Raw genomic sequence first — 72089 nt, 5'->3', positions numbered from 1 at the left:
AATACTTTAACCTCAATTATAATATGTTTTGACGATTTTAAACATGATTGCAATGTTTTAAATTTTTCACACAACCAAAAACGTTGTTACTGTGACAAATTGTTTAACTTTTTGTCGTATTGTTGTTTCAAGCACATAGTAACATAAGCGTTTTGTTGCTTTTAACTTCTTCCAGACGTCTGTTGTGTTGGCATGTATTGTTTTAGCTGGAACGGTCAGAAATAAAAACAACTGAACAGTATGTTATGATGCAGTTTATGGGATGAAACCTCTGCGATACAACCACACTATTTTACTAAAGAATGGCGCATGCTAGAGTTAGAAATATTGTTTGATTGGCCACAAATCAAACTGTATTTTTTCATCCAGAACATGCAACGGTTTTGCACAAGAACCTACTCTCTGTATTTTTTTTAAAATAAAAATTGTGAATCTTATTGTACATTCGCACAGATAATGGTTGAAGAAACAAAATGCGAGTATTGGGACCATGATAGTCAAGTACGATCGGGGTCACAGTGTTGCCTCGGCAAAACCAACGAAAACCAACCAATCTGTGAATGCCACAAGCTTGCTACAATTGGTCTAATTGTGGTAAGTTAGTTCGACTTAAAATCATGAATAATAATTATCCATAGTCAGAAAAGTCGTAAAAAATACTATCATCATAATAAATCCACTTTTAACGTAGCCTACGTCTTTTGCATAGACTCTTCAAAACTACTGTAAATATGCAACTAAATAAATTCGATCAAAGCCATTGTTTAATCTTCACTGTCAGCTTTTGTCATAAAATTTGCTTGTTATGGGTTTAAATAGCTCATACAAAACCAACACATATTATAGTTGGTAATAAAACCGATATGTTCATTTGCAGAAAAGATACAATGTCTCTTTTGGCTCTACCTTCGAAGAGAACGCATGTGTTTCGCTTAAGAAATTCTATCCTGGTGAGAGTTTACTTCACGATATTGAACAAAAAATCAAATTAAGCCAAAATTTAACTGTATTTCAAAATATATTGATGTAAAAAAAAAGTTGTCAAATAGCACATAAAAGTGTTAAAAACTAAAGTAAGTCGCAAAACCTTTTTCTTTACATTTTTCAAAATTTGATTTTAAAGATCTGTTTTATATATTCTTTATTACTTCCAGTTGATATCTTACTTAAAATAGATTTTATATAAATTTGATTAAAGCGACCTGTTTTAATTTTAGACATAAACGAATGCCAATCAAATCCCTGTTCCTCAATTCAGAGATGTTTCGATACGATCACGAATTACACATGCCTTGAAAGTAAGAGTTATTTTAATAACATTTTAGGCTTTAGATATTTTAGCTACAGTAAGTTAGCGAATTAGCGGTTTCCATTTTGTGTTTTTGTACTGATCGACTTGATCTGGCTTGATGGTTAAATGTTGATGTCCTATTGCAAGGGTTCTCAACCTTTTTGTCTTTTTTTGAGCTATATGTCGGCACACAGGATCAAAAAAATCAGTAATCTATATGCTGATTTAATGTTTTTCTATAAATTTTATCAAAAAATTAATAGAATTTTTGCCATCTTTACAAACTTGCATTTCAAAGTTAAGCATTCAAGAACAATCTGTTGTCTCAAAAGATGTAAGTTAAACATACATTAAATACCTTACGAGAATATTAAACTCTTTTACAGTATTATGATTTACTTTAGTTAGAAAATCATTAAAAAATTTGACATTTTAATATTGAGAACACTTGAGAACCCGGTTGAGAACCATAACGATTGAATGATTTAAGTTTTTATGGAAGGTGAACCGCATTTTCGATGCTACTTATGTCAGGTTCTGGCATGAACATGGTTTGGACTTAAATAAAAATAAGAACCAGATGCAGCAGGCTCGACATTATATTCTTTTTTTTTTTTGTATTAATATTCAGTGTTGCACATGTTAGGTGAAACAATTTGTAAAGGCTTCAGATAGTAAGAACTATATTTGATCTAAATATACTATGTATTTTATCTGAGAGGCCCTAATCTATTTCCACATTCCACACATCAATATTTTTACATTTATTGTTTATCGCAAGTAGAAACTGCATTTACTACATCTATTTCCATCAGGAACCTGTGGAGTTACAACGCACAAGGGTGCTACTTTTCCGGCTACGCTTGCTTACACTATTGGTCTATCAACCGAGAAATGTGGTGAAGGTATGAAAATAAATATCAAGCAACCGTTAATAGCAGACTTGTAACTTTTCCTATGCCTATCATACAACTAAGTAATCAGTCTCAAGTCAAAAACTTGTACCAAGCACTATTGCGGAGCTCAAAGAGTAATTTTAAACAATTTGTTTTCCCCAAATCTGCAAAGTCCATTACTTTTTATCTGCACAAGTTTAAGAGTCATCTAAAAGTCTTTCTTTAAGTTTGGGATTTCATTTTTATATAAGCTAATTATATTTTCTCTATCATAAAGCAGAACGTAGAACGTAGCAGTTTGATTTTAGTTCTCCCAAAATTACTTGATGTTGTTTGGTGACCAAGTAGTTAGCTTATTTAAGTTGTAAAAGTTTAGACTTTAGTGTATTGTGTGGTATGGAAACGAGGTGCAACTAGGGCAGTACGCGAGACTTTGTAAAAGGGGTAGGAGCATTCAATTCAGTTATAAATTTATTGACAAAAAAGGAGCACTTTAATATCTTCAAGTTTTACTTAATTACCTTAAGTTAAGTAGCCTACTAAAATTCGTTTAAATTATTTTTAAAGAGGATAGCCTAATGCCCTTCCCCTACGTTTGCCATTGGGTGTAACATTTCCAAGAACAGTTGATGTCGATTTTATCCTATACAGAAATTATTCTTTTGTCCTCAAACAAAACTCAGCTTTCTGTGTAGGATAAAATCGACATCAACTGTTCTTGGAAATGTTACACCTAATGGCAAACGTAGGGGGAGGGGCATTAGGCTATCCTATTCAAAAATAATTTAAACATTTTTTTTACTTTAAATCTGAGTTTTGTGTGAGGACAAAAGAATATAGGCTATAACTGTATTTTTTTTTCTAGATAATGTAAAGAAAACAGCTTCAATGCGGTGTGTGTACGTTCGCCCAACAATCGAAGAAGAACCAACGGCAGACAACTACCGGTTTGATTTGAGCACCTACATTGACGTCTCTTGCGATGCTTCTTTTAACACTATTTCTGTAAGCAAAAATAACACCAAAAAAACGTAAAAAGTACAATACTGAATATTTGACGTAAAAAATGATAACTTTGCTTTAAGTTTTTGTTAAAGTAGCACGAGTTTGTGATATGCGCTACTTATCCAAAACAAGTAAAATCAAACAGTTGTAACGCACATAATTTGATATACATCTCACAATAAAATGGTGTCATATATTTTCAGACTGTGCTTCAGTCTGACCCAGACAACATCACCGTGGTAGAGGTAGCTTCTCGAACACTGCAAGTTGTTGTTGCTCGAGATGGATTGACCAACGGAACCATTTCAGAAGCTTTTAAAGTTCTTGAAGATATCGTAAAGACGGCCACAGCATCTGACCATATGGTAAAGTTACACATTTATCAAAGCAGGCTACTGCCAAGAAGTTTACTTTTTAAAGTTTTACTTAACGTTTTAACTTTCTTATTAGTTTTAAAATTGGATTTCTTTTTACTTTGAGCATTTGTTTCTCACGACTTATCAATGACTCTGGGAAGCGTATTTAGGCTATAATTTGTAGGTCGCTGCAGCAGATGAAGTTTATCAACCAATCAGAAGGCACGATTTAAATCAGCTGATTACAGTCATTCAATAAATTCAGTGAACGTTTCCCCATCGGCAGCGTGGATTAGCGATTTGAGAGTTAGGGCTAGGAAAGTGGTCAATTCGATGACGTGAGTTCGATCCCCACCTCTATCATTGCTCTTTTTTTTCTGCAGTTACCAAACAAAGTTCAAAGCAAGAGGCAATTCTTTAGCTGAGTGCTAGAAGAGTCATAATGACTGCAGTCAGCTGGTTTATAGGGGAGAATGTCCTTTGTTAAAGTTTCTACAGGTCAAAACACTCCATCTGCTGCAGCTACCTACAGATTACAGATACGCCTCCGGGAATGATACACCACGTTCTTTCCTGACACGGAATTTGTATTTTAATATACAATATAATATATCATAAATATAATACATTTAAAATACACAAACTATCCAGTATGATCGGGCAATTTCTAATTTCGAAACAAAATATCACTCTCAGAAACATGCATAAAAATAAAAGCAGTAGTTCATTGTAATGTTAATTTGTCATTCGTTCTAACGACAACAACCTTCTTATCTTTAGATTACAGAAAGCATTCTGGGAAGTATCGTTGATATTGCATCACGCCTCACGAATGCTATTGCCGATCAGGAGAGCTCAACTATATCTTCCAATGAGATCACAGAGATTGTTGAAAGACTATTGAAGGACATTGAATTTGAAGAAGGAAGTGAAGAATTTTCTTCGGAGAATATATTTCTACAAGTAATTTTTTTTAAACATTTGTTTTAACTGTGTAGAGACGTTTTTAATCACGTGATCACAATAATAATCATCATCACATTTTCCCTATCCCGTTTAGCATCCAGACAACACTTTATTACATGTTATTTGTCCTAAAGTTTTCTTTTATGTACATACTGTACATGAAGTTTCAATGTGTGCTATTTTGTTATTTGAAAAAGTAGTTAAACTTTGGAAAACTGAACACGATCTCAATGGCATCCAACGTCGATTCGTGAGACTTGGCAAATAATTTCTTTACAACGTATTGCAGGCAACGACGATACAGTCTGGATCTTCATTTACTCATAATGGACTAACTCTTTCTCCATCTATTCATGGAGAGAACGACGTAGTAACACAACCAATTGATGTCACTTTTCCATCCAATGTTATTCAAAGAGCTTTAGCAATGGCTCAGGACACGAATAACTTTACAACTTCTTTGTTGGTATACAAGAATGATGATATTTTGAACACAGGCACAGAAGTTCTTCAGGTAAGGATAACAAGACAATTTAATGGAACAGTTTGAGAAACCGGTTTTTGAATTCGTTTTAATTGTTTTTAGGCTTTGTCTATAAGATTTGGGAATATCGATCCTGGCAAATTGAATTCTCCTTTTGAAATCACCTTCAATGAAGAAACATCAACATCTGGTATAGCTCTTGCCAATGCGTCGACATTGTCCATGGTAATTGTTTAATATTATTATTTCAGTTTATTTCAATGATACTGCAAACTGATTATACCTAACATGAAAAAATTAAACTTGAAAATAAGAACGTACAATTATCCACCATCATATTCCCCACAACAAAAGATGTTGTTGTTTAGGAAGCAAATGAAGAGAAAATATAATCACTGACTCTAGACATCACAGCAGTTTATGAGTTCTATTATAGGCTAATTTAAACCTACTGTATATCCTAAATATAAGTCTAATAACACATACCCATGACATACAGTAATATTAATTAAAAGAAGTGGTTGTTTTGTGTTAGGTGGACACCACGTACAATAGAATATCAAGGACTACACAAATTTGATTACTGGTATATGGGCTACTTGTATATCTAAAGTCTTTCATCTCTAACACACGACAATTCTACACTGTGTAAGTCCTTAGTTAAATGCTGTTATTTTTATCATAGGTCGAAGTAAAAGAAACAAAATGTGTTCGCAAAGATTTTGATACCGGAAATTGGACCAATGATGGCTGTTGCATGAGTAGAACTGATGATGGAAAACTCAAATGCACTTGTGACGAAATGGGAACTATTGCATTAGTTGTGGTATGTCGTTTATCATGTGGTATAAGTTTACATTTGTATGTTACTTCTTCAAACTCATTCAGTATGTGCAAAAATACAAAAATTTTATTTTTTTTTATTGCATTTATGTCATGTACACTTAATCAAGTTAATTTATTGGTTGATGCTAAAGCAAATATGTCGTACAGGATGAATACAAGATTCCATTGTATACTGCGCATGACAATAGAAGCTGTTCCTCGTATCACACAACTTATCCTGGTAAGACGTCGCACTTTCTAATTGAGACTTGATTGGCTGCAAACAACACACCTACTGTATAAGTGTACCAACTGCTTCATAAGTTTCAGATGCTGTATGTTCTTGTAAAGTGGTATTTTAGACCTTGAGTTCTGTATTTTGTTGATCAAACGCTTTTGTTTCTTCATTTTTGTGTTAAATTTATATAGATAGAGATGTTGAGTGGTAAAAAAATTTTAGTACGTGGTACAACAAAAGTTTATTCTGTGATAAGCATACTCGCTTTGTTTAAGAGGTGACATTCCTGCGTGCAGTGTATTGTATATTTCAAATCCCTGCTCATGTCATGAACACAACTGACCGCTTTTTTACTTAACTTCGTCATATAGAGTTCCCAAATACTGTATATGTATACAAATACTCCCTATTTAATTAAAAGTGCTGTGTTGTTGATGTTGGAGAAGGTTACCGCGTGTTCCTAGGACAGCCAAAGTAACAAATGAAAAAATTCTGGAACAAATTAAACCGGACATATCCCTAGAAGCTAGAATCGTCAGGCAGAAACTTTCATATTTTGGCCACATAATGAGAAGCAAATCAATGGAAAAAGACAACATGCTTGGTTTGGTCAGCGGAGGAAGAGGAAGGGGGCGCCCAAAAACAAGATGGCTTGACACAATCGTACATGCCAGTGGTATGGGAGTGCATGAATTGAAGGAGGCTGCGTGGGATCGAGAGATGTGGAGAAAGATGACATATAGAGCGACCGAGAGTCGTAAACGACTGAACGGATGAAGAGAGCTTTGTTGTTAACTATTTCTTTTTCATTCCAACAGATTTGTAAACACAATGTCAAAAGCAATGCAGTTAATAAGCGCTCAAATTAAAAAAATAATCCGACAGGATATAAAATTGGTTGAATAATTTTGCCGCAGGGTAATTATCATGTTTTCTTTTTTATGATTTCATATCTATTAATCATAATCACTATTATCATCATTGCTATCAATCGGTTATGCCAATACAAGAAAACTATATGCATATGTTTACGTGCATATATGATATGTATGTACAATTGTACATATGATATGCCTAGTTGTATTACATTATATTAAAATATTAAATATTACAGTTGTAATATTTAATATCTTTTCAGAATTATCGATTCTTTACTGTTTACATGTTTTTACAGACCTTCTGATGATCCGTTAGGTGAAACAATTTGTAAAGGCTTCAGATAGTAATAACTGCATTTGATTTAATTCGCTCTGCTTTGCCTTTTTGCTTGGCATTGAGCACTTTTTGTAGTATTAATAGTTTTCATTGTTTTATGATATGCCTATATATGCATAATACATACTGTGTATACATACAGAACTGAAATGCAATCATGTATTGCTAGTGTAAGCATTGCATAAATTTTTGTTGTGATTACTCTCGGAAAGTGCTCATATTTTGATTTATATTAACAGACATAGATGAATGTAAAGATGCCGGCCGATGTTCTCCTAGCACTAAATGCTACGATTCAGCTCCTGGATATTCGTGTGTTGAAGGTGAGGATATTTAATACAACAAAGACAAATTGTTTACTAAATTGTTTAACAAATTGTTTACTAAATAAAATGTTGGTAAGAAACATATAAAACACTTCACAAGACAAGAATTTATAGTAATAAACTGAGATAATAGCCACTGCCTTGCGGACATCCCCTTAAAAAGCTGCCATCTAACAAAAAAAAAAAAACAGATCACAAAACGTCATTGGTTATTGTAAATAACCATTATACACAAGAAAGGTTCAGTAGAATAACGAAACGAAATATAGAAAATCAAATGCTAAGCAGTCCATAAGGTATTTTTACCTGACTTTCTACTTGATTATCGCCATATGTTTCATTTAATTTTGTTACTTTTATATACAAGCATAACATTTTGAATCAAGCATGTAGGCTTCAAAATAATCATGGATGAAAAATAATCACCAGAATAATACCTTGGCCATGCATTTGACAGTCTACTAAGTCGAAAAAACATTACTTGCTTTTGAATATTTTAATTTTAATAGAGACTATATGCACTGCAGTAGGCCTATGTCATTAATATCTGAAATAGTGTATTAAGTTTTCTTTGTCAGTTGGTAATAGAACTTGAATTTGCATAACCTGCGTCATATCCTATAAACACGAAGTGTACGGTACAGGCATAATATTCACTAATGCAACTTATTCTTTAAATAAACTACTTATTTGTTAGCAAAATGCAAAGGCACCACTCAAGAATATTGGACTTTTGAGGACACATACGTCGATCGAGTTGTTCTCTCTAAAGAAAAATGTGGTGACAGTAAGTATATGTACACTAATATCATTACGTACTAAAATATTCCATGTTGTATTATTCTTTATTTGGAAAATTATTTCATATTTGAAATAAATCCGTAATCCATGTTTCATTTTTGTTAAAAGTACAAATAATCTTATTGGAGATAATCAATCCAGTATTTCACTATCTAAAGTGGCCTATCACAATACTGCATTCCAATGAAGTTAAAAGTTGTTTGTTTACAGTATGTTGTTGTTTATGAAGTTAAAAGTAAAGTTTATGCATGAGATGACGTTCTAGCAATGGTCACATTAATAGCCTATATTCTCGATTTCTCGATTACAATTCTTGTGTTGTGGACAAACACCCTTACCACAATCATCGCATTGTGACCTTGCTTGTTTTCATACGTACTCTACAGCTAGTTTATCGTCTGGGCGTAACACGGGATGGAGTATTGTGAAGGCCAATTTAATTTGTGGCTCAGAAAATCCAAAGTGGCCGCCGCATTTCTAATATTGTGTTCCTGATTAGTGCATTTTGCACGTGCAAATACTTTGCCAACAAAATGTTGAGAGAAATGATACAACACATGTTTTTGAAATACAAGATAAACTAAAACCTAAACTGAAAATCCTTCCACATTAGCACAACATCTTTACAACTTTCCATTATGTTGGAGGACAGCCCTACCCAGACAGCATAATCCTCATTTTTTATATTGATTCGACGTTAGCAGACGTAAAAATGGCGGATTTTTCTATGTGACTAAAGATAAATCGTGCAAAGTGTAGTCTACTAATTGGTTTGGTAGGCTATGCCGACTGCCGACAAAATGTCGACAGAAACAAGGAAAAATTTGTACTGTATACATTCCAGGTGATTTAGTTGGAGATTCAACGGCTTCCATTAAATGTGTGTTGATCCCTCCTGTCATTGGAAAGGAAGTTACAACAAATGATTTCAAATTCCAACACCTTGTTCCTGTTAGCTGTGACCTTTCTATTGACGACATCTTGGTAAATGAAAACTTTTCAAGTTGGTTATATGATCACAATTCTGTTATCTCCGATAACTCTGTTGGTTAACTCTAAAGTTTATGAACGACAAAACTACAAAATCAAGCGGTAGGCTACTGATGAGACTCTGTTTGTGCGATTAAGCAACGTCTTTCAATGAAAGTTCTCCATTCAACAACACCTGATAAATGGAGTAATTTACAGCCAACAACACTTTAAAAAAAAAAATCTGTTTAAAAACTAACCTACTGTTCCTTTGCATGAACTTTTTAGTAGCTATATGGACACTATTTTTCATCGGTTCGTTTACTGTAAATGGTTTGGTAGCCTACTGTGTCACTCTTATCTTTAATAGACAGAACAGCTTTAATATCAGTTATAAATTTTTGATTTTTAAAAGTTTGCAATGGGGTTTGCCAGCAATGCGACTTTCGGCAAATGTTTCGTCCATTTTTGAATTGTTATTAAATTTTTGACCACATTGAACTCATTTCTATTTCTTTTCAACTAGACCAATAGAAAACTAACATAATTTGATTTCAGACTAAACTACAAATGGATACTAGCAATGCCACATTGATTGGCCAAGCTGCCAATACATTGCAAGTTGTGATCAATAGGCAACCTTCTCCTACCATAACTCAAATTTTCCAAGTTTTTTCAACAATAGCGAATGCCACTGCAACCGTTGATGATCAGGTACAATAGAAAAGTTCAAATTGCTTTTCTGGACTAATCACAAGATGTACAATCACTCAAAAACAAGCCATTGCAGCCCAGAGTTGGATCGATTTATAGTTTTCAGTTCAATTACATTATAATAATATTACTCAGTTTTGTCTTACAATTAATACAATTACAAGGCTACTTTACAATTACAAATGAATGTTCTGAAGTTTTGAATATAATTATAATTACAATTACTTCCAATTGTAATTAATTACACGTTTCAATTACAAAAATTAAATGTGTATGTTCATCGATGATTTTTGAGAGTTTGAATTTTTAAAAGACCCGTGGAATTGCATTTGATGAGGGTAAAGTTGCAATATAAACGTTACCCTTGTACCTCAACTAGCGGCTCAACAAAAGTACCGCTATCACGAGTGCAACTTACCAAATGTAATTGTAATTTGTACCAATTGTATTTTTACAATCACGCAATAACAAAAAGTCTCAATTACTATCGTAATTTTCATTACATGAAAACGTATAATTAATTTTTTTTTTACTGTGATGGTCAGAAATAAAACAACCGAACTGTATTGACATTAACTGAACTGAAAATAACTTAAATTTAACTGAACTGAAATTACATTCAATTACAATTGTAATTGATTCAACTTTGTTGCAGTCTACAGCTACACTATCCTGCAGCCAGAGGCCTAGTGGACGGCATGCAATTTAAAAAGCAGAAAATTGTCTCAATTCGCAAATATTAATTTTAAATTTATATTTCAGATCACTGCCCTTGCCTTTAGTAGCATGGTTAACGTCGCTTCTCATTTGATTGACTCCATAACAAATCAAGAGAACTCTGAAGTCTCGGTTGAAAATGTCATAACAGCATTCAAAAAAGTGTCCAATAACGTAGTAATTGAGAAGGATGAAAAAATGGAATTCAACTCTGATCATGTATTTGTGCAAGTAAGAAGAAATGCAGGCTCTTCAAGTCTTCAACAAAAGATAACGTTTTAGGCTATCTTCTACTTTTTGTAATAAAATCAAGAACCACTATAGAGTTTAATACTAAATTGGCTAAACGATATAATAAAGTATCATAATTTAATGGAACAATATAGTGGCCTGAGATCTGTACCAAACTTTGTACAACATAAAGATAACATAATAACTTTTCCAGGCTGCAGGAATATCTTCTGACTCCTCATCGACTGCCAACGGCCTTATTCTTTCCCCGTCCATTGTTGGAAATACTGGACATACATCACGACCTGTTGATGTGGAATTACCATCCGATGTTGTAACTAAAGCACAGCAAATGTTACAAGGTTCATCCAATGAGGAATGGGCCGCCTCTCTAGTGGTATACAAAGACTCAAACATATTTTCAACAAGCTTTACAGTACACCAGGTTAGTTAACATTGCCTTTCAAATCTCGTATCATATATCAGTTGTGAAATGTACCCCGTTAAGGCTTAATGGGTTAAGCTGTTTCTGCTTGATAAATGTGATCAACTATAAATGGCAAATCGTAAACGTTTCAAAAATTACAGTTACTTGACGTTTGTGATGTGCAGGCGATATCAATAAATTTGGGAAGCGCAGATCTGGGAAAGCTGGATTCTCCTATTGAAATTCTTTTCAATGACGCTCATGCATCTACTGGAGAAGAAGCAAGAAAAGATTCTACTGAACCCGTGGTATCGATGTTAAATGCAATCTCACAACCATTCAATTATTTTTTATTATGCTATTTACAGGGTGACCCAAAAAGATGCGTACCCATGAAAATTTCAATTGTGACTTTGATTGAAAAGCTATTTATTTCAAATTACAACCACACGTTATTCAGTTTATGGAAGACCATTGACCAGAGTTTCAGCTTTTTCTGTCAATTTTTAGTCAATTTATGGCTTTTCCAAGATGTGTTCCAAATGTGAAAAAATCGAATAAAACATGGGTACGCATCTTTTTGGTTCACCCTGTACTTAGGCCAGCCATGCGTTTTCCTGCATACAAAACTAGTATCGGTTACAAAGAATTTTTCATTGGCAGTTGATTTTGTGCTGCGATCGTCATAAATATATCTCCTTGATTTAGTTATTATTCCAAGTGAAGTCATATTTTGCCGTTAGTCAGCGAGCATTTCAGAGTTAGTTGTGTTTTATTGCTGGCGTTGACCAGCTCTTACATGTGCAATTATTCAAACACACATTTACAAGCAGTGCAACTGCTTGTGTACAAGAGATACGTAATTCGATTTATTCAGTTTTAATAAGAAAAAATTGATTTGCATTATAGTAGGCAGAAGCTAGATCTAAATAGTAGCATTGGTAAATACTACCAATCTCCACTTTATTTTGTCATTGACACATTATGCAATGTTTAAACTATAGGTACAACCACTCAAACAGCAGCCTACAAACTTTTATATACTTTTTGTATATTTGCTATACTTTCTTTACAGATATACGTAAACGAGACAAAATGCATGTACCAAAATGCCACCAATGGAAAATGGTTTGGAGATGGATGTTGTTTGAGCCTAAATGATGATGGAAGAGCTACTTGCTCATGTGATCAATTGTCCACAATTGCCTTAGTGGAGGTACGTTTTCAAAACAGTAATCATATGTTTTGTCTTCTACTCATACCAACGCAAACATATTTTTACTTATGTTAGTGCAACTTTAAATTTATTTACATGGAATTCTCTATTGGAATTGCTGCTACCCAAACTCACGCAATTTTTCTGTTACAGGCCAGTTACACGATTGCATGGGGCGTTGACCACTCTGAAAACGAATGCTCTGTGTACCACAAGTCATATCCAGGTTAGTAGTAGCCTATGCATAAAAATTGAAAACGAAAAACATATGACTTTATTGCAAATTCTTGCAATTACTAGGCTTCTCTTATAAATGGAAAAATTTAATACAAGGTAATTTAAACTTTCAGAAATTTTGCTAAGTTGTTTGCTTTTCTAAAGCTGTACACACTCGATCAAAGTATTTTACTCCAAAAACAAGTAAGTTTTGATGTTGTAAAGTTTCATCTCTGGTTGCTATTGCAGTGTTTTTCAGATATTTAGGAAAAAGTAGGAGTTTAGGCAATACTGAAAGACCAGCTGTCAAGTCGATATGTTAAACACAGTATTGTTAGCAGAGTATAGAACGTAAATGGTAAAGGTGGTCCCATACTTGATTCAAGTGTTGGGTATGTGAAGATAACGCTCTAATTGTACTAAGCCATCGGCACTAAAGAGAGTAGAGTGGTCAGTTTCTTTCTCTCGGCCGCCTTTCCCGCAGCAATTATGGCCACCCAATTTATTACACCCTAGGTGGAGGTGACTGGTGTTTTTAACATCCAGCTGAAGCCGGAAGTCGCACCAGGATTGCATAATTGGAAAGCCAACGCCTTATCTGTTGCGTCATCTCACCGCCATAGAACGTACTGACTTTAATTTTACTCACTTCAAATTGCCAAATCAACCCATTATACAGCATACATACAATACATGTAAAGCAGCACAGAGTGTAAATGAAGAAGGTGGTAGGCTACAGAACGTTGGGTGATTGTAACTCTCAATTACGAATGCAATCAATTCCAACGTCTTTACCAGAGGCGAACAAAGCACTGACGCTGGCCATATATTACATAAAATTAATGTACAGTAATGTATTGTCAACTACAACAAGTATAATGTATATTTTTTCTGTGCAGATATAAATGAGTGCTTGTCCGATCCTTGCCAATCCACGAAAAAGTGTTTCAACTCAATATCGAACTATACTTGTCTTGAAGGTAAAAACTACTTAAACAAATAAGTAAATAAAAAATACTTAAATACTTAAATAAATAAGTAAAATACGAACTAAGCTCATAAAACTACTTTACCACAAGATATCAAAGTCTATCTTGTGAAGGTTGTAATGTTTTAAAAATATTAAAAACAAGCTAAATTTTGTCCGAAAACCTTAAATGAAGGTCAACAAAATTCTGATTAGCCAATTTTTTTCAATGAAATATTCCAAGGTGTGGACTGTAGAACAGGAGGAAAAAATGCCGTTCTGTGACAGAAATGGTTAATAAAAAAAAGAAATGTTTCTGCCCACTTACGCAAGATAAGACCTTTTGACCCTACAAATTGTTGAAATACGAGTTGCACATTTTCCATTGTAGCTACTACAGTTCTACATTGTACATATAGACAAGAAAAACTTTAATCAAATCTTTGTTCATATCCAATACAATACAGTAGCACCCTTTCTTCCATAACATGTTAACGAAAAAAATACGAAATGTTTATGATAATTCTAGATGTACAGTAAAATGAAAAATAATAAACTAAAAACTTGCATGGGTAGAAATACATTTTATTATAAAGAACAGCAAACGGCGTATTTATTAGAAGATTTGATTTCAGAAAAATGCCAAGCTACTACATATGAGGAAAATACATTTGATACCACCTACGTTCACACAACTGCTCTTTCTGAGGGGAAATGTGGTGAAGGTTAGAAATTATTATGGAGAGGCTACTAAGCTATTTATGTTTATGTGTTTTTGTTGCTGTGATGAGTAGCTAGAAATATCAAACATTGAAGCTTTCATCGTGCAGAAAAATTACTGCTGCAAAATAAATTAGCAGCTACAACTAAAATTCCTTCTCATTTCAACTAAAATCTATGCAACAAAGCATTAAATTTCTTTTCAGGTAATGTGGTTGCTACTGCTTCAATGAGATGTATCTTTGTATCTATTGAAAATGAGAAAGAAGAAGTCAGTGCTGACAATTATCAGTTTGATAATGACAGCTATGTCAGTGTTGCATGCGACAAATCGGCCAGTGATATTCTAGTAAGTTTTTTTTCATGCTATTTTATAATTTTAATGTTTAATTTGTTTTGAAAGTTAATGTTATTGTCAGCATGTCAGGCCAGATGTTTTATGATTTTTTTAGTTAATAAGCATCTATTAAGCAATTTTGATAGACAATACGGTATGACTACTTTGCAAAAATGTAAAATGCACATCTTTAGTGTACAAGTATATTAACTTATAAACTACTATCAGTTATTCACAATTTATATTTGAGATAAACATAAGAGTTAAATTCATTTTAAACGTTTTATTTCCCTTTCTATAGACTGAATTGCAAAATAATGAAATGAATAGTTCTCAACTGGAAGAAGCAGTAATGAAATTACAAGTAGTGACGGCAAGAGGCAATGACCTCACAGACCAAGAGATCAGTGACACGTTCTCCGTCTTGAATAAAGTTGCCGAGACTCTCACGAGGAATGGTGATCAGGTAGTGAAATATAAATCAAAATGTTTTCTGTGTGTATGTGTTAAAATTAGTTGTTTTGGAAATGAATTTTTAAAAAAAACTAAAAAAAAATTGTTAGTTTAGTATGTCTCAAAAGAGTGATTCACTGATGCTACTAGTTTTTAAGGAAGCCAGTGAATGCACTCACCGAGTGCATGGAGTGTACTACATTTTCAAACTGTGTTATGGATTAGTCATAAGTCTTTGTAGCCACTAAACACGAAAAATTGTTGAAAGGGCTCTGTAACTTTAATACAGTTAAAAACTATTATATACTTATTATATATTGCATAACTAACTTGATTGATATTTTTTTCAAAGATCTCTGAAGTTGCGTTTGGAAGTGTGGTCGACATCGTATCGAGATTAACCGAAGCCATTGCAAGACTAGACACCTCTACTACGTCACTGGATGAAGTAATTCAAGCTTTGGAATCATTGTCAAACAGCTTGCAGCCCAAGCAACAGAACGTAGAATTCAGCTCGAAAAACGTTTACGTGGAGGTAAGACCGTACCATTTATTTATTTTCAGGTTCTTGGTAAGTGCTTTTTTTCTGCTGAAGCAGTTATTCATCTACTAAGATGTAAAACTGAATCATTTTCCATAACTTGTGTTTATTTTCTACCTAGAAATGTAATTCAGAAGCAAAGCTTTCGACATCGTTAGTGATTGCATTATTGCTTAAAACCTATTTTTTCATTTTGACATCATGTTAAACCAATGTATTTTTTAGGCAACATCCTTAGCTTCTGATCATTCGCCTGGCACAGAATTTACGATTTCTCCATCTTTACTCGACGACAATGGCGTCTCTTCACAACCTACCGAGGTGGAGTTGTCTGCAAATGTTGTGCAACAAGCAATGCAACATCTTCAAGACAATGGCGTAACTGATGCATTGACTATATCATTGGCTGTGTACAAGGAAGATGATCTCTTCAAATCCGACCTTTCTGTACTTCAAGTAATGAGCTTTTAAGTTTAAAACAATTTTGTTATCACTTGTTAAACGACAACGTTGCAGCAACGGCAAATGGTCATATCACTCGTAGCAAATAACCTTCAAAATTTTCTACTGGTTCAATAAAGCGGCCTGTCAGAATAGTTCTTTAATTTTCGATGGGCATAACTGCTTATATGGCAATCATTTTCAAAATTTTACGTTGTTCGATCTTCCACTCTTCTTATGCAAATGTTACCACAGTCTTCCTTCTCAATTCTCATCGTCTCTCGACCTTCCTTCCTTCACCCTATTATCGCTTCGGATTTTTTTTCTTGGTCTTTTTGTTACTTGTGATACAGGCTGACCAGTTTTCACTTTAGATCTTTTTATTATTTCAATTAGATGTTTAACCCTGTTGCTCTGATGATGTGTTTCTGACTTTGTCTTTTCTGTTAACAGGAGCTGATTTTGTTATGTTTTGTTTGTTACAACTGCACTCAATTTTCTGGTTAGTTTGTTACAGCATATAACTTAACTAATTTTGTGGTAATCATGGTCCTTAGCAGGGGTGCATTCCTAAAATTTTTTTTGGGGGGGCTCTAACACTGAGCTGTGTTGTTATAGACAAAGTATATATAAGTAATCGGTGTAGGTTAGCCAACAATGTTTAACTTTTTTAAAAGGAAACAGTGTTCAGTATGTTTTTACTTCTGAACATCATGTCGAAAAACAACCCATGCTAAAACATAGCTTGAAGTACAGAAAAAGGTAAAAGCAACAAAACGTGAAAACATGGTTGAATCCGATATAAAATTATAAGTTTGAAATTTGGCTTGGTTGCTACACTGCAATCTCCTTTGCTTTTTTTTACTGCGTAGGCCTACACTTGAAACTCGATTTGCATGAGCTAATTCCAATCTCTTAACTCAATTGTAAACTTATTTGTATGAGCCAATCCTACGCACACTTGCAAAAACATTGACTGCAATAGGAAAGTAAGGAAATGCAATTTTTGAAATGAGCGCTTGTGGTTGCAGATTTGCTATATAAGAACCAATAAGCTGCCAATGTGACAGTTAGGCCTACACTAAAATCTCATTTAGTTATTAACGAACAGTTTAAAAAACTCCAATTAGGCTACAGCAAAAGCATATTCCAAGTTGGTGCAAACGAGATTACACAAAACAAATAGCCTGTCTGCCTGGTCTTTGGTTTTATGGGCTAAGTTATAAGCACCACGTACGACAGTCCTTGATTTAGCCAGCAAACAGTTTTTGCAGAGATCTGAGTTCATTCAATGTGGGCAGCTTAGAATGCTTAACTTGAATATCCACAGCCGACCGATGAGTCTGCAACCACTTCTTGAGTTGCCGCAGTGCCATTCCATAAATGAGGAGGTGGTCCGTTATTGCTGATGAACAACAATGCTGAAACAAGTGATATGGTCAGCCGTGATCGTAGCGATGACCAAGTTCATTTGTGAAAATCCACGTTCGGCTTCAGCAGAACTTATAGCGATCATATTTAGTAGGCTACTACGTTCTCGAGCAATTTTATCGTATCTGGTATATGACAAGGATTGTCAACATACAATCGGAAATAGGAGTGATGACACGAAATCTCTCCTCTATTTTTCGTAATCTGTGCTCCCCTTCTTGCCATGGAACTTCGACTGCAGCAGGCCATAACTCTGGTACAGTAATTTCCAAGCTCTTCACAGAATTTTCATTGTTGGTGTTCACCATCCTGCTTCCAATGTTGTCAACCAAAGCTTGAATAAACCGATTACGATCAAAAGATGGGTAGTCTCTACGTCGAGCTTTGAACTGGTCCAATGTTGTGCCTTTAAAAGAGTAGTTTTTTGTACTTCCGGGACTCAAGTTAACAACTTCATCAAACGAATACTTTTCTTCTGGAATAGATTTTTTTATTTGAAGTAGAGAATTAACAGTCTATTTGACATGACGATTAGCTACTACGAAGTTGATATTCCCAGTCTGGAGAGTTTCTGACAAACGTGATAATTGGCGATTGCTATCAACTTATGTTCGTGTTTTTTTGCTGTTCTGTGTGAAAAAGCTGTTAAAGTTTTACTTGTTCAGTCGAGAAGTTGTTGTTCAGCCAGAAAAGCTGAAAAATGGAAGCTTGAACGAGCCCCCCCTGAGCCCCCCCTACATCAAGCCTTTTCGTATTTCGGGGGGCTGAGCCCCCCCCCGAGCCCCCCCAGGAATGCAACCCTGGTCCTTAGAGGTATTAGATATGCAACAATAACGTAGTTTTTATTGTAAAATACGTTTTTTTCACATTACCAGCGAAAGTTAATATTTATATATTTGTGCCCAAATCACCGACATAGTGGTACAAAAGGTTGCATGTTGAAAGTGTTGTACTGTAGCCTACAGTAGATTGCATGAGAAAATATTATATTTCAAATCACATTGTAACAAATATCAAGGCATGGTTGGATTGCTGCAAAAAACTTTGTTTTTCTTTTTTGATCAGGCTATATCCATAACGCTTGGAAATGTCAGTCTTGAAAGTTCGGATGATTCTGTCAAAGTTACATTCAATAAAGAATCGGTCACTGCAGCAAGAGAAGTTAACACGAGTTCCACCAACCGAATGGTAATTGAAACAAGTTGAAATATTTATAAATAATTTGTCTCGAAGCAATCGAAATGTCGGTTTGCCAAAGCAAAGTTTATTTCTTAGTTTTTAAATATTATCAAATATGTCACTACTATTTATACGCCCATAAACTACTCTGTCAATATTATTAAGAAAAACTTTCAGCAATGCAATGTAGACTCCCACATGCTTTAAATACTTTCATATTCACTGGAATTAGAAGCATATGTTACTGGGACCTTTCTGTATACTGTACAAGTGTACAACTCTGTAGAAAAAAAAGCGTCATTCTGTAGTACATCAATCAAATTTAGAAGACTCGATGAAAGAAAAAGTTGCATTTTTTAAATTCTGTTTCATCGATAGGTAAAAGCGGAAGAAACCAAATGCGTACATCGCGACCTCTCTACAATGCAATGGTCTGATGAAGGGTGCTGTCTAGGCACAAGCATTGACGGGAAACCAACCTGTACCTGCAACAAGCTGGGCACCATGGCACTTGTTGTGGTGAGTTTTATTGTAATGAAACAATAAATCGGTAACCAAATGGGGAAAAAAAGTAATCTCGTTTAAAAATGCATGCAGTTAAGGAAAAATATTTACAAAATGGAATGCAAATGTTAGCTGTATTTTACTCGGCCGACTCAAATATGTCTCTTCATTTTTTTTTGAATTGATTGCTAGTTTTTCAGAAGGCGTAAATTTGACTGCTGTTTAACCGTGTTTAACTGTTTGAATGAAACTACGTTCATTGCAGTAGGCTACAATATTTCTAGATTTTATAATGTAAAAGTAGTTGCTCTTACATCTTGTTTGATCTAGTTTGAGCTATAAGTTGAACAAACGCAGTGTAACTGGTGAGGTGTATCATAATAAAAATTAGAAACTTGTTTTCAAAAGTTTAGCAACAAATATGCTTAAGCTAGAGATCAAAAATTTCAATTGTTTCAATATTCTGAATGACCATAGTGTTGCAGCTATTTATGCATATCGGTTTATGTATTAAAATTTATATTTGCCATAGTCTACTCCCTGTCATCACCATTCTGTCAAGCCAAGTACATAACAAAGCTTCAATTGTTCTACTGGAGAACATGAAAGCTCAAACATTAAAATATAAAGTTGCAATTAATCCTTGTCATTTGTTGTCTTAGAAAAAATATGAATATCCTTTGCTGATGGAACATCACGAGAGAGAATGCTCGAGTTATCACAAAGTATTTCCTGGTCAGTTTATTTATTAAAGATTTGCTTTTTTGTGAGAAAGTTATAAGTTTATTGATCCTTATAATGTAGCTTCTTTTCCAACCTCAATCAACTTACAAAGACATCATCTTAGTTTTTAGATCTGTCTTTGATTATTGAAAATAATGTAAACTTCTGCGTCTAATATCCAATACCGGTATTCAATTTATTACATACTGTACAATGTGTAGGCTACATAAACCATACAAAAGAAAAACTTGAACTAAATATTGATTTAAGGCCATGGATGGTTGGTGCAGGCAAGATAATAAGAAGATTCAACTCAGAAAAGTTGCTTTCAAAAAGAGTACACACAGTTTTCCAAGCTGCAAACTCTAACCTACAATGCAGTAAAATAGCCTACAATGTAGCCTACAATATACGTTAACTTACGCACTATATGTGTTTATCATACGACTGGAGTATATCTTGAATTTTATTGTTTTTGTAGACATTGATCTATGTGACCCAGACCCCTGCTTGCTTTCAGAAAAATGCTTTCAGACAATCAATAATTTCACATGTATAGAAGGTATTGTGTTACTACAAACATTGGTAGGCCTGTTATATAACTGGTTTTGTAAACTGCTTGGTATTCCGTTTATAATTTTATTTCATTTTTACTTAAATGAAGTATCGCAATGTCTTTTGCTTGACTGAAAACTCTTGGCATGGATACGCCGATACAGCCTATTGGTTTCATTCTCAATTGAAAAAAGAATACTGAACAATGGCAACAGAATTGTGTGTCAACAAGCAACTTTGCTATTCCAATGCTGTTCTGTACTTACTTTTATGTTTAGAGATTTTTCTAGTTTCTATGTTGTGAGATTCTTAGTTTCTATGTTGTGAGATTTTTCTATTGTTGTAATCAAGTCATGACCAATTAAAATTAGTCCAAGTTCTTAGTGGTCTGCCTCTGGCCTATTTCATTTTCTATTTATTTATTCTTCTAATAGTTGTCTTTGAATAGAATTATTGCAAATCATGAGGCCAAAATATTTCAATTTTCTTGTTCGTATAGTTTTTATTGTTTTTATGATATATACATGTATTTTAGAAACATGCGGAAGCACAAGTCACAAGTCACTCAACTTTCCAACCACTCGTGTCAACATGATAGCCTCCTCCATTGGCGAATGTGGTGCAAGTGAGTCGTTGTACTTTGCAAAATGGCGTCCAAGAATGCGTGAAAAAGGAAAACAAAGAATGACTGTGCTTCATAAACCGATTGAAATAATTCCAGTCATGAAACTAGTCTTGTCCCATATCTACTGAGATGAAACAATTAAACTGCATAGAAGTCAAACCATAAGTGTTTGATGTTTTACATGTGGTGTATTAAATAAGATGTAAACATTAAAATAAAAATAATCAAGTCGATGTTTCATGAACATAATGTAACTTGCTTTAGCCTATCTGCACATTAACATGGTGAAAAAGGCATAAACAAACCATGAAAATATATTTAAAATAATTATAAAGTACAACTAGATAATACCTTTTGATGTTACTTTTTAATATTTCTGGAACCAAACGAAACATTTTCAACAGTTTTTTATATTTTGAACATATTTTTGGCTACGGTCCCAAATAAATTCAATAAAACAAAAATTTGATTACAAGTTGTTGTGGTATCTTATGCACGTTTTATCAAATTATCACAATAATAACTGTCATAAACAAACATAATTTAATATTGTGATTGTGTGCAGTGACTTTCAAAAATCGAACTGTAGCTATTCTTGTTCTTTCAGGCAACACATTCGAAACAGCTTCCATAAAATGCTCGTTGTTTCTCACTGAACATGGCGAAGAAACAGATCCTCAATATGAGTTTGACAAAAACTCTTTCCACAGTGTGGACTGCTCCATCTCACTACTTGATGCATTAGTGAGTATGCTACTTTTTGTCAGCAATATTCTAGCAGTGGCAATGAGAACGCTTCCACTGCCTTCACTGAACGGTCTGCGGTATTAAAATACAGATATCAATATGTTTAGTCTGCCTATTTATCTTACACTGCTTTCATTGCTTTTCCTTTGTATAATTTTGCTTTCAACTACTGTCGCACTCGCACGATGCAATATATGTATTTGTGTATGCCTGGCAGTCTATGCGGACTGATTGATTGAGAGAATCTTTATTTTCGGACTGAGAAAGCGTCTTAGGAAGCTTAATTCTGGCAGTTTGCATACTTGTAGAAGTTAGATTTTATCCAGAGCTCAAAAAAATAAATATTCTTGGTATAGGCATTTTTGGGGGGGTTTTGAGCACCCATATTCTCTAACCATCTTCCTCCTTAAGCTCAGCTTTACCTCTTGAAATATTATGTCAAATAATAAGATCTAAAAATTGCTCTGGGTAGACCCATTGTGATGATGTTCGCCCTTCGTTTCCGAAGATGGCCAATGAGACTGAGATCAAGTTTCTTTTTTCTTTTTTTAGTGTTGACTTTGGTCAGTGTAGGCTACATGAGTGCGGAGATGGCTGATGAGGCCTATCTGTGCGGTGAAACTTCTGCTGCAGGATGGACATTGGAAGGATGGTTGGCTAGGGCCAGGGTTGTTTGAGGCTCGGGCCTTGCGATGTTCTCGTTTTCTGACAGCAGATAGCGTACGGTGTTTCTCAGCTGATTCTGCGCCTTTATAAATAAGACTGCGCCATGTTGGTCGTTCTGCGGCTAAATCTTCCCACGAATCTACGTCGATGGCGAATTCTTTCATGGAAGCTTTTAAAGTGTCCTTAAAGCGTTTTCTTTGACCACCTACATGACGTTTGCCGTTAGTCAGTTCTCCGTAGAGCAGTTGTTTAGGAATGCGGTGGTTCGGCATCCGGTGGACATGGCCAGCCCATCTTATTTGTGCCTTTTTTACGAGGGTAAGAGTGCTGGGCATGTTTGCTTTACTGAGAACTTCGGTGTCTGGGACTTTGTCCTGCCATCGAATCTTGAGGAGCTTTCGGAGGCAGGAGAGGTGGAAGTGGTTCACCTGCCTTTCGTGTCTCCTATAAAGAGTCGAGGCCTCACATGCATACAGAAGGGTCGTCAGAATAACTGCTTTGTAAACTTTTAGCTTTGTGGGCAGCTTGATTCCCCGCCTCTCCCATACGTTAGACCTCAATCTACCGAAGGCGATAGATGCTTTGGCGATTCTGTTGTTGATTTCCAGGGCAATGGTGGCTGTGTTAGAAAGAGTACTACCGAGATACTTGAAACTTTGACATGCATGTATTATCTGGTCGTTTACAGTGATGAGTGGTTTGCTATAGGATTTTCCAGGGGCTGGTTGATACATTGCCTCTGTTTTCTTAGTGCTGATTGTTAGTCCAAAATTATCGCAAGCAGAGGAGAACTTATTCATTTGTTGTTGGATTTCGCTTTTGGAGCAGGCGTTCAGGGCACAGTCATCCGCGTACAGAAGTTCTTTGATGACAGTTTCGGTAACTTTGGTGAGTGCTTTGAAGCGTCTCAGGTTAAAAAGTTTTCCGTCACAACGATAGCGAATTGGAATACCATTGTAGTCTTTATCTCTGAAAGCATCTGTTAGCATTGCTGAAAACATCATGCTAAATAAGGTAGGTGCCAGGACACAGCCCTGTTTAACGCCGTTTGTAACTGGGAAGGCTTCAGAGAAATCATTGTCATCAGCAACGTAGGCCATCATTCCATCATGAAATTGTCTTACAATGGAGATGTATGTGCTTGGGCATCCGTATTTGTGCATGATCTTCCACAACCCTTCCCTGCTCACTGTATCAAAAGCTTTTGTCAAATCGACAAAGACAGTGTAAAGGTCTTGGTGTTGCTCCATGCACTTTTCTTGGAGCTGTCTGGCCGCAAAGATCATATCTCGGTTTCTCGGCCCTGGCGAAATCCACACTGGCTTTCAGGGAGGAGGCCTTGCTCGAGATGGTTCAAGAGGCGGTTCAGTAAGACACGAGCGAGAATTTTTCCAGCAATTGACAGGAGGGAGATTCCTCGATGGTTGTCGCACAATTGGGGATTTCCCTTGCGTTTGTAAATGTGCACTATAGATGCATCTTTGAAGTCCTGGGGAAGTACACCTGTAACCCACATTGACTGGAATAATTCAGTAAGACTGTCAGTAAGGCCCTTGTCACCTGATTTGTAGATCTCTGCTGGTATAGAGTCAGGTCCAGGGGCTTTTCCCGAGGGTAAGAGGTCGATGGCTTTCTGAACTTCATCAACTGTTGGGAGGGCGTCGAGTTCACGATTGGTGGTTACCTGAGGGAGGCGATCAATGGCTTCGTCGTTTATCTCTGAAGGCCGGTTGAGAACGTCGTGGAAGTGTTCGGCCCACCTTTGTAAGATTTGGCTCTTGGTAGTGAGCAGAGTTGATCTATCGATGTTAAAGAGAGGGCGTGGTTTAGAGGTGGACGGACCATACACAGTTTTTAAGGCGGTGTAAAAGCGCTTAGTGTCGTGCCTATCTGCATAGCTTTGGATCTCATCCGCTTTAGCACTGAGCCAAGAGTCTTGCATGTTTCGCAACTTGGCTTGAATCTTGCTGCGTATATTGGTAAAGGCAGTTTTCTTGGAAACATCCAAGGGGTTACGCTGGTGATCTCTAAGTAGAAGTCGCTTGGCTTCCAGCATTTCCATGATCTCTGCATCGTTTTCATCAAACCAGTCTTGATGGTTTCTGACTGCGGGGCCTAGTACCTCAGATGCGGTGGAGTGTACTGTGTCTCGTAGAGTGGTCCATTGACTTTCAATGTTGTTATCACTACTGGTTGTGGTTGAGAGATTGTTTCTCAGGGCACATTGAAACTCTTTCACAGTGTCAGGGGACTTCAGCCGGTTGATATTGAGCCGTTTTGTGACTGTTTGGCCTTGAGGTCTTCTCTTGGGCTTGATGTGAAGCGATAGGTTGGAGACTATTAAGCGGTGATCAGTCCAGCAGTCAGCACCACACATGGCTTTGGTCACACGTACGTCATGTTTGTCTTTGGCTCTGGTTATGACATAATCAATGAGATGCCAGTGTTTAGAGCGGGGGTGCATCCATGATGTTATGTTACGGGTAGGAAGACGGAACATAGTGTTTGTGATGGCTAGGCCATGGGTGGCACAGGTTTTTAGCAGAAGAAGACCATTGCTATTGCACTTTCCTATACCATGTTTTCCAATAATGCCATTCCAGACCTGGTGTTCACAACCAACACGAGCATTGAAATCGCCAAGAATGAATAACTTCTCCGATTTGGGAATAGAAGCAATAAGAGAGTCTAGTTCTTCATAGAATTTTTCCTTTGCATCGGTATTGTTGGTCATGGTGGGGGCATAAGCACTAATCAAAGTGGCATTGTTTTTGCCCAGAGGAAGCTGCATTGACATTAGACGGTCGTTTACCCCATTAGGTAACTTAGTTAGTTTCTTCACATGGAGAGACTTGATGGCAAATCCAACACCAGACTCTCGGCGTTTGTTTATGCTGCGGCCACTCCAAAAGAAGGTGTAGCCACCTCCTATTTCAGACAGATGTCCTGAATCAGCAAAGCGAGTTTCACTTAGGGCAGCAATGTCGATGTTGTAGCGGGCTAGTTCTCTGGCCACGAGAGCAGTTCTGCGAGCAGGTCTGTTGGAGTTTGGGTTATCGAGCAGTGTTCTGACATTCCATGAAGCGATTTTGAGACTATAGAATTTTCTTTTGTTTTTTTGACCGCGTGAAGGGATCCCCACCAGCTGCGGCAGGCTGGCCAGGGTACGATGGAGCAGGCAATTTTTAGAGCACCTTTTCTAGCCCTGTCCTCAGACTACGGAGGCGAGCAGAGCATTCCTAGATAGGGCTGCTCGGTCGCTCAGGGGGCTGCCGGATTCCACTGCTGCTCGGATTCAGTGGAGAACGACCATATGGCCTGAGCCGCCTGTGTGTGGGATCATGGCTACAGCTTGGGTGTATCCGCACCATCTGGTTCGCCGTTCCTCCATCGCCACAGGGCTTCTTGATCCAGGATCATGACTTGCGCGTGATTTTGTTTAAAGTGAGGAAGGGCTTGCGCGGGACTCCAACCTCACTCTCTTGTCTCAGGTTTCAGGGTCCAATGGCAAGACATGGTCAAGACGATTGGGTGAAGCATGAGATGCAGCAGGATGACCATAACGTCTACGTGTCACGTCATGCTCTTGGGCACGTCCTGCAACTGTGATACTGGATGGTGCCTTCCTGTCCGTTGAGCTATGTCCAGTGATGAGCTTCTTCCGCACAGTCTGCCACACATCCAGGTTTGAATAAGGTGACAAGCCGGAGTGGTGTTATTTGACCCATAGCTGGGGCCCTGACAGGTGCTACTGCTACGGGCCAGAGCAGACCTGGGAGTAATGGAAAACTAAGGGGTAACTCCATATTCCCCATAACTCCAGAGTTCCCACACTGGAGCCTTTCCCACCGGTTGCAGTTTTTAACGTCATGCCCAGGACAAAGGACAATGCCCAGAACAAACCCATTGTAGCACTTGGTGAAAAGAGTTATGATTGGTCAATTAAAAAACCACGCTAAATTTTCAAATACAGTTCTTTTATCTCTGTGCATGACACACTGTTCTGTGTTTGTTGTCATCGCTGTGCGCTTCTTTAGATATAGGCTAAATGTAAATATTACACTGGTCAACAAAAAATTTGTTGCATTTCCAAATTCACTTGGTCTTGGGTAATTTTGGGGTGCTGAATCCGAATATGACGCTATTTTTGGTCTAGAAGCTCTAGATTTTTCGCAAATTTTGATTTTTTTCCTTTTTTTGAGTAAAAACTGAATATTTTTCAAAAAAATTATATTTTGATGAATGGGAAAAAAAACATCTTTTACCACTGAAATACTGCTTAACCGTTTTATCTATAGCTTAGATCTATACTTACTGATAGAAATGCACCGAAATATTTGAAAAAAACATTACAAAATCATTCGAAAAGCGTCGTAAACAAAATTTCAAAAACTATATAGACTATATACATAACAAACGAATCATTTTCACAACTACAGTAGTAGCCATAGCACTCCATGCAGACCTATTGCAATCACAAGCATAAATAAGCTCCTTTAAAAGTTTGATGTTGTGAGAAAAGTTCACTGGCTGAAAATAGAAAGCGAAATCCACACTACATGCTGGGCAAAAATTGGCGTTTGAGGCTCTTGCGTTTGTAAGCTTTTTGGGGGCAGTCTCGTTTAATGCTTCCAGCAGTAATCTGCCATCATGTGTCGATTCCATCGGCCTTGGTAACGTTCTTCTACTTTTATAAGATCCTGGTGAAACCGCTCTCCTTGTTCGTCACTGACAGCTCCGAGGTTTTCTGGAAATTTGTCCAGATGACTGAATAAGAAATGAACTTTGATGGTCATTCTGCATTCTAAGTCGCGGAAAGCAAAGAGCATTTTGCTCACAAGAACCTCGTAATTGTTAGCCTTTTTGTTTCCAAGAAAGTTTTTAGTGACTTCCACAAAGGACAACCATGCTGCTCTTACTTTGGTTTTCATCTTATCGGTGAACTGTTGGTCTCGCACAAGGCTACGAATTTGTGGTCCATTGAAGACACCAGCTTTAATCTTTTCGTATGAAATGGAGGGAAATGTGTGAACAATATATTGGAAGCAGTCGCTATCAAGGCTTCAAGCTTTCACAAACTATTTCATCAACCCAACTTGATGTGAAGAGGGGGAAAAACAATTTTGTATCTACTTACAATCGGATTGTTTAACATGTTTGGCATGCCGGCTTCAAGTGTTTCACATATGGGCCAATCCTTTTGGGTCCAATGCTTGTCATTAGCTCTGCTGTCCCACATGCAAAGATAACATGGAAACTTTGTGTACCGTATCCTTTTTGCTGACCAAGTAAGAAACCAACCATTTTCAGGTCAACACATAATATCCCGTTGTGCTGATGATATTTCAGCAAGTCAATGACTAGCTTAATATCATCATATGATTCTTTTAAGACAGTTGAATGACCAACTGGAACTCCTCCATGTGCATTACCATTGTGCAAAAGAACACACTTCAAAAGCTGTCACAGCTTCGCCTGGAACTGTCTATAAATAAGCGCCATTCCCTTGAATCATATGAAGAAACTCCTAGTTGGACGAGAAGGCCTGGAATATCATTGAAGTAAATTAACAGCTTTTCCTCTGAAAAAAAAATACATAAACATTTCATCTCATTTCCTGAAAAACGAAACTTTTGTGGAACGGTCCAATACGTGTTTTTCACTGAGCCTTGATGCTAAAAGCTCAGCAGCTTGCTTGGATAAGTCTCGTACCAAGTCATTTCGTTCTGACTAGTTAAATTTCTGAATGGTTTCAGAATTAGAGCCTTCTGAGTCTGCATCTGCTTCCTTAGGATACTCGCATTCCATACTACCGTGGTAAATCTCAGAGTCTGTTTCTTCATCATCGCAGGATGCAAAACCATTAAATACTGGAGGTGGAAACGTTTCAGAGTGCAGGGCAGGTCGAATAGCGGAAGGAATATTTGGATAAGAAATATTTTGTCTGATTAACACCAAGGGCATTGGCAGGAAAAACAAACAAAAGTAACAATCAGTGCAGTGGTCCTTCGGTTCACGCCACACCATAGGGACACCAAAAGGAAGTCCGTTACGTTTTTTCTTTGTCCAATCTCTAACTAAGCATTTCTTCGCAATTATGGCAGACAATATGTGGAGCCCATTTCTTCTCTTGATCTCCCAGAGGAACTTGAAAATAAGCTTTGTAGGCCCGCTTCACGAATGGCGTTATATTTCGTCTCTGACGAGGGAATGAGTAGGCCTATATGCCACAAATATAACAAAAAAAATCAACTTTTTATTTGGCATTTGTAAAACCAATCATCGTATCGCTGTAAATCGAGTTTGACTGCCGTGGTAACCAGAACTAAATAGTTGGAATTTTGTTGTAAATTTCAGACCAAATGCTGCAAGCCTCAAAATATCCACCGGTGTATTGCATAAAAACTAGAGCTTGCAGAAAAAATCTGATTACAGATTTGGAATCAGTGGCTAAAACTCATTCAGAATCGATCAAAACATCTCTTGCAACAAGACAAAAAATTTTTTTTGTTGACCAGTGTTATCATTAAAATTTTATTTCAGAATAATATTGATCCAAACACATTGAATTCAACCAATCTTGATGTTAAAGCAAAAGAGTTGCAAATTATTGTGTCCAGAATAGACGATCTTACTGATTCTGAAGTGGAAAAAGTTGCTCAAAGCATTATTGACATCGGTAATGCTGTAAGGGATAATCATCTTCAGGTAAGTAGTGATAACAATAATAATGTGTTTTTATAGCGCTGATATTCATTGCAAATATGCGTCGCTGTCAGCTTTTTAGAAAACAGACAATAATAATATCATTAATAACATTTACAGACTAAACGCATTTAATCACAAGACAATTATTTAACGCTGCTAACTCACTTAAGTATACAGTTTCGCAACCAGGGCCTTTTTGGGCTACGGAAATCACTTTAGTCCTTTAAGTCCCAAAAAATGAAGTTGGAGAAGCGATTAATGTAAGAACCTCTTCAAATTCTATTCTGCTATCTAGCATTCAAATTAGTCTTTACGTTACTGGTAATTACGTCAATTGCGTTGTAACACGTCACTTAGCCTATTCATCAAGTCATTTTGTAACGCCCCATCGGCCTGACACTACCAAGACAAGCATGGGTGCGCCTCAACCATCTCTGTACGGGCGTCGTGATTTTCTGCTCAATCATGCACCAATGGGGAATGGCCTCTTCCTGTGAATGTGGTGCCGTGGAACAGACCGCAGACCAGAAGCTTTGTAACTTTCATCGTTTTCTTTTTAATCTAAAAGGAATCTCTTTCACGCCTTTTGCTTTCAAGTTTTTGGGAAAAGCCCACGCCGATGGCTTTTATACTTTGTATGCCAATTTCTGAATACGTGCAAGCAATAACACAAACTTTTCTGAAAACATAATTACCTGCTAACAAACCAGTCTTTTTTACATTGATTCAGCGTCTCCAGACGATGAATCAATGTAAAAAAGGACTGATTTGCTGGCTGGGATAAACGTCAACACGTGTGATATGACGTTGCTTTGCTGTTGAGTGACATTCAATGTTATTGTTCCTTGCAAATTGAAAAAAAATCAGATAAATTTGTACAGTGCACCTAATTTGGTCAATGTAGCCTAATTGGGCTTATATAAAAAATAATTTGAAAAAAAATGCATAAGAGGATCACAACTATGCTGATTTACAATCCACTAATCCATTCAATAGCCAACAACAGATTTTTTAGTTGAATTACAAACATTGCTTAAAAAGCGTATTTATATGTCAAAAAATTTAAGATGTAAATTATATTTTCGAATGCTTTCGTATTTCAAGCATAGCTCCTTTTGCACGAATATTTGTAAAAATTACATGGATTTATTTTGTAATTACTCACTTTTTATATGTTCCTTTTGCAGCATTTAGTCAGTTACCAAAGTAAAACGTGGCCTATAGCCTACCCTTCAAAATCAATAAATCTAGAACTTACAAACATTGAAGTAGGCTATTGCTGGTTCAACAAGAAAAAAAATAGTTTTTTTTTCAGATATCAAGAAACACATTTGGCAGTCTAGTCGAAATTGTGTCTAAACTGATCTCTGAGGAAGACGGTACAACCGCTTTGGGTGACGATCTGGTCCGTACCTTAGAAGCGTTGACAGATCATTTGGTTTTTGAAGGAAACAAAGCTGAATTCCAAACAGAAAACATATTTATACAGGTAATGAATAAGCTAATCAACCTGTTCGTGCCTTCTTTAACGATGGGTTAGCGTGCTTTACTTTGGGCATAATAACATGTGATTCTCTTTAATCTACTTGTTTTTTAATCAAAAATGAAGTTACGGTCAAGAACGCCACAAAAAGATTTTGACTCCAGACTATTGAGTTCCTTGATAGCTTGAAATCTTGAAAGAATGTATAAGCTGAGGAGCTGAAAAACATCGAACTTGTGTTATTTCGGAATATACTTTCTCAGTTTTGTATGTTTTGTCTAAGAATCCAGATACTGCAACCATGATGACCATTGCAACATATTTTTCTTTGACATTGCAATGAATGACCATTCTTTATATCGAAATTTATTGACAGATTTTAGCAATTCAAAAGTAATTTAATGTATGACCTAACTTTACTAAGTATTTTGTTCAGCAAATTATTTTTTTTTTTTTATCTGCAGATGCAATTTATACCCAGGATTTCTCAGTTTGTTTTAATAATAATAAATCTATTTGAATAAGTAAGCTACAATAAACAAATTTAGAAAATTGAAATCGAGTTTAGTAGCTCAATCAAAAAGGTCAAAGTTTGTCGGCTGTTTTAAACTGACGATTCTCATTTGTCTAAGATCAAGCCTTCAACATACAACTACAAGACCATAGAATCAGTCACAGCATGCGTCTTGTGTTTTCAGATAAATTCGATTGCGTTCAATTCGACAGCCGTGCAAGAAGGATTTACTTTGACTCCTCGTGTGTTGGATTCAAATGGAGTTATATCTGAACCAGTAAAAGTTATTGTTCCTAGCAATGTCGTACAAGAAGCGTTGGGAAAAACACAAGCACAAAATGTGCACTCAAACTTGCCAATCACGTTGGCACTTTACAAAAACAAAGAAATGTTTAACTCATCCAAGTCCTTAACCACACATCAGGTGAAGCATCAGTTGAGACAATCAAATGAAAATATGCATTTTAAAAATATTGCAACATGTAAATGTAGTTGAGCAAAAAGTTAATTTCGCGTGCATTGTTCGACTCTGGGGCCGAAGGTCTGTCACTCTACCACTCCAGGTCGTTATTTATATTGTCTGTAGCAGGGACGTAATCACGGTGGGCATGATAGAGTAATCCCTCTGCTCAAAACTAAATAGGCTTACAATATACTTTTAATATTATTACAACGTTTTAATGACCTTGTATTACATGTTGAGTAACATTTCATACATGTTTGACTGCATTTAGAGCTATACTTTTTAAAACTTTTTATTTTTTGTTTGCTTTTTAACACACTTTTCATTTCAAACGTTGAAATGCCCCCTCCCCCCCGCCTCTCAATAGTTGTTTTTCTCTCTCCCCAGAAATTTTTGTTCGAGCTACATCATAGTGCACCGACTTTGTGTTTATCGTATTATTTGTATAACTTACACAGGCGCTCTCTATCAAATTGGGGAGAGAAATATCCCTAGAAAATTTAGACCCACCAATTCAAGTTGTTTACAACAACCACTCAGTGAAAGAAGGAGAGGAGCTTAGCGAAGATCGCGAACCTGTAGTAAGCAAAAAACATGCTTCAATATATTGTTTGTTTCTTTACATCACTTTATCAACTAAATTATGTGAAAGAATGTGAAGTTCAAAATGAATCCGTTGTGATAAAAAGGCTACATGCAAATGTTAGCCTGCTGTTGCTCAGCATTTTAATGTGTAGTGAAACCATCTACAATTCCTCTATTAGAGAAGTTTATTCCGCTAAACTGCAGCTAGGTTGTTCTGAAGACTTAAACTGCAAACTGAAATCAGACTGAAAATAAACACCAGTAAAAGCGACAAAGGAACTTAAAGCAACGTAGTAACAAAACAATCAGCAACAAAGCAACCGGAACAACGTAAATTACAATGCAACTTAAAGCAATAACATGTCATAATGCAACAAGGATTATCAGCTATAAACGCGTGTTTAGCTCTAGGCTGGCTCATTGGTATCGCACCACTAATTTATGTCACAGACCTGTTTCCATCTGTGCTTTCGCTAGTCAATTAAATTCTTACCTGTTTCATTACGACGCGCTATTTCTTAAAAGAGTACCAATAACAACAAACTTTAAAACAAGTAAAGTTCACAGACAATTCTTTTTAAAAATGAAGTTGTTACGATAAGTGTTGACATACTTCTAGCCGGCTATTTCAGCGTCATAATAAATAAAGCCCTCAGCCCTTACGCCTGGTAAAAAAAGTTCAGCAAAGATGACGATTTTTCCGGATTAACTTATGTGTTCAAATTTAAGAAAATTAACTTCCCAGTTTTTAGACTAGGTTTAGAAATGCAAATTTGTCGTAAAAATTATGACATTCCAACAAAATATTAACACAACATTTGATGAAAAGGTCAAAGTTCAAGAAATGAAGTGCGCCTATCGGGACTTAACTGCTGGGACATGGGTGGATGACGGTTGCTGCTTGAGTTTAAACGAAGGGGGAAAACCGCAGTGTTCATGCAACAAGGCGGCAAATCTTGCTCTGCTTACGGTGAGTAGGATTTGCCTAATGATTTTTCTTTCATAAGTAGGATATGATGAACGAAAAGCAAAACAAAAACAATTATGATATCTTTAGGCCTACTAGGATCTGAATATTTTGCATACACAGAACATTTGTCTTAGGGGAAGTCCACAGTTGGCCGTGATAAGCTACCATATGAAGAAAAAAAGGGTGTTTCCAAATCAAAACTAATTTTGTAGGAAAGCTTCAGAATTTAAATTTTATACAGGAACAACTTTGCCTTACCACACATTTATACAAATCGAATTTGTCTGCATTGAATTAATTTTATTTTTTTATTTGTGATACAGGACAGTTACGAAATTTCTGCTTTTGACGATCTCAAAGTAGAGAGCTGTTCAGCCTACCACACGATACACCCAAGTATGACTCTATACCAGCATGCTGTCCACCTAATGTTATGACCATGTATACGTATAGACCTAACATAACACTGCAATTGATCTATTTCGGTTTAAAGCTTGGCCTACCCATGTGAAAGCTTGTTTATTACAGAAACGTTTCTACAGGACAGGACAGACTGTTAACGAATCGAAAGGCGAACGTGAATATGAATTGAAAGCGAAACTCCTAATTACCTATATATTTTTACACTTGACTTTGAGCAAAGAGTGCTCAAACGAATTAAACTTTTTTTACTTTGGCTTGTTTGGTTTGCCTGTTCCAGCCAGTAGGCTACTTAACTACCAGCCAACTTCAACTATCGCGTATCTTTGGATATCGTGTGTTTTTCTTAGAAGTGCCTAAATTTTGGGCCTAAGAATCTCATTGGTACCTCGCCTAAATTATCCTTCGCAATGGCCCCTGATTTTAGCACTTTTTCAATAGACTATACAGTATAAAGTTAATGATGGTGCAAAAATATGCAGCCTGCATTACAATAAATAACTCCACGTTGTTTTGTTCTTCATAAATAAGTCAATGCACTTTCTGATCAAACATGTAACTTAAAATGAAATAATATTGATACTAAATATTTAGTAACTTAATGCATCATTTTACATGCATCTTAAACTCCGATCATACTACGGTATTCTACTCATTTAGTCATCAAAAAAATTATGTAGCTTTTTGCGACGTTCTGATTTTAAAAAGTAGTAGTATAAATAAACTTGTAATCCGAGCATGTTTATTGAACAAATTTTCCCTTGCCATTATCTTTGAATATGAAAAAATATATATACTTACTTTATAAATAAATTAGCATTGTTTAATGTTTATAGTAAACCAAATTGTTTATTACAGCTGATGAAGATATATGCAGCCAAAAAGAATGTCCACCAAAACAGACCTGTTTCAATCTTAATGTCAGCTACGTTTGCTTGGAAGGTATTGTAAACGTGCATGCTACAGTTTCGTTGTCAGATAACAAAACATTTATTTTTTTTATAATGTTGTGAAACGTTCGACATCCAACATCTCAATCGACTGAATTGATTTGGTTCTTGGAACAAGTGCTCAATTGGTCTGCCACTATTTGAGTTATGTAATGCTAAAGAATCACCGATATGTGTGACAGCTCAGCTTTAGTCACTAGTTAGAACAGACAATTGAGCTAAACGTCTGACATGGTGTAAACCTAAACGATATGAAACCAACTTTGGAAACCACTGGATCAAATGATATTGAGAACCAGAAGTTCTGGATGCTCTTCATGCTCAAAGTCCCCTACAGCCATCATTCTACCGTGGCCTATTATTTCTTTTTTGTTTGTTTTTAGAAAGTTGTGAAGGTTTTCCATACGATGGATACACATTCCCACCAACACCGGTTAATACAATAGCGCAATCTCTGGAAACATGCGATAATGGTTTGATTTAGTTTGTTTCTTTCTTTATTTGGTACTAGCTTTTGTAAATTTGGTTCATCTAAAACTCCCTTATGTTCTTTATAGTCTGTGCATGAAGCACATTAAGCTATGATCTCTTAAAATAACCCGTTGGCTTCAAATTAAAAAATGTGTCTCATGTGCAGTTCTGCAGCATTTTCAGTCTCCTCAACTACTGTTAAGTATAAAAAGTATTACTTTAAACTATCTTGTAATTGCCAGTGTGCAATTCTCCAACACTTGTAGAGTTGAACATGGGCCGACCCAATTAACATAACTACTATAGCGTTTAAGCCTATAAAGTTGCTGAAAAAAGTAAAGTAAGCTGGCTGTGCTGTATTCTTATTTTATTGCAAAACTTGAGATAAATTTGTGATAATGCAACCATATTGATGAATTGAATACATTTCTATTTGCAACATCAATGCAACATTTCGTTTATTCATTTTAGGTAATGATGGCTACTCGGCGTCAATGTTTTGTGTTTCACCTCCTTCGCCCCCCCGTACCTTCCCAATGTTTCTATACATGCCTGAAAGTTTTACTTTGGTTTCGTGCAACGTTACCACAAAGCATATATTGGTAAGTTTCGCTTTTGTATGAATCAAGATGTTTTTCTTTCTTGTGATTTTAATAGTAAACTACTGTATATGACCGGGCAATTGCATGGCTCTGAATGGCAATCATGTAGCAGTTGTAGCCTGATGTAGGCCTAAGGCTACCTGGTTGAAAATTCAATCCTATAAAGTTAAATTCCTTATAATTTCAATTTTTTCGTTCGTCGGGCGCTTAGCTCAATAGATCTAGAAGGCTAACGCGACAAGTTATTATACCTAACTACCATCGAAAAGAAATCTGTGTAAGTTGTGAACTTTATTTAACCACTATCGAACTTTTTGAAACGAGATTTATTGAACCAAATATAAGGTAAAGGTGGTCCCATACTTGATTCAAGTGTTGGGAATAAGATAAGGCTCTCGTTGTACTAAGCCATCGGCACTGAGAAGAGTAGGGTGGCCAGTTCCTTTCTCTCGGTCGCCTTTCCTTCTTCAAGCAACCGAATGTAGTCGGAGAAAAAATTGGTAGGCCTAACAAACATCATTTTGGCCTCATTTGCTAACTTACTGTAGACAAATTTCTGTTCCGATTAGCTTCCTTATTTCAAGATGTTGTTTATATTTACCGGTTTTATCGATTGTTCATTCTGTAGAAATAAATAGTATGATAAACACCGTAGTCTATAAAATGGCATTGTGCCTTTTGTTGCCACACTTTTGTTTTCACAACGACTATACAAGCCAGCAACGAATTACGTTCACGCAGTTACACACACTTAGTGAATACCGGACAATATCCACGTAGCCTTCAAAGACTGGACAACAGCAAGCCTAAACGACTTACGTCTAGTATGTATTACCGTGCACTTCAACAAGGGCTCCGCGGAACCTTGAAGTTTCGCGAAATAAGCAGTGGGGGTCTTTGGGTATAAACGGTTTCGCGAAGGTTTTCCGTTTTTTTGGGAATTGACTCTTCGCTTTTGTATATTAATTGGTCATTTTTCATTTTTAAATCACCGTGCCACATTCATACTCCAAGTAGGCCAGTTCGTTAAACAAGAGGTTATTTCTGACGCTAACTTTTGTAATAGCTGTGTATTTCAGGTGTTTTTATTTCTGACCATTACAGCAAAATTACGTTTTGAAGTAAAGCCTACTGTAATTAAGAAATATTTGATCTTTTTATAAGAATTCGTGATTTTTATATTTTATTAGTGAGAGTACTGAGACAAAAGTGAAAGTAAATCAGAAGTTACACGACGACAAAAGCCTGAAGATTGCTGATCTACTGTATTGCTACTGCATTTTTAATTTCTCATATTTTAGGTTTGTGTTTCTGTTGAACTTGCTATTTTATTTTCAGGAAATATTCGAAGCTGGTGCTGACCTAAGAGAAGTAACTGATTTGTTGCAAGTGTCGGTGTCCAGACAAAAAGAACACACAAAAGCTGAAGTCAGAGATATTTCCGACGTTATTGTCAAAATAGGAAATCTCGTGGAAAAAATGGACTTAGACGTAATTTACAAGATATTTTAATTCATCCTTCTATAGATATATTTTCAACTTTAATTAAATGAAAATCTTTAATGTCAAGTGATGTCGAAACGATGCTTTGGAAAGACAAAAGAATAAGTAAAATTAAATCAAGAATAGCTTTAAAACAAATTCTGTACTCTAATCTATTAACACTGGTCAACAGCAAAATTTAATCAGAGATGTTTCTATACGTCCCAAAACGTTTTTTTACCTCAAGTTTTAAAATTGTCTACTTGTTTTCTAGCACATCACGTTCACGATATTTACATTTTTTGTTGTTAAGGTTTGATTTTTAAAAATTGTTCATTGTTCAACGTACAGACCTTTGGGTTTTAGCTTCAAAACATTACTGCAGTAGGCTACATAACAAATAGGCTGTCGTGAGGCTATGGAAGAAGAATTCATTCTATTTTGATAAAACCAATATAAAATAAGGTTTGGTTTAACGAATAAATATTAAGAAATAAAACAAGCACAGGTCTGAAACGATTCGAAAAAATTATGTAAAAACGCTCTCCACTTATGTCTCTGGTTAAAGCATTATTAGTAACATTTTTTGACAAGTGTAATTCAACAACAGACTACTTTTGTACTGTAAGCTACATGCAGTCCTGATAACATTACGTTTACAATTGCAGCAATAATACTTTTCAGGTTTCTGAGCTGGTTTTTGGAAATGTTATCCAAGCAGCTTCAAAGTTAATTGAAAACATTTTCGAAGAGCAAGAAAAGGCAAGATCCAATAATGAAGAAGATGATTCTCCTCCTCTCGATCCTTCCCATAATGAAGTGGCCAGAGCTATAGATATTCTTACAGATCGACTTGACTTGCCAAAGAGAGGAGTGTCTTTTCAAGCGAAAAATATTTATGCTCAGGTGAAATAAAAATCTACAGTTTATTTGTCATTTTTTAGGAAGATTAACATGTTTTTGTTTATGAGAAGGTTGTTTAAGCCGAATTTAATGCAACAAAATATTGTTTGCATTAGGCCACACCAATTGAAGCCAACTTAACCGTTGAACAAGAAGAAGTCAACTTTGTTCCGACTATTCGGAACAGCAATGGAAACATTTCCGTTCCTCTAGAAGTTACCATACCTGGCAAAACCGTGGAGCAAGCTCTTCAACAGCACATAGCCAATGCTAAATCACAAGAAAACGAAACTGAGTCTAACAGCTCCAAACCAATTAAACCCATGGCCATTAAATTTGTTGTGTACGGAAGAGATGGCCTTTTTCCTTCAAGAGAAACCATCAGAAGGGTATGGAAAATGACTCTGGTCAACACATAATTTGGTGCCTGGAATGTTAGTTTTTTAGGGGGTATAACGTATTGTATTTAAGGCCCTGGTCCTGAAACCCAAATTCTTTTTTTTTTCATCAGAAAAATTTTAAGTAAAACTTAAATGTGTTGTTCACAAAACATCATAGTAGTTAGGTGCTGGAAGTACTTACGCAAACCACTCAAAAACATTATAAACCCCCAAGAAATGTGTAAAAATATCGGTTCTATAAGGTCTGCACAACATCAAAAATTGTGTTTAGTGAAACTTACTTGAGGGGACAGAATCGGAGCAGTTTCTTTGACGCTTTAACTGCAGGCCTAATCAGCCACCACTGTAGCTTTTCACCTTCGCTGGTAGCTGTCTTACAACGCTTTGCTGTTTCGGGAAAAAAATTTACTTTGAGCCTCACTGAATGTTAGATCCTTTGAAAAGCAATTTACGTGCTGGTGAAGATAAAGAATGTATTTAATGTTCATGGTGCAATTAAGACCTTTAAAATTCGTTACCATGTGGTCAACAAATTCAGAATAATCGTTTGGACTGTGATATTCCCTAAAACAATAAATAATAATCAGCACAAATACGTTCCAAGCAGACAATTGTATTTTGTTTATGTAACTTAGGGTGAATACTGAGAATATTAATCAGCGGTCTAATCTGCGGGCCTTCAAAAATTCACTTGATGCAATCCTTTCCATGTATAGATGTCAAAGCATGATCCATCTCTGTAGGCTACTGATTACGTTTTTGAAATTAATACTCCAAATAACCCCCAAAATAGGACTAACGTACCAAACACCAATAAAAAAAATTTTTAAGTTATTTTGGCAGCCGATTGTAGCATCGAATAGACAGCGATAGACACGTGTTTCGCCCATGAGGCTGGGCTCATCAGTATCGCACCGTATTCTTGCCACTTGAGTAATCGACCGCCGCTTTACCAGTCAGTTTAACTCTTATCTTTGTGGAAAGAAAGAGCCAACAAAACCAGCAGGTGCCAGGGGTAGGTCAATGTGAAGAAAGGCGTTCTTCCCGGCTATCAGCACAAGGCTGATTACTCACTAGCACAGCGAGCTGCAGTGACGCTTCGCTAACCAGAACGGTGTAGCTTCCACGCCAGCCATTGAGACCTCCAATTAAACGTTTAAGTTATTTTGGCAGCCGATTGTAGCATCGAATAGACAGCGATAGACACGTGTTTCGCCCATGAGGCTGGGCTCATCAGTATCGCACCGTATTCTTGCCACTTGAGTAATCGACCGCCGCTTTACCAGTCAGTTTAACTCTTATCTTTGTGGAAAGAAAGAGCCAACAAAACCAGCAGGTGCCAGGGGTAGGTCAATGTGAAGAAAGGCGTTCTTCCCGGCTATCAGCACAAGGCTGATTACTCACTAGCACAGCGAGCTGCAGTGACGCTTCGCTAACCAGAACGGTGTAGCTTCCACGCCAGCCATTGAGACCTCCAATTAAACGTTTAAGTTATTTTGGCAGCCGATTGTAGCATCGAATAGACAGCGATAGACACGTGTGTCGCCCATGAGGCTGGGCTCATCAGTATCGCACCGTATTCTTGCCACTTGAGTAATCGACCGCCGCTTTACCAGTCAGTTTAACTCTTATCTTTGTGGAAAGAAAGAGCCAACAAAACCAGCAGGTGCCAGGGGTAGGTCAATGTGAAGAAAGGCGTTCTTCCCGGCTATCAGCACAAGGCTGATTACTCACTAGCACAGCGAGCTGCAGTGACGCTTCGCTAACCAGAACGGTGTAGCTTCCACGCCAGCCATTGAGACCTCCAATTAAACGTTTAAGTTATTTTGGCAGCCGATTGTAGCATCGAATAGACAGCGATAGACACGTGTTTCGCCCATGAGGCTGGGCTCATCAGTATCGCACCGTATTCTTGCCACTTGAGTAATCGACCGCCGCTTTACCAGTCAGTTTAACTCTTATCTTTGTGGAAAGAAAGAGCCAACAAAACCAGCAGGTGCCAGGGGTAGGTCAATGTGAAGAAAGGCGTTCTTCCCGGCTATCAGCACAAGGCTGATTACTCACTAGCACAGCGAGCTGCAGTGACGCTTCGCTAACCAGAACGGTGTAGCTTCCACGCCAGCCATTGAGACCTCCAATTAAACGTTTAAGTTATTTTGGCAGCCGATTGTAGCATCGAATAGACAGCGATAGACACGTGTTTCGCCCATGAGGCTGGGCTCATCAGTATCGCACCGTATTCTTGCCACTTGAGTAATCGACCGCCGCTTTACCAGTCAGTTTAACTCTTATCTTTGTGGAAAGAAGGAGCCAACAAAACCAGCAGGTGCCAGGGGTAGGTCAATGTGAAGAAAGGCGTTCTTCCCGGCTATCAGCACAAGGCTGATTACTCACTAGCACAGCGAGCTGCAGTGACGCTTCGCTAACCAGAACGGTGTAGCTTCCACGCCAGCCATTGAGACCTCCAATTAAACGTTTAAGTTATTTTGGCAGCCGATTGTAGCATCGAATAGACAGCGATAGACACGTGTTTCGCCCATGAGGCTGGGCTCATCAGTATCGCACCGTATTCTTGCCACTTGAGTAATCGACCGCCGCTTTACCAGTCAGTTTAACTCTTATCTTTGTGGAAAGAAAGAGCCAACAAAACCAGCAGGTGCCAGGGGTAGGTCAATGTGAAGAAAGGCGTTCTTCCCGGCTATCAGCACAAGGCTGATTACTCACTAGCACAGCGAGCTGCAGTGACGCTTCGCTAACCAGAACGGTGTAGCTTCCACGCCAGCCATTGAGACCTCCAATTAAACGTTTAAGTTATTTTGGCAGCCGATTGTAGCATCGAATAGACAGCGATAGACACGTGTTTCGCCCATGAGGCTGGGCTCATCAGTATCGCACCGTATTCTTGCCACTTGAGTAATCGACCGCCGCTTTACCAGTCAGTTTAACTCTTATCTTTGTGGAAAGAAAGAGCCAACAAAACCAGCAGGTGCCAGGGGTAGGTCAATGTGAAGAAAGGCGTTCTTCCCGGCTATCAGCACAAGGCTGATTACTCACTAGCACCGTTCTGGTTAGCGAAGCGTCACTGCAGCTCGCTGTGCTAGTGAGTAATCAGCCTTGTGCTGATAGCCGGGAAGAACGCCTTTCTTCAAAAAAAAAATTTTGTTGGCTAGTGTATTAAGTAAATAGTTTGAAATAAATAACAAAGACTGTGTTGCAGCATGCGTTGCTGAAAGTCTTGTGTTATTTTGTGTTGCGTCGCACTGTAAGATGAAGAAGTCATTTAGAAAATGCTTTAACTCACTCGACATTAATCCTATACGACGTGAAAGAATTGCGAGCTAGTCACAATAATTTCATTGGAATATGTGGGCCAGTAAGCTATTGTGAAATTAAACGAAAAGTACTCATCAGCGCAATTCTTAAAGATACTAGTCTGACTTAATAGTTCCACTGCTTACAAGCCTAATACACATCAAATTATAATTACCAGGGGTTAGTAAAACGAATAATTAACCCCTTACTAAACACATTTTAGGCTAAGAACTGGGATCTTTTTAATTATGTTTTTTTTTTGTCGAAACTACAGCATTTAAGTGACAAATATGGCATCAGTTTAGTTTTTTCTCAACATATACTTGAAGATACGTTATTGCTAATGATATTTTAACAGTTCACCATGTCAATTTGGTGAAGCTAAATTGAACATCTAACCAAATTTTGGAAAAAACAACAAGGCAAGTTTCAAGAAATTAATGCTTATGTTGTTTGATGCTTTTTTGTGGCTAACAACCAGCTTGAGTTCCATAAAATAACTTTCAGGTTTTGTCAATCAAACTTGGACGAAATATCAGCTTGGATGGTTTGGACCCTCGGATTAAGATTGTCTACAAACAACATAACACAACATATGGAAAAGACGAAACAACTAGAAAAAGCAATACGAGCGTTGCATCTTATGTAAGTTTCAGCTGACTTCAAAAGAATTTTTAAAAGTCGGTAGAGTGTAGTTTTAGGCCTACCATCATGTAGGATTGTAGGCTATACTTATGTGTAGCTTATTGTTGTAATAGGCCTATTTATCTCTATATTGACATTTGGCATTCTACTTGGCTGCCATATGTGCGTTGAAAATCATTGTATTTTTAGCATGCCAAAATACATTAGTTTTTAAAGCAAGCAACTACATAAGACTGAACTCTATATTGAAGAGTGTTCGGCAGGTTGTCTATGTAGTTCAGGGGGTACAAAACTGAGGGGAAAATGAATGGCTGAAAAGCCATTTAAAAGAAGTGTTGATTCGAAAAGTTTATTTTTTATTTCAATAAGAGCTTTCTAAAGATCCTACCATGGATAAAACAAGCGGTTAAGGTTCTTTATGGAAACTATTAACTATCATATCATTTCACGAATAATTTTGTTTTGTTTAGATGAATTAAGATATTTTCCTGAAGAGGGCAGAAAGTTTTGCCGAAAACGTTTGAAATTATGTATCTGTTTCATTTCTGTATTAATTTTGAATTATGCAATTCAATGTTATTAAGTTGTTATCGATTGTCTGTCTATGGTTTTTAAAAAGTACCTCTCTACCAAAGCTATATTAACTATATTTGGTTTAAAAATGTCCTGTGTATATGAGGAATTTGTTTGATGTATCCAAATAATAATTAATCATTCATGTTTGAATGAATATTTTCTAAGGTGAAATTTCAAGAAAAGAAATGCGTGTATTGGAACTTTGAAACAAGACAGTGGTCTGGAGAAGGTTGTTGCTTGAACGTAACAGGAGGGATACCAAAATGCATGTGCAATCATCTGACAAACTTTGCTCTCTTAGTGGTAAGGGTTTTGCCTAAATACAAAAGTTCATAGCAAGTTCGAGGAATAAACAAAAGTTTAAAATATTGATTGTAACGTTACGAGAAGAAGCTTTGCTTTTGGCTGAGTTGTTGTAATTTGAAACTTCTAGAAAAAGCATGACCTGGTTCGTTTGAAGTTAGACATTATCTTTGTGGACATCCATAAGTTAGAAGGTGGGTAACCTAATCGTTTGAAGATCCACGTATCACTACTGATTTTTTACATCAGCGACTAGGAGAAAAGACTAGTTTCAAACTGAATCATGAAATGCAGCCTCATTGAAACAAAGATAAAAAAATATGGTGATAACATTTTTCGTTATTCCCAACATAAAACCAGTGTTGTGTATTTTATCATTGATTATGAGCATCAAATATTAGACCTAGATTTATGTATTTTATCGTATTTTATAACTTTATGAATGTCAGTTTGATTTCTTTTTATGACTGGGTAATGTGTAGGTAGGTTAGATGTTTCTCATTAGTTTTCTTAGCTAAGTGTGGCTACTTGACTGGAGGACCATCATGGTCACTTTGCAGCTTCCCATTGTCATTTACTTGTAAAATGCAGTGTAGGCTACTTTCAATTTGACAACTTTCGTTGTGAAAGTATGATTCCTTTGAGGGCTGTGCTATTTTACTGTTATATAATGTTACTGGATTGCATAAAAAATAGACCAATCAATGAACCAATCAATTTCTACTTGTTATAATTACTTCGGCGTATGAGCCAAACATTGCCTCAATTTTTCAAAAAAAAATCAAATAAATTAATCTCATACGTCTTAATTGTACAAACTTGCTGACATCACCTTCTTCTTTTGCAGTCTGTTTATGAAGTTCCATCAGACATTGCTTTGAATATATTTAGTGATGTTGGATGCGTCCTTACTATTGTTGCTCTGGCTATTGCAGTTGTTCTCCATGTGTTGCACCCGTAAGTCATTTAGGGCTACAGTGTGTACGTGATGAATACTTTGCTACAAAAAGATAAAGCAATTTTCAAAAACATAAATATAAAAATATTAGACCGATTAAGATTTTGTGAAAGTTTAGTTTCTGAAGTTCAGTTACAAGAGAATAAACATCACTTAAAAATGTGACGTCACTCATGGCAATGTCACTTTAGGCCAACTTAAAGGAACACAAACTGTGACTTCTTTCTCTACCTGGCAATATTGCTATTTTTATATTTTTAAACTACCGGAGAAACGATTTAAAAATGGCAGCTTTGCTATTCAATTCACTGGCGACTTTCAGTGTATCAAAGAATATGTCCAGTCTTAGAAAGTATAAATTCAGTGAAGAGGAGAAAAGGAAGTCAATGTTTGTAACTCCTTCAAGCGTGATTGTGTTTTGACGCTATATTGTGATCACGAATGGGATTGAAGGAAAAAAAATTTCAGTTTCTGATGAAGCTCTCATACATTTCCAATTTGACATTGCATAAAGATAAACAAACGTAACGTGAAACATATTTTTAAATCAATAAATAAAAACAATTAGGTTTGCTAACCACTAAAGTTTATTCAAAATTAGTTGGAACTTTTGCCGCCTTCAAGGCGGCTATGTCAGTTTTCTTATTCAAATAAAATGTTACTTTTAAGTTTTAAGCTTTAACGTTGAAAGAAGTTAAATGATTGCACAAAAACATAATATTTTATTTCGTTGTAGATTAGCTCACATCCTGTATTTTTTCGCAGAAAACTGCGAACTCGATTGTCTACCAAAATTCAAATTCATATTTTCGCAAATCTTTTGGTCGCTTACGCTACATTTGTTGTTGGAGTTGACCATGCTTTGGCTAACAACATTGCTTGCAGCGGCGTCACTATGCTGCTCCATTACTTTTTCCTTGCCAGTTTTCTGTGGATGGGAATTTACAGCAACAACATCTATTACTCTTTGGTCAAGGTAGATCGTTGATAGTTACAAAATAATTAAGTGTTGGCTCAATTCGTAGACCTTGTAATCAATGATATTAATAGCATTGAGACTACCAACCTTTTAACCATATTCTTTCTAGGGTTAAAGTTTTATAAGAGGGTTGAACCCATTTTGCCTCTCCGCCTTCTAGTTTATCACTAAATTAAAACAAGTTTAAAGTGAAAAAAGCCTAGACCTAGGCTACTTCATAAAAGAATTCACTTAGAAAAATTATATTAACTATCGGCTAAAATATTGAACTGTATATGATACTTTAAATAGAATAAACGCTTGATTAATTTGGTTTTAAGTACCGGTACTGAAGATTTTTAACACATTTATGTTCTTTGTACTAGGTGTTTCACAACGTTTCTGAAAACTACATGTGGAAAGCAAGTGCTGTTGCTTATGGAATCCCCACAATAATTGTGGCGATGAATGCTGGAGTTACTATTGGACATTTTGATGCCGAATTAAACACCCAACAATTTTGTACTCCTGGTAAAATTAGTTTAGCCTACCTATAAAGATATTTTCGTCTTTAAAACTATGTAATGTTCTGGCACGTAGGCCAGAGGTTAGCGACTGATAACAATAATGATTCACAAAAGAAGAAGAGTTCTTATAAACAGGATAATTCTTGCATGCTAAAAGATTGCCTGTTCAGAGGAAAATGACTGACTGAAGAGATGACGATCACAAAATAGTCAACTTAAATAAATTCTAATGAAACTTTATTCAATTTAAAACAGTTGAATCGGCAAATAAAAAATGCCGAAAGGGTTTGTGAAAGATAATTAACAAAATTTGTAAAATTTGGGTGGACCTATAAAAGATCCTTGCTTTGGTCTTTAAATGTTCTGAAACTGTTAGGAATTTGACTGTTGAAAACAAAATGGATCTATTTTTATTTTGAACACATCGGATGACAAAATGTATAACTTTCTCTTAGAACCTGAACTGCAGTCGAGACCGAAGTCTTATTACCTCGGGGATAACATGTGCTGGATAAAAACCCCATCAATTTACATCTTCCTTTTGATTGTTGGTCTTGTATTGCTGAACAATCTCATCGTGGTTATTATTGTTGGCAAGAAAGTGCTTTTCAGAAAGCAAGAGGTACGTTATCAAGAAGGAAATAGAAAGGAAATTGTTGTCAGAAGGCTTAATCTTCTGAACGAGATGAGTTAATAGTGAATTTTTTTCGTCGGACGGAGAAAACATGTTTATTGTTTATGTGGCAGCTTAATCCTGTCATTTTCCTGTATTTGTGAAGCAGGTATGTCAACTCCGCGGTTCAGTTTGTGCGCCTTTGTCTTGTATTTGGCTTTATTTCAAAATGACAGGACTTTTTTGTTTTGTTTATTTTTCATAGCAATTTCAGCAAACTATTAACACGTTTGATAGACATTTAGGCGAAGGATTTATCCTTTTACCAAATCAAATTAGCCTTGTTTTCTGAACTACATCGATTGAATAAAGAGCAGCCAACTTTAGTCCTGTCATTCAGACCTTCATCTATCGAGACCTTGTAAATTTTCAGAAAGTCAACTTTCTAGTAGCTTTACTAAAATTCTTGTTTATCTTATCATCCATCAAATTACTGGACAACCAATTTTGTTTGTTTGTTTTTCTTATCTTTATCCTGCATTGCGGGAAAGCGGACTTGAGCGCTATGCATCGGTGTACGCCTTCCGACGTACACTTGACCCACGCTGCAGCCGACGGCAATGTCTGTTTCCGGTTGTCTACTCTACTTATGACTTAAATTTGGTACTACCCATTACTCGAAATCGATCACTGGGTAGAAGCAAGTTTCTTACCCAGAGAAACAACAGCAAGTGCGGGTGGCTGGAGTCGAACATGCAGGCTCTCGACTGCGAGCCCAATGCGCTAACCACTCGGCCACTGCAGCAAAGAGACAAAACTGGCTAAAATTAAAACAATTAAAAATTTTCATCTCAAAGAATAATTTTCGGATTAAAGTAATTGATGTAATTTCTTTGTTTAGATTCGTTCAACAGCAGAAAAGAAGTCCAAAATGAGACAACTGACTATTATTGGCACCATGTCTACCACACTGGGAATGTCATGGATCGTTGGGTACCTTTTGCTTGTGACTCCTGATCCCATTTACCAAACAATCCTGGGATACGTATTTGCTATTGCTACTACAGTTCAGGTTTGTTCATACATTGAAGTTCTAGTTTGTTTTTTTTCTGACCAGCAACAGTGAAAACAATATGCGGAGATAGAGGAGGTCTTTAAAAAGGTAGAAGAGACTAAACGTAAACATGTTTTTCACGGCATGCAACAATAGGCCAATCGGAAAGACCCCATTAGTAGTTTTCAAACGGATAATTGTGCTGTTTTTGTGGCTGCTGGGTTAAAATTTAAAAAAGGTAGGCTGCTGTTCATCATACAGCCCAGAAAGTTAAGAAAACAGTAAAAAGAAAAGACGGTTGTAAACTCGTCACTGTCTGGACTAGATTGCTCAGAGACTGACCTGATTTAGCCTATTTGACTGTATTGTCTTAAATGGTATAGATGACTGTTTGCTATATAGAAACCATACGCTACTTGGCTTTAAAAGCATGAGTCAATTCTAAAAACCTAGCATATTTTTGGCGTGGTTAGGTTTGGCAGTCGTTTAATGCAGACATTTTTTTAGACTTAGGCTGTTGGTTTAATTTCAGGGCGTCTCAATTTTCTATCTGACTTGTGTGAAACGTAAAGAAATGTTCAACTTCTGGTACATTCCTTTGCAAAAGAGATTCATGTCTGAAAAACAAGCAAGCAGCAGTTCTGGAAGTCCTACCGGCTCGACAAGGAAATCAATACGCACATCTGCCACAACTCTGTCGGAAGGATAAGATGGCAATCATAACAGCAATGCTTTGACATTGAAAAAACTTCTACTTTTAGTTGGGTTTAAAAGACATCGAGTGTTCACTGTTCAGCACTTCTGAAAACTACCATATCTATTGTGTGATGTACTTAAAAGACACTCATTGTATGAAATTTGTTCATTTTCAACTACTTTTGCGAATCTCTTACAAGCTATAAAGTAGATCTACTTTTCACATTTGTAATTAGGTTATCATGTTTCCAAATCGACTTTTTCTCATTCCCAAGAAGCAATAAAAGTATTGTGCTTGTAACTTAGTCATCATGAAATGTAATTTTATATATTGTCGGTAATAGGCTAAAAAGCTTGATCTGAATTTGTTTGGGGTGAAGTTTAAAACCACAACAGCCCTGCAATGGCAATGGTTAGCCCACACCAATAGAGGACTGTTTAAATATTGTAGGAAGCCGTTTTTGTGCTTTTTTCTCACCTGTTCTACGCACTTCACCTTATAAACTGCTAAATAATTGATGATAGTGACACCCTTAGAAGATGTCGTGTGATGCACATTACTATATTTCGCAAAAAAAAGTTCCTGAAAACGTGAATACAAATTTAAGTGGAACCTATCATTGGCTTTTATTTTCTTATTCTTAAGTTACATAATTTTTATCATCATTCAATCCGTGAGTGTCCAATCACGAGAACTTTGCAAGAACGGGAACAACGATACAAGGTGCCGCAAAGCTGATCAAAGGAAGTTAAGATCTTGTTGTTCTGCATTTTTGTGGCTATCACATGTCTTTATTAAAAAAGAATGCTATGACTCTTTATCACTTTGTATACGTTCAAAACGATTGGGCATTTGAACTAATTGTGAGGTATATAACTTTGTGTTTAGTAAAGACCAACAATAACATGAAAACATCCTTTGCTTTTTAACACGAGTTGCAAACCTAATTTTCTTCAATTACAAGCCGGTTATATTTACAAACCAGTAACTTAAGGTTTTCCTTGATTGTAAATTTTGGGTGAAGATTCGTACTAACTGCTATTTTGACTTTTTCAAAAATTGTGAAATGTTTATTGTACACATTTGCTTCAACCCCGTTTCTAAATCTTCTTTTAATTCAAAGTATACTTATTGGTTAGGTTGCTGAATGTTGTTATTTTATCGTTAAAAATGTAAATATATTTAAATTCGACAAAACTTCTTCGAGTTGCAGTTGGATCTTTGTTTTATCTGTAGCCTAACTTGTGAGTACTTTGGTGATGGGAATTCTTAAGAGGTTTGATTGAAAGCGAATTGTTTGGGTAAATAAATATGATGCGTGTGATTTGCTGGACGTCTGGAGCAAAGTACATTTACATCAACATTACGTAAGAAAGCATAGTTTTACCATAATAAAAACTTTGTGAACAAACAAACGCAAGAAAATATTTGTATCGGTTTTTACCGGCTCGGTGGCTTAGTGGTTAGTGCGCCCGCCTCTGAATCGGTAGGCATGGGTTCGATACCTTGTCGGGTCATACCAAAGACTTTTTAAAAATGGTACTGAATCTAATTTCTGCTTGGCACTGAGTAATGGAGTGGATTCGGGTAATAATGTACTCAGTTGCGCCTCTATAAGGCTGCATTTTGACACTGTCTGCTTTGTAAAGCGCTGAGGAGCAACGCATTCTGCGATGGATACAGCGCTATATAAAAACTAACATTATTATTATGTATTTAACTCCCGATAATTAAACGAATAAGCTTCAAAGCAAAGGAGAGGAAATGTGACGAAATAAAAACGAATGTATGTGAAAATTTTGCTTCACTTTAAACTTTAGCATGTGTCTTGTGGCATTAAATCTAGGACAGGCCAACGACATAAGTGTAACTTAAAACAAATAAAAACATTTTCTAAACTTGCGTTCGGCTGTTCAACTTGAAGTAGACTATCAAGACTGCTTTAAAATGAACAGACGATTTGCAACTTTAACATAATTTCAACTAAAACATAATTTTTCTGCAACGAACTATAATGTACAATACGCAAAGTCAAACGCACCTATTCAAAGCAATATTAAAGAATGACGAAGTTCGCTTGTCGTTAGCTCAGTGCTCTTTTCTGCAATAAATTACAAATTAGGCTACGTTTTTTTTTCTATAGGTGAGCAGAAAAACGGAAACTCAAATTCAGAGCTGGAATTAAAGGCTTCCTTATTGCACAATATCCTATCCTGGTTCGATCACAAATTGTAAACGCATTTTGAAACATGACTACTGACTAGTCTCGTCATACATCGAAAAAAGAGAGAAATACTGCTGGATTATAACTCTTCTTTTTCGGAAGAAGACTTGGTTTCTTTCTCGATGTGTTTTACTAAGTCGTCCAGTTCTCGGCCACCTTCGTATTTGACCGGTGCATCTTTAGCGCCTGCTTTCGCCCAGTAAATGGTAGGAAAACCTTCTGCTTTGTAAGCGCTGTGAGGGATGTCGTTCGCAGTGGCATCCATTTTTGCAACCACAATCGAGTTGTCGTCCTGCAATCGAGCGTTGTTGCCGATTTAATACAACATAAACAATAATATTAATTCTTCACAAAAGAAATTGCGGAGGAAAGATTCCTACATGCTATTCACACAACCCTGAGCACTCGCAAGTACAGCGAGTGTTTGCGTGTTGCTGATTATAATGGCGCAGTTGCCACCCTAGCTGTGGGGCTACCAAGCACGCAATTCGACGACTGGTTGTGCGCAAATCAATTTAAGCAAGCTGCTCCGGTCTGATAGCTTCGTCAGTACAGCGCAATGTTTTGTCAGTCCTCGTCAGTACCACATGCGGGATCGACTACCACTTTTCATTTCCGATGTTTATATCTCGTTGCGTTAAAGGTGTCATCAAGATGAGAAATGCATTTTAAGAGAAGGGTGAAAAAGCAAAACCTTTTAGCAATAGGTCGCAGGTCAGTACTTTAGGCTGCCATTTTACCCGATGCATATAATTACAAGATTGGGTTAGATCCATATCGAGTCTAGATCAGCTGCAAATAAAGCGTCTGATTGTGTAACTGCCGTTTTAGATTGATACAAGAAAAAGTGAAAATCACCTTGAATTTCTTTCCAAGCTTTTTGTATATTGGTTCCAATTTCTTACAGTGACCACACCATGGAGCATAGAATTCAATCATCACATTGGTATCTTTCCCCATCACTAACTCATCGAACGTGTCAGCGACCACCACTTTGACTGGTCCCTTGTTCTTTTTGGGTTTGGGTGCTGATTTGAACTTGGGTTGAATTTTACCTGAAAAAAGGTTGAAAATAAGTTATTTTATTTAAACTGAAGTGCAAAAAATATTCTTTTGTGAATTTAGCGTTTAGTTTAATTGCATATTTTGGCATAGACGTAAAGTGCAAGTGAAGAAAAGTACAACCAATATTCGTTGGTTTTGAGTGATCTTTTTTCATAGAACTTCCTAGATAAGAAAATTATTCCGACATAAGTCGAACCGGTGTAGCAGTCCAAGAGTTACTGCAGTCCAAAAGTTACAAGGGTTGCCAAATATTTCGTTTAAATTTTATTTAATTTTGTTTTGAAAAATAGTTAAATTTTTAACCTCTCAAAAGGTCAGATTAATAATTATAAGCTGTGGGGCCTCTATAAGTATTTTGTAATGTTAACTGAAAAGCTTGCATTAGTTTGAGAGCAATGAATTCGTTACACTTAGTTGAAACAATTTTCGCTTTTCTATCGATTGCGAAAACGCCGGGCAGCCCTTGTAACTTTTGGACTGACAGGAACTTCCAGACTGCAACGCCGCAGAAGCAGTCTAAAAGTTACTGCTATTGTAAGTGGGTGTGCTTTTTCGAAATTCGTTCGGGAAAACTTGTAAATGAAGTGAAAATTTTTAAACTTCACTTGGTCAGTAGATTAAACCCTCTGCAAGTATGCGAAAGATGAATCCCAAGGATAAATATTCTCACCACGAAACCATTATTCTTGACTTTAAGTTTCGTGCCACGTGTTTTCGATGGGAGTCCAACGGAAATTCATTGGAATCTCAAAGTGTTCAACACTTTCGTAAAAGTTAAAGCCTTCCCCGCGTGTGAGACTATGATAGCCTACGCTCTGAAGGTTGATGGCGTTTTGACTACCGGTTGGCCTACATGTAGCCTAATTTACTTTATATTTCTTCAAAACAGTAGTTATGAAAAACCAGACCAAAAATAGGCTCTGTGCTTCATTCACTAGACAACTTTGGTTTAACTTTCATGAAATACATAAAATATAGTCAAAGACTATGTTCGTCAACTACAACTCAAGACCAGCGGCTAACAAGTCAGCCTTCAAATGCAAACTTTGCACGATATATTTATTTTTATTTATTTATTATATTAAGGCCTGTAGCTTATTAAATGCCACCGATTCACGTATAGCGACGATTCAAACTTTGAAATGTTTGGAGCGATGATCAATTAAATTATTTGTTTCATAAGCGCCATATAGCCTACAACGAGTCAATAAAACATTCATAACACTACATTGTGAATCGTAGGTTGCATCCATGGCGCCCTCTAGTAGAGGCCAGGTCATCGCGCGTACTTCAAACGTGACTGACGGCCTATTCTTAACTTAATCAGTTGTGAGGAAGATGTTTCATCTATAGTCTATACTTTATGCTAAGGTTCTAGTTTTACTGAACTTATTTTTTATATTTTCCTTAACTTGTTCACTAACTATGCATCTTTGCCAGAAAGTAGAAGTTTAGTTACAAACTTTATGAAAAGCTGAAGCAGTTACAGTTATGCAGCTTAGTTTAACAAAATTAGGTATAAGCTACAATGTTTTTGTTTCAAGGAGCTTTTATCTGTTCATGAAGTCATTGGTTACACAGAAAATTCACAACAAACTGCCATTACCAATCTATGTTTTCTTTAATAATAAGTTTCTGCCCAGTTTCCTTGTAGCATGTTGTGGGTAAAGTAGGCAGAAAATTGTATTTCTTCCAGGTTTATTAAAGTCAGCAAATAGAGTAGGCAGGGTTCCCACACATTTTTTATAAACAAATTCCCTACTTTTTCAATACTAAATTCTAAAAATTCCCTACTTTTCCAATACTAAATTTAAAAAATTCCCAACCTGATTTTGATCTAAATTGCGCATTAACAGTGCTTAATCAATGAAAATTTCTGTGTTGTATTTTTTCCAAACACGATCATGCACAGGTTAAAAATTGTATATCCGGACTCTATTACATTCGAATCAGTATGAAAAACAATAGTAGAAGTACAGTAGAGTAGATGTGCAGTAGAAGATTCCTGTTTGAAGAAAAACCACTTTTTTTTCAAAAAAACCCGAACTGAAATCAGTTTGGATAAACTGTCACATTTATACTAAAATTGCAATTCAAAGCCTCATTCCATCGGACATGGCAACTTGCCACAAGCCAAACCAAAACAATTAAAACAATTAAATGAAGTTTACAAGTGAAAAGAACACTGAACACTGTCTTTGTGATTCTGAACGCTAAATCACAAAGACATTGTACAGTAAATAAGATTTATGAATGATATTGCCTTTGTTGTTGTGTCATAATAGTAAGTTTTAGTAATGAAAGGCCACCGTGATTGAGGACTGAGGTATTGTATTGTAGTCTTGGTCGCAGATATTGCCTGCATTAACGATGTCTCTTACCGCTATTATCACCTAGCCAACCTAACATCATTGTTTTGTGCGGCCGCTAATCGACTTCAACGATCATGGAATGTTACGTAATAAGAACGATCATACACGCAAAATAAAAAAAAATGATTGCTTAAATCAGCTCTTTTGTCTCTGCTTTGCGTATTGTTTAACAAGTGTATAAAGTTTAGAATTAACAAGAAATCATTAAATTTGAAACTGAAGTTTGAATCACGGCAAATGAACTTATTCAAAACTTTTACTTCAGCCGACGCTGTTTCACACTCAGTAATCTAGGTCGGCAATAATTTTGCCGCAGCAAAAATGCGTTAATTTTGAAGGCTGCCGAGCTGGAAACAGCTTGTCCCGTGTATAAGTCCAACCCGGCCTTTTGAGGTGAAAACCACTTACGAAAATGTCGAACTACACTCGAGTATATACGGTAATAAGTAAAATTTTGAATGTTAGGCTACAGAACAAAAATCGCCCGAGGCTAAACTTTCATGTCAAGTTAAATATTTCTGCTTCTGGAGTGCCCCACAATTAAATAAGTCACGCCATGGTTACGCTACGCCACTGTCTGTACAGTATAACTCCTGTTGCAAGTAGGCTAACCACAGACCACAGTTCACCTAAACTGCTTAGTGGATGAACAACGGAGAATGACCGGCATTTAAAGCGCAGATGAACAAAAAAAAAAAACAGTTCCCGAACCTCATTGAAAAGCTGCATGTTGTGCCACAACATTGTTCTTTGTGATACCGTTTTGAAGGAGGATTACGAGTATGAACAAAAGAATAACTTTTAAGCTTCATTTTGAATTGAAAAGACATGACGTAATGTCTTCCATCTTTAGTTATCATATATTTTTTCATTACGTAATGTCTTGTAGGAATAAATTGAAAATCAGTATGGTCACTCAAAATGAAAGCAATGGGACTACGAATCCTCACTAAACCAACCAATCAATGGTCTTGTTGCACCTAAGATGACAACCTTATATTTTACTGATCTCCGGAGCTGATGTAAACCTTAAAAGTCATGTGGACTTATTCTTGATGCCCCCCTTATCGAAAATTGCTTTGTAATACCGCTTTGAAGGTAGATTGCGGCTATAAACAAAAAAATAAATTTTAAACCTCAATTTGTATTGAAAAGGATTTCATATACTGATCACATCACAAATGCAGAAGTTTTAAACCAGGTACATCAAGATAAAGAACTAATGAACAACATAACTCAAAGGCAACTCAAATTTCTCGGTCACATTATCAGAAAAGAAGATTTCGAAAATCTCTGTCTAAGCGGCCGCCTTCTCGGGAAACGTGCTCGTGGCAGACAAAGAATAACATTTATATATATCCAATTTCAATACATCAATCAGCCAACCAAGAACACTTTGGGACACTGCGCGACAAAGGGAACACTGGAAAAATTTACGAACTGAGCATCTAGTTCATCAAAGGCCGCATCGGCTATGATACTGTTGATGATGATGATGTATTGAAAATACATGACATAATGTCTTCCAACCTTATCACATATTTTTTCATTACGTAATGTCTTATAAGAATGAATTGAAAACGAGTCTATCCACTAAAAATGAGAGCAACGGGACCACGAACCCTCACTGAACCAATCAGTAAAAGGTCTTGTTGTGCCTACTGATCTCTGGAGCTTACATAAACCTGAAAAAATATGGACTTATTCTTGATACGGAATTTGAGTACATATATTACATATCGATTAATGGATATTTTGTTCCAGTGAACTTCAAAGTCAAAACGTATTTGTTTACCACCACCAAACCACTTGTGACGATCGAATTTGTTAATTTATTATTCGATAAAATGTTAGGTGATGTCACGTCATTATGCCGATTTGAGATATAATAATTTAATTCATGATGTTGTGTGGATGAAAAACTTTTACTAGTTTTACACTCTGCTGAGAGTAAAAAAGAAACACAAATGATAAATATTGGAGAAATTGAGTCTCCTTACACAACTGAAGAATCGAACAACGCAAAACTGCTGAAACAAAACGTTTTGTTTGAGTGATAGAATCACTGCAAGCAACCAATGTTAAAACGTGCGCGCAAGAAGTCATGGGAGTGTGATGTGACGTATCAAAAATTTAACAGGTTGTTATTTTTCTACATCAATCTGACATTAGTTAATACTTTAAAAAATCTATATCTTTGCTTCTGTAGAAAATCCGCAGCAAGCGCCTTTTTTACATGTTTAGTATCAGCCAAATTTTGCCGATACCGATACTCAAAAAATGGCCGATATCACCGATGCCGATATATCGGATTTTTTTATCTACAATTTAGTCATCAAGGTTTTCCATACTTTTTCAATACCACGAGGAAGGTTTCACAAAATTCCCAACCTTTTCCCGGTCTGGAAAACGGGTTTTTAAATTCCCTACTTTTTCCCTACTTTCCCGACTGCGTGGGAACCCTGAGTAGGCCTATTTAATAAATCTCCATTTATATGTTCAGTTGTATGCAATGTTACTCACTACTGGTAAGTTAGTTTAACAGCTTCAGTCAATTTTGAATGTTGATACTAAATGTTTACCTGTACTTTATACTACAAATCTTCATGTACCGTATTTTTTTGCTTGCCAGCAACATCTCTTCTGTCCACTCACCATTTTCTTATAGATGACATATCAATATTCACAAAAAAGTATTTCACTGATATTACATTTATTTTCTTAAATACCAGTACCAATGCTAATCTTTGTAGAATGTAATGTTATTAATTTGTGTGGATTACCGTACTTACTGTATAGAGTTCTAACAAATCTTAACTAACTTAAATCATGGCTTACGTAATACAGGCCTTGCCATCGTGCGAGCTGGAGTCCAAGCTGGAGGCGAACCTTGTTTTTGCACTGTTTGCAGTAAAGAGTTTTCTCAGATTCGATAAGATAATAAAGAGAAAGAAAAAAATTGCTCCTCCGCGATCTCGTAGTATTTCTCGCATGTATCGTCACAACGAATGATTCAGAAAATATTTTACGAAAGTAGCCAACTAACGATAGCCAACTAACGATAACTAGAAAGGGGCGTTTTTCTTATTTTGGTTATGAAATAGCAATGTAGTGTTGATTTGATTTTATTTTGAACAATTTTTTTTTATTTATTACTGTATGTGTAACTTTTAGAAGCATAATTTGTACAAACGTGTATTAAAGTAGCCATTTGTTCGAGTTTTTAACAACCATGCCACATGTTGAATCGGTCTTTGTGAAGATAATGATTGGGAAAACAGGAATCTATCTATGCTGCAAGCAAGAAGATGTGAATTTTGACAGCAGCAAAGTATAGTCTACTAATACAAGTTCTTAATGTTGGTAATGTTATAAGCTAATGTTGTAGCTGGTGAATAGTCACTAACTGTTGTACATTAGATTTCTCACAATCATTAAGTTGCTAGATAGATGTAGTTTTTTCATTATAGCTGTACTTTGAACAGCCAAAATATCAAAGAGGACTTCCCTACTATAGATACAGCCAGGTTCTCAGCAATCAAGATTTGATAAAAATTTTAATAAACAAATTACAGAGTAGAAGTTATTCTGCATGTTTGTTTTTGACAGAAAATTTTACCAAGAGAGTATCTTTGCGCAGGGCTAGGTCAAAGCAAGAGATTAAAACTTTAGTTTTTTTATATGTTACTGATCAGGAATAGGTTAATAGGCTATAAGGAACCTAAAAGGTAAACCTATGGTTGAATAAAATCATATACGGTACTGTAATTAACTACTCGCATGTTATATTTAGGTAACTTAATAAAAATTAATTCATAATGGGGCGTAAATGTGTGATGAATTGCAATTATTACTTGCTTCTTGCTAAAGATATGATAAATGTGTAGTCTTGTAAACTTTTGCAGTTGGTTACTTGGTATGAATGTCTATTGTTCATTGCAAGAATTTATCATTTTTTTCATACAATGAATGGAATGACTTGTGAAACTTGACTAAATTTGTTAAATCAATTTAGTAATAGTTATTCAGTTATTAAGAAGGTTGTGGTTATATTTACACAATAGTATAATAATAGCCTCAATAGTGTTGCCAGATAAGGAATTCTGCCCAAATTTGAGAAAAGATTAAAGCTGTTGAAAACAAAAACTTGTAGTTTGGAAATTTTTTTTAGTGCTGGGCAAAGATTAAAACCCTATTCTTATTCCTAACTCTAAACCCTACCTTAAACCTTCCTAACTTTAATCTTAACTCTGGCAACACCTAATTGTAACAATGGCATTAAGTGTGGAAAAATAGCCACTTCCTAATAAGAAATACAGAAAGCTAGCTAAATCATCAACAACAAAATGGCAAGGCTATTTGCTTTAATTCTGGTCGTTAATGAGACTGTGACTACTGCTGTATATGATAGTGATCAATGCTTTCAGAGTGCTCAATGTATTATGTGTTACCATCATGACTTTTAGGAATTTAATAGGCAAATAACTTATTGTAGAACATACTGTACAATACACAACATTATTGCTACAATTTATGTGTCAAAGTTATGGATCTGGAGAAGTGCTTTATTAGAAAATCAAAGGAGTCTGATGAATGTCATAAAACGTGGTATACCAAACGACAAGAATTGTTACCCATTGCACAGTTGAAACGAAATGAACTAGAACTGCATAATGGAGAGCGGGAGTCAAAGTGGAAGATTGCATGTACGACTAAGTGCAAAGATATGCCTTTATCCTTATTAAGTATACATATTGCGCGATGTGAAAAGAGACAAACGAGATGCTGCAATCTCTTACAACTCCATTATGGAGTTAAGCTTCCCAAAGCACGCCAATCAATTACATTAAATACTCATGTCAAGAAGTTTGATAAAAACCCACAATGCAATTACACCCGGATCACAGTGACCCGGATTGAAATTATGCATCACTTGCCAAAGACAAGCAAAAAAGAGCTTGATATTCTAGCCAAGGACAAACCGTCTGACACGGATGAGTGTGATGATGCATGCTAATCTTCAAGTACATCTGAAGCTGACAGATCAGAATTTGCAATTACAGATAACGAAGGTGCACTTGATGCACTTAATGAAAGTCTTTTAAATCAAAATCTGTCACCAATCAAATTGAACATTTACCATGACATCATGATGCATATGCTGTGTGATCATGTATTTTTTATTAAAAAATCAATAATCAGCAGTGCCCTATTTATGGCATATGCATTTCGCTCTACTACTGTAGAGCATCATTAGTGCCTTAATTGTATGACACTTCAAGTCTTGATTGAAAAAATTATGAATATACTGTAGCAATGAAAATTTCATGTCAATTGCAGAAGCTTGCAACAAAATGTATTTATCATACTTTTCTACATGAAGCAGATAGCTTTTCGTGACAGTTTAGCATGCATTAGTTGGGGGGGAAATCTTTTTGCAGATTTGAGATATGGGGCATTGAAATGGAGTGGCCCAAAGCTTTTGTACAATGAAAAAAGTGTTTTTCTTTGCTCTTTTCACAAATGTAATAACATATTTCAATTCCTTGCCCCAAAAACTATAAGAATACATATTTTTATTATTTTTGTATCATAAAAAATACGAATTCTAAGCTATTTTTGTTTTTGTGATATGAAAACAGCGCCTTTAGTGGCAAAAATATACTCGTTAATATTTTAAAAACCGCTTGATGGATTTTGACAGTACAAATGCCAATCTTCATCTTTTCCTAATAGCTCTAACATATTAAAAAAAATGAAGAAATTCTGAGAGGATGGGTTACAAAATTTCGACTGTATTATAATAGAATGACCCATACATATTGTCTTTCATTGTGCTTTTGTGTTGTGCTTGTATTTGCGTTACTGACGTTAAATCAACGTTAATAATAGCAGATTATGCTTGACCAAGAAATATTGTTTTCTTGTGTGCATTTGTACCTTTTTATTTAACACCTTTTATTCCACTATGTGCTTTATTTAAATGTGTCATTCATTGTAAATCAAACGTAGAATGCATATAACTTATCAATAATTAAAAAAAAAAGATTATTATTTACTGATATGGTATCAATCGAGCAGGATTTAACAAAATGGGCAAACATGCCTTGAAAAGTGTGTTTAGCAAGTTATAGACATGAGTTTTTGTTCGCCTCCAGCTTGGACTCCAGCTCGCACGATGGCAAGGCCTGTATTACGTAAGCCATGACTTAAATAGTAACTTTCAATAGGCTATACTGGTAGTACAACAATTTTTAATAGATTGACTGCCCAGTTTCAACAACTGTTTAGTTTTGTAGCATCTTCATTTAATACATGCATGATGGGGGATCTTTATTTGTTATGCTTTCATTTATTTCTCGAGATGTTTTGATTTTTGCAATACATACATCTTGAGAATTCATGATGTGCATGTCAGTAGAAAGTAGTTAACATGCATGGTTTGATATTATTTAGATTTACTAATCTGATTAATTTGCATGAAAGATAATTCCTCTGTTTTAAAAAATGTCTTTAAAGTGTTGCGTACCAAACTGCAATTCAAATTATAAGTCTACTGGGATTGTTGTGTCCATATATAAGTTTCCACAGGATGAGGAAGACAGAAAGAAATGGATAGCCATGATACCGCGTTCAAATTTAGTAGTAACGAAACACACAGCGATTTGTCGCAAACATTTGCCAGATGATTGCAAGATGGTTGCTTGTCGTGGAAAACTGCGCCCCAGTGAACCCCCAAGTGTCTTTCCCAATATTCCAAGAAGCTGTTTGTCCTCACCTCCTCTCAAACGCAGAAAAACAATACAATCTTCTGTCAGTGTTCGAAGTGTTTTGCCAGATGAGATCGCAGAGTTTGAAAAGGCTGATATGCTTACATTGAATGAGGTTGAGAAGAAGTTACATGATTCAGAATTATTTGTGTACAGTGATGATGAAAGTAAAATTATTCAGTCAAAAAAAATGACGCAAGGTGTACCACATTTCATAATCAAAATAAAAAGTGATTTAACCTATGAATCATTTCACTGTGGATCCTCATGTACAGTTAACACACTTTCAGCAAACAGAGTCACTTCTTGCAATCGTTGGTCTACTCTTCATGAAATTATTCGATTTTTAAAACATAAAGAGCAAAACCACAAAACCCAAATCATTTTTGAGCAACTGAGTGCCCTGGGAAAAGAGAAAGTTGGGGAAGCTATTTATTCACCAGATTCAGTCACTAGAGCATTTGAATATTTCGCATTGTCAAGATCATTATACAACCGATTTCGTGAAGATTACAAGCTCCCGAGTGTTAGTACACTGAAACGTATTACTTCGAAAGTGGATAACATAACTGATTTGGCTTTCTTAAAAAATGTTTTAGATGGTTTACCTGCGCGTCAACGTAACTGTGTTTTGTTGTGGGATGAAGTATATATTAAATCTATGATCACATACCATGGTGGCACACTATTCGGCAAAGCTGCAGATCATCCAGAATGCTTAGCAAAAACTGTTTTGGGGATGATGGTAAAGTGCTTGTTTGGTGGTCCGGAGTTCCTGGCAAAAGTTCTACCAGTGAGTAATTTGACATCAGATTTTTTAATCAGTCAAAGTGAACCTATTTTGCAATGTATCAATCAGTCTGGTGGAAACATTTTAGCAATTATTGCAGATGGGCATCAAACCAACCAAAAATGTTTTAGGAAACTTAACACGGTTAAGGGGAAACCATGGCTCAAAGATGAAGGAACATTTTTGCTGTATGATTATGTTCATGTTATGAAATGTATTCGAAATAACTGGCTCACTGAAAAGTGTGGCGAGCTGGAATTTGAATTTGATGGTAAGCGTCAGGTTGCAAAGTGGAGTGATCTAAAGCGGTTACATGAAATGGAAACAAATCATCTACTGAAGCTTTCGAAGTTAACAAATGTGGCTGTTTCTCCAAAACCAATTGAGAAGCAAAAGGTATCAACCTGTCTGAAGGTGTTTTGTGATGAAACTGTCGCCGCTTTACAAACTCATCCGAAACTGAAACATCTTCCTGTTGCAGGTACAGCAAATTTTATCAAAATTTTCATTAAATTATGGAAGATTCTTAATGTCAGAAGACTTGGTACTGATGTGAGATTTAACGATCCAACTAGGGCAGTGATTCGGTCACCCGATGACCCAAGGCTACAGTTTTTGCTAGATGCAGGGATATCTAGAGAAGGGGATATGAAGGCTTTTAATACGTCTGACAATAGAAGGGCTTCTGTTTATCGTAAATAATCTCTGTTTACCGTAAACTGACAATCGGCACTGTTAGTAGTTTAATAACTCTTGTTATGATAACCTGCATTGCGCTATCAGTATCAAGCCTGGATACTCACTGCACGCTCATGGTTACTTGTTAATTCAACTACCCGTTTATTTGCTTTAAATCTGGCCTACTGCAAAGACTTTGTTAAAAAAAGCAGCTAACTTGTAACTTTTCAACTGTCTTTCCAAACAAGTATTCTTTAAATATGCTCTATGTAACATTTACTAACTGTCATCTGTAGCTGACTGTACCAGTTGCACAACAAAACTTTCTGCAATTGTGAAAAGAACTGCATGTTTTACGCACTACAAACTACCGCCCTGGTAGTGTCATAAGAATAAGGCAATCGCTGTGAGCCTTCGCATCCCCTTCTTTAGATATCCCTGGCTAGATGTTGCAAGCATGGCAGAAAAAATGAAGAAAACTGGCTCAGTCAGAAGTGCAAAGTGCATTGAAAGTGCTAAAACTTTCGTAGAATATAGTCTATACATGCTGATAGCTAAAGGCATAATCTTTCTTTGAATCTTTATTTAGCTGATCTGGATGTTATAAAAATGCCTGGTAGTTTATTTGTATATTTTTCCAGGTAAGCTTTTACTTTCCATGCAACTTTTAATGTTTTTAAACAACATTTCTACTGTATTTATTTAGTAAGCATTTTCTACTTCGTTATATGGCTGCATTTATCAGTAGTAATCATTCACCATTTACAATTAACCACTTCTATAGTTCTATTGTAGTAAATCACAATATAATTGTGACTCATTTGACTTTCTCTTCTACTCGTTCATTTTGTAAAATTACAGCTTTATATTTTGTTTAACCTTATTGTTTTTGCTTTTTAGGCAGTCACTCTAGGGCTAGGCAGACTGGCTTCATTGATTAATTTATTGACTGTTGATATTTGAAGAGTTGAGCTTAAAGTTTTGAAGTATAGCTCTGTCTGTCAGATGAATATGAAAACAGAATTTCACCATTTATAAGTGACTATATGGCAGAAGAACATCGCACTATCAATGGTATGAACTACAGAGACCAACGCTGATCCTGATCAACCAACACCAGGTGCCTCTCCCTCCATCAACTGATGACTCAGAGATACAATATCAGATTCAGAGGGTGAACACTGACTCATTTTGATGTGGCCAGAACTGCTTACATGCTTATTGTTTTGTGTATATGTCTATTGTCTAAACTCAAAACTATTCTTGGAGAAAATTACCAGCAGGCATATTTTTGTTTACTAGTTTCTACTGCTCTAATCTCACTGTATTTTCTGATTGTATAGGAGAGTTGGATGTAATATCTGTCTAGAAGGCCAACACATAAGATCTTTTGCAGCGCGATCTAACGAACGATATAGTTTGAGCAACGTCCGGCTCACCTGCATTATACTGTGAAGGCATGATTCAATTGAAAACTATTGATCAGCACGATTTTGTTTAAATTGCTATTAATGTTGCATGGAAATTAGTTGCAGATATGTATGATGCTCAGTACTTTATTTCTACCATGTTTAAGTTTTTCTGTGCTTTTAAACTGTTAATGGTTTTATATTTTATGCATCCAGTAGGCTACTTGAATTTTTTGAATTACAGTACGTACTGTTTAAAGTCAATAGGGGAAATGCAGAAAACTGATTCGTAGAAATTGTGGTCTATCAACATTATGCAGCGATTCCACTGTCATTTGCTTACCTAAACTACTAAAACTGCTGTTATTACTAAATGCTATTTGTAATACAGTAAAACATATGATGATCAAGTTATATCCATGTGATATTGTTTGTATATTAATTACAATAATTAATAAATTTTGACGAAACATCACCTAACTATTAATAACGTTCCAGGAAAGTGACAAAATCGTGTTTTTTTACATAAAGCATATCGGCCGTCAGTCAGATCTCGTGCGTGCACGATGCGCTGGCCTCTATTATAGCTCGCCGTGGTTGCATCATAGCACAATCAGAATGACAGCAAAAGACTATAGGCTAAGTGGTCATCTAGTTAATCACCTCCCCATGCAAATTTATTTGCCAACGCACGTAAGGCACGAACACAACTTCAAATGGTATAATACAAACAAATCAGGTTAAAATGATGGCCTACATAAATTGTTAGGTTACAAATTAAAATTTCATTCCAATACAGCAACAGTTTCTGGTACAAAACTCATCTTTTAACTTTCATCTTATTTTCCCTTCATTCCCAATTACGTTTCTGCTGTAAACCCTGTTGTTATGATGCAATGGTGGATAAGTCTTCAAGTTCAACATGTTTCCAATGTTGAAATCATTTATACAAATCTGCTGCAAGCGTCAAATCTGACAACACTGTTTTAGTAACTTCTGGACTGGCAGTAACTTTCAGACCGCGTATACGCGGTCCAGAAGTTACGGTAACTTTCAGACCGCAGTCCTGGACCGTTACACCGGAGGTCTTAGCACGCGGCAATGCAGCTGGCGGATTCAGTTTAGTAGAATATGATTGCACGAGCAATTTGTTGGTCGAGTGGCGAGAGCTTCTGTACAACGCTTCATAAAAGAAGTAGCTCGTTGTATACCGCTTCACAGACAGTACACAACTGAATCTTGCCGACAAAACTCTCAATGTAAAAAAAAGATTAATTTGCTGTCTGGGTGTTTAGTGACTAGTATGTAACAATAAAAGCAAAATAAGATGCTAACCAACCTGATTGAAAATCTTGAACGAATTCTGTCAATACGTCACCGTCGAACTCATCGTTGGGATCCATGGGAAATTTCCTTTCATTGCTGTCGTACGCGATGACGTTAATTTCTTCTGGCGAGTCTTCTAATCCTACTTTCTTCAATTCATCTGTGAAAGTATAAGGGAATTGCTTGCTTAAAAATGTCTGCAAATTTTTAACAATTGAAATTCCAAGAGCAGAAGCAATGTAGTATGTTAATGTGGGTGACTTTAAAGGACATGCAGAGAGGAAGACCTAATACACTGGTAGTACGAAGACATGGAGACGAATGAAAAAGAAAAGATAATATTCATATTTAGTTTTTCAATAATGTGTCCGGGATGAAACAAAGTAACTACAATAAACTACCGATAGTAATACAAAGTTTAATATAGCGCTGTACTAATGTACTTGCATGACAGACAGTTTCAGTGCAATCGTGAATATGTGCAACCGAGTACGGTATTATTAACCCCACCACCCCCTCCATTCCTTTGTTGAGCGCTAAGAGGATTGAAATTAAGTTATATATTTAAAAGGTCTTTGAATAACGCGATGGAATAGGCTATTGAACAAATGGGTACCGATATCTCACAGGCGGGTACTGCATCCACTAGGCAAGTAAAAATGGGAAAGAAAACTATGAGACGAAAACGAAAATAAAGAGGCTGCAGAAGGACTTCTCTCTGTAGTGACATAAATAAAAGATGCCTAGGGCAGAATGCAGTGAAGGGAATGCAACTCAGAATGGTGGTTTCACCCTAAAGCGGGAATACAGCAAGAAGTTAACACTTTTAAAACATACTTCCTGGATTTCCAACAAACAAACAGACGACTTGATTGGAAATCACACCCAAATTGAAATTTGCATATACCGAAGAAATTACTGTAGAAAAAGTAAATAAATTTATTTCACTGAAACAATATCCCATAAATCTTACCTTCAAAGTCATCTTCTTTCGCAATGGCAAAAGTGACGTCCTTCATTTTGTTGGCTACCTCTATAATCTTGTTTCTCCATACTTGAGTAGCTTTTCTGTTCAAAAAACAATTAATTAATGACTAAGATTGTCAACACAGATGTTTGGAAAGAGGGAGAAAATTAGTAGTAGAATAATAGAAAGAATCAAGCATTCTCATCGACAGATAGAAGCAAGCGGCAAGCAATCTCATCGACAGACAGAAGCAAGCGGCAAGCAACCTCATTGACAGATAGAAGCAAGCGGCAAGCAATCTCATCGACAGATAGAAGCAAGCGGCAAGCAACCTCATTGACAGATAGAAGCAAGCGGCAAGTAACCTCATTCACAGATAGAAGCAAGCGGCAAGCAACGCAAGTATCTCGACAGGACGAGTTTCATTACATTATCAACTTAATATTTTATCACGTTGTCGCTATATACGCAGACCATGCCAGTGTGCGAGTTTCAAATTTGACTGGGAGCTGGACTGCTACGCTGGACTGATAGTCTAAAAGTAATACTTGATAAATATACTCTTGTGCATATTTTCTATAATCATTGTGTTGCTATTACCAAGCAACTATTGAGCTAAATATTGGAAATTCGAAGAGAATTTGGTAACGTCTAGTAACTAGAAAAGACTTGTCTTTTTTACAGTAACGTCAGAAATTTTGCAGTTCTTTGAGATTCAGTAATCAGATTTCGACCGTTGAAGTCTGATAACTATTAATTTAAAGAAGTATAAACTACATTTCACCCTGAGATCGAAATCCGAATCACACCAGCCTTCGGTCAACATCAATGTTTCACTCGTTGGGAAGGCCTGTGTCTGTAGATTGCTATGATTTCGTCGCTAGCAATCAAACTGTGTAAAACCTTAGCCAACCTAACACACAAGCAAACAGCCAGAAACCTGTAATCATAGCTGAAGTCCACGCCATAGTAGACCACCACAAGAGGTCGCTTTGTGTAGCGCTTTTTCATGTTATCTTTTGTTCGCTGGCCCACTAAAGGAACAGCGTGATCACTGTAGAACTTCTCAAGATCGGCCTTGGTTGTTTTTTCCTGCACAATATAGCTTCAGTTTCAGAAGTAATGCTGTAAATTGAAATACCGTGTGTAGTTTTCTAACACAGACACCATATAGAAGTTTACATATAGTACCGAACCTTTCAATGCAGACTGAGGTAATTTAAATGTTTAAAAAAACTGCTTTTCTTTAGATTAAATACAAGTTTCCTAACAAATAACTAAGCGTAAAGTTTTTCTCTGCCATCAAACCAAACATGTTTGTGGTTATATGACGCTAACTTAACGCTGAGTCGACATAAAATATAGTAAACCAATTGTCTATCAAAAGACAATTTTTACAGTTAAAGAACACATAGCCTACATCGAAATTACCAAACTTTTAATGTAAAATGCGAAAGCAGTAGTTGTATAACTTTACGCTCGGCTTAACTAAAAAAACAACTAAAAAGCGAAAAATGTGGTGTGTGTGCAACAAGCTATTATTTTTAATTTCCGTACATCAAGAGCAAGGGTGTAGCTTTTCTTCTCGTATTTCGAATGGAATCTTTCCGGGTGAAAAAGGATCACGTGGCCAAGAGAACAACCTATACTCTTCATCACGTCTTCATCAAACGTGTGATGGAAGTCATATTCGGATCTGAGGCTGTTTCCTGGGGCAAAATAAACATGCATTAAGTTAAAATTATAAACTTTGCAAAAAAGTTTAATAGGTTGCAATTGATGAACTGCAAAAGCACGAAACAAAGACACCCTTTCAAATGGTCAAATTCGCGCATGAAACATGTTAATTAAATAAATCTGTTTTTTTTATAAAGTAGTATATATACCACAAATGAAAAATCACCACGCTAAGTTACTTTATACAGTAATAAGTCGTTCTAACTACTGTACGTTTAATGCACTGAGGAGACCTTAAGGTCGAAACAACATGGCGTCCTGTCTGCAGTTATTATATACGTATGTCGTATATATCTTCAGACAAAATAATTAAGTTGATTCTCAAGAGAAAAGAAATATTTGTTGTATTCACTGTTCAATACTCGAGGAGTCTTCTAGCAGATCTATGGGTACAACAAACACATCATTGCATTATTCATTTGCCACAGATAATTAGTTAAAAAGAATTAATTAAACTCGGGTCGTGAAAATGTATCTTGCCCAAAAATCAAATAACATAAAAAAAATGCTAAGAGAAGACATATCATATATATAGAGTGCCGCCTGTGTGCCTAACTTCACCAAAAGCAAAAATTCTTACCGGTATTTTGGAAAACTTCAAGGGCAGCGTTTTCATCCTGAGTGAAGCAGCCAATGATAGACACGTCATAGGTGTGGTGGAGGATGTTGCGCATTGACTTAACAGAACTGACGACTGTTGATGGTGGCTTGCTTTGCTCAAGCATGTATCTGACAATCCCTGCAGAATGAAAAATGTTTTAACACAAACGACTAGCAAACTCACAAAAACAAACATCTATGCTTTTTTCACTTTAACTGATCAGATTATACAGGATAAAAAATATAATTCAAAAGCAGTTGTTATTTACCGTATTTGCAAGTTGAAAAAATAGTCAAAAAAACAAAAAACACAGATACTCAACAACAACAAAAAAACTCGAAGTGAAAGCAAAATGTATGTTTTTTTATACAATTCTTCATGTTGCTTGTACGCACGTGTAAATAAAACAGTATGTTTAAATCAATTAAAGGGTGATGTCTTGCTGGCGGTAAGCACTGGTCACAAGAAATGTCCCGTACATCAAACCGTTCACATCTCGTGACAATACAAAACTAAAAGCCAAACTACTATTTTTGGTTTTACAGAAGACAAACCTGGAACTCAGTACTTTACTGAATTTCAAAACAAAAAACTTCATAAATAATGAAAGTACAGTGATAGTAATAAGTATTTCAATGAAGATAATACAACTAGCAAAGTACCGTTTTTGTCACGCCCGCCATCGTAGTCGTATTTTCGACCGCGTCGAAAAAGTTTTAAGGTAGGATATCCAGACACGTCAAATCTACTACCAAGATCAGTTTCTGCAGTAGCATCAACCTACAAGCACATAAGTGATTAGTTGCTTTTTTCCAACAGAAACAGTGCTAGAAGTGTTGAAGATAGTAACTTGAACCATCAAAAGTTTGAATTCGTTGACATGTCCAAATATTACCGTGTTTACAACACTGCGTCAAAAAACATGGTAGGCTATGTCGGAAACTAACATATGAATATATATCCAATTATCCATTCCAGATGTAATTTTGGGCGCTGATTCCAAATTTTTAAACTCTATCACATAAGATTTTCGAGTTACTGTATCCCCTGTACTGCATTTACATTTTTTCATTCCTTCGAATTTCATAAAATAGGCAATAAATCTGCAAAGTTTGTTTGCCCAAAAACCCTCAAGGCGATGTGATAGCAGCTTAGTCAGCAGGCATTAGAAAAAAGTATTAAAGGTACAACAAACAAACAAAAAATGTAACCTGGTTTGGTGAAGAAAAGTAAGCAGTAAAAAACACAATAAAGTTAAAGCATTAACAAAAAGATACAATTTTTAGGAGTTTTTTTCTGTGCCTTGCATTTGTAGGTTTTAATTCGATCAGTGTGTAGGAGTACGTGATTCTTACTTTAGCCAAGGGGATAGGAGGGTCATGTTTTTTTAACTCTTGTGCTGCCGATTCATATTCTGGAGCGAGTCTCTTACAATGGCCGCACCATGGCGCATAAAACTCGACTAAAATAATATCAGCATTGTCCACAGTGGAATCAAAATTTTCTTGGGTCAAGGTCAACACTGCCTCGGGTGGTGGCTTCCAATTGGGGTCCGCAAGTTCTAAGACTTTTTGGACAATTGCTGAAAAAATAATGTTGATATTACATAGTAACCGCAAGAGACACTTTAAAAATATGCATGTTGGTTTTTGGTACACGGCAGAGCATACGGAGATTAAGACCTTAAATAAGAACATTCTCCAACAACTCAACGTTCAAATGTGAGAAAAATTCAAAATGAATTTTCAGCAATAAAACACAAAAAAATGTATATATTTATTAAGTTAGAAAATTGTTACTAACCGTCTTCAGTACGAGAGCCATCATACTTCAGAGCATCACCGTTTTTCAATATTTTAATTGTAGGATAACCTTGAACCTCATATTTTGAAGCAAGCTCTTGGTTGGCAGTGGCATCTATCTTTGCAACAGGGGCTTTTCCTTCCAGTGACTGCAAAATCCAACAAGTCATGAAGTGCATTGGATACAGTTAGCATACTTACATATACTGTATATAAGTTTTTGCTGCAGCAATCATCAAACATTAGATTCAAAGTGAAAAGAGCAAGCAACAATGGTTAAACTCTTGAGTTGTGTGATTGAGAAAATCATCTCAAAGAGGGCTCAGCAATGCAGCAACACCTAGTCCTAGTAAACAAAGTAAATTATAGGAAATCACACCTCAACAAGCAGAGACTTCACTGTATCCACTTCAGTCACAAAGCGTGCATCAGTAGGTCAAAACCTCTGCAAGTAAGCAAAACTGCAAGAATCAAGCTTTAGAGAAGACTTTTTTTGAGTATGAGAAAGACAAAGATTATCACAATCAACCAATACAGTACTTTAAAAAGACAAACCCTGAAAAAAATACAAGTGACCAGTTTAAGAGAACTGTAACACTGATTAGTATCAAGCCAAAGTGCATAGGCCTACTCTGCAGCTTTTCAATACCTGTGCAATTTTTTCATAAGTTGGCACAAAAGACTTGCAGTGACCACACCATGGTGCATAAAATTCCAATAAAACCACTTCTTTTCCTTCGACAAAGGAATCAAAATTATCATCTGTCAATACGTAGACTCCATTTTCTTTTTCGGGTTCGGAGCTGGGTGTAGTTTCTATTGTGTCATCACTTGTTGCAGTTTCCTCATCAGAATCTACCAAATATGATATACATAAATATGTAGGCACTGGGCAGTTGTGTATGCACAAGTGATCAATCTAGTAAAATCTTTTGTTAGTCAAACTTAACGAACTCCAATTTCATCACATGTTGTTTAGCTGTATGTATTATAAAAAGAATGATGAAGTGATTAGTGTCTGCAGTCTGCACGAATTTCTGCAAAAAATTTCAACTCGTTACCACTGAACATGTGACCGTGTTTTGGTGAGAAGCTTAATGTAAAACTGCGAGTAGCTGACTCAATGACCGCATAGCCTTTCACTATTTCCAGCTGTCATTGTGTTGCATCTATCTTTTTTTTATTAAAACAAAGCACTGGTAAAATCAATGCAATCCATCATCAATTGTGTCATAATGTATTGAATATGTACATTGTACAACATGATGATAATCAACCACTTTAAGTTAAAACTTTTTTAATATAAATCAACAAAAAAGTGTAAAACATCAAAGAGTATGCTTTGGATTTAGAACAAGTGATTTTATGCTGTTGGGTTGCACTGCGTGTATCTAAATATTTCTATTTATACAATCAATATCAACTTAAGATCACAATATATATACAGCATGGCATACCTTCTGTGTCGTCAGCAGCTCTGGAAGTGATAAATAGCACCACAAAACAAAGCAGCAAGACATACCTTTTAAACATTATCACACAACGAAGTTACACAACGTCTAGGAATCCAGATGTTCTCTTTATGAACACTAGACATACAAAACAATTGATGAAAGAGTATGACATTGTAATGCTCATGAAAAACACAACGTCGTCAAGACATTATATATTGCGTTAAATTCTTCAACAAAAGTGTTTGTCAGTCTAGGTTTCACAAAAACAATTTACAACTACGATGTTTAGTTGCTTTCAAATTACAGTGTATCACAAGTACTGAATTTGCTATAGGCTAAAGCTAAAACTTTCTTATCAAAACGATTTGAGGTAACACCAAAATAGAGTTCAATAAGAATGACATGACTGTGTGATTGAGTGGAAGACAGTGGCGTAGCCAGGAAGGGGGGGGGGTTGACAGCCGGCAGGCGAAGCCCGATGGCGTGTTTGCCAAAGACAACACCCACCGACGGGGAC

General features: G+C 36.2%; 1 protein-coding gene across 1 annotated transcript; it reads right to left on the bottom strand.

The window, feature by feature from the left end:
- Positions 1-50074: 50074 nt before the first annotated feature.
- On the bottom strand, positions 50075-71709 carry LOC145774072 (protein disulfide-isomerase A4-like). The gene is made up of 12 exons (XM_082585222.1): positions 71576-71709; positions 70768-70973; positions 70120-70267; positions 69672-69898; positions 68979-69096; positions 68296-68454; positions 67536-67687; positions 66919-67070; positions 65985-66079; positions 65025-65171; positions 51460-51656; positions 50075-50893 (listed from the first exon to the last, which is right to left on the bottom strand). Exons 1-12 carry the CDS (start codon positions 71649-71651, stop codon positions 50681-50683), a joined length of 1890 nt encoding a protein of 629 aa, XP_082441348.1. The 5' UTR covers positions 71652-71709; the 3' UTR covers positions 50075-50680.
- Between the last annotated feature and the right edge of the window lie 380 nt (positions 71710-72089).

Source organism: Aplidium turbinatum, chromosome 7 (assembly GCF_918807975.1).
Source record: "Aplidium turbinatum chromosome 7, kaAplTurb1.1, whole genome shotgun sequence".
NCBI lineage: Eukaryota > Metazoa > Chordata > Ascidiacea > Aplousobranchia > Polyclinidae > Aplidium > Aplidium turbinatum.
The sequence above is the reverse complement of the archived record's forward strand: the minus strand, read 5'-3'. Positions and strand labels throughout refer to the sequence as shown.

What these genes read in the sequence shown, in the direction of transcription:
- LOC145774072 (XM_082585222.1), bottom strand. Translation starts at nt 71,651, where the DNA reads ATGTTTAAAAGGTATGTCTTGCTGCTTTGTTTTGTGGTGCTATTTATC. An exon ending in CTCCTATCCCCTTGGCTAAA is followed by an intron (nt 69,097 to 69,671) that starts GTAAGAATCACG and finishes ATGTGCTTGTAG; the next exon opens with GTTGATGCTACTGCAGAAAC. An exon ending in AGCTTGGAAAGAAATTCAAG is followed by an intron (nt 50,894 to 51,459) that starts GTGATTTTCACT and finishes GCTCGATTGCAG; the next exon opens with GACGACAACTCGATTGTGGT.